General features: G+C 37.1%; 1 protein-coding gene and 1 long non-coding RNA gene across 3 annotated transcripts; both read left to right on the plus strand.

Moving 5' to 3' along the window:
• Window positions 1-5,000: 5,000 nt before the first annotated feature.
• Window positions 5,001-8,434, plus strand: LOC127494742 (uncharacterized). The gene is made up of 2 exons (XR_007924964.1): window positions 5,001-6,315; window positions 7,692-8,434. It is a non-coding gene; the product is annotated as an uncharacterized LOC127494742 (long non-coding RNA).
• A 557-nt stretch (window positions 8,435-8,991) lies between these two features.
• fgf24 (fibroblast growth factor 24) lies at window positions 8,992-26,284 on the plus strand. 2 transcript variants are annotated; one of them, XM_051860878.1, is made up of 5 exons: window positions 8,992-9,877; window positions 10,074-10,110; window positions 15,289-15,451; window positions 22,824-22,930; window positions 24,730-26,284. In XM_051860878.1, the coding sequence occupies exons 1-5, from the start codon at window positions 9,846-9,848 to the stop codon at window positions 25,006-25,008; spliced, it is 618 nt and encodes a 205-aa protein (XP_051716838.1). In that variant the 5' UTR covers window positions 8,992-9,845; the 3' UTR covers window positions 25,009-26,284. The 2 variants fall into 2 exon arrangements, with proteins under 2 accessions (XP_051716838.1, XP_051716837.1); XM_051860877.1 differs by having other exon boundaries at window positions 8,999-9,877; window positions 15,289-15,460.
• The last annotated feature ends 45,805 nt before the right edge of the window (window positions 26,285-72,089 follow it).

Consider the following 72,089-nt stretch of genomic DNA (forward strand, 5'->3'; position numbering starts at 1 on the left):
GTAATTACAGCAATCAAATCGCTTTCGGTGTCCAATTTAGAACATTTCGCATTTAACTCACCTTTCCCTGTGTCTTTAAATCGCAGGGTCCTCTGCAACCCGAGATGCGATTATCCACCGCCGTCCTGCATCCGCAGCGTCGTCCGTCACGCCGGTAGGATGTGCCAAAGAAACCTGCTGTTCCCAAACCAATTACTCTCTTCGGTTTGAAACATCTACTCTATTGTGACAAGCTCTGACAGCTCGGCTCTTTAAAATCTATTAAACTCCACAGCAAACACTCCGCAAAAACGACTGTGGAATAATTAAGGAGCGCCGAGTTCACCGAGCCATGGAAATTGATGCAGTCATGAAAATAAAAACATATGTTAGCAGCTAGTGGCAAGGGAGCTGTACCGAGTGTTTATGACGTTGGACAGGGAACGTAGAGCAAGAAGGGAAATATCATCATTAGCGCCACGCTGCGCAGCCTGGTCGCAGGCCGCGCTAATGTGTTCTATGTGCGGGCCAGGATTTGCACCGCACTGACAGAGCAATTATCTAATTCAGTTGCCAAGGTGGCGTCACCTTCTCAGACCCACCGACCACGACGTCCACCACCCTCGGCTCGACCTTCAAACGCTCCTCACCCCCCACACACACTCCTGTTCCCACCCACACACCTATCCAACATCACACACACCGCGTCCTGCACTTCACTGGGCTTCTAAACGGTTCCATGCAGTCGACGTGTGATGGGGGACAAATTAGGAATGCATGCACACCCTCAAAGCAACATCAAGGCTTTGATTCCCCCACACACCCTTTCTGTCACCTTCAGAGTCCGACACAACATGACCCTACAGCGACCTGTCAGAGGTTTTACAAGTGGAATTGACCATTGCTGTGGTTATAGATAGATAGACAGATCCGAATCTTAACCCATACCTCATGTGCAAAAGCTTCCAGATCACAGGAAATCTTTGGTTTCCATTTTGCCACTGCTCTCTTCAAATACCACCAAAGATTTTCAATGAGATTTAAATCTGTAGACAGAGCAGGCTGCTTAAAGACCCCCTATGGTGAAAATCAAGTTTTTGATGTTGTTAAAGGGTTAGTTCACCCAAAAATGAAATTTTCTGTCATTAATTACTCACCCTCGTGTCATTTCACCAAAAAGGTAGTAAAGACATCATTAAAGTACTCCATGTGACTCCAGTGGTTTAACCCCATTTTTATGAAGCGACGCAAGTGCTTTGTTTGCAAAAAAAAAAAACAACAACATAATTTACCACTTTATTTGTGAAAATATTGACCTGCAATCCAGTAGGGGGAGCACCACGATGCATGAGTGTTGTGTTGACTCATAAACCGGAAGTTGTTCCATGAACGCGCTTTGGATAATATTATTTGTAAATATAGAGGTAAATTATGTTTTTTTTTTTTTTGTGCAAATAACGCACTTGCGTCGTTTCATAAAATTGAGGTTAAACCACTGGAGTCACATGGATTACTTTACTGATGTCTTTACTACCTTGAATGTGTAAACTGCGTTGCTCTCAGTGGATGGACTGAAAGCTCCCGGATTTCATCAAAAATCTTCATTTGTGTTCTGAAGATGAATGAAGGTCTTACGGGTGTGGAACGACAGGAGGGTGAGTAGTGACAGAATTTTCATTTTTGTGTGTACTAACCCTTTAAAGGAACACTCCACTTTTTTTTGAAAATAGGCTTATTTTCCAACTCCCCTAGAGTTAAACAGTTGAGTTTTACCGTTTTCGATTCCATTCAGCCGATCTCCGGGTCTGGCTGTACCACATTTAGCATAGCTTAACATAGTTCATTGAATCTGATTAGACCGTTAGCATCAATGACCAAAGAGTTTTGATAATTTTCCTATTTAAAACTTGACTCTTCTGTAGTTACATTGTATACTAAGACCGACGGAAAATGAAAAGTTGTGATTTTCCAGGACGATATGGCTAGGAACTATACTCTCATTCTGGCGTAATACCGTGGGTGCAGCAGGCGCAATGATATTATGCAGCGCCTGTGACCCCCTGCTTGCACAGGGACGTCTTGCAACCATGGAGACATTTGTGAGAGACGCTGCGTAATATCATTGCGCCTGCTGCACCCACGGTACGGTAGCAAAGTTCCTTGATTATTATGCCGGAATGAGAGTATAGTTCCTAGCTATATCGGCCTAGAAAATCGCAACTTTTCATTTTCCGTCGGTCTTAGTACACAATGTAACTACAGAAGAGTCAAGTTTTAAATAGGAAAAATATCGAAACTCTTTGGTCATTTTTGAGCGAGATGCTAACGGTCTAATCAGATTCAATGAACTATGCTAAGCTATGCTAAAAGTGGTACCGCCAGACCCGGAGATCGGCTGAATGGATTCAAAAACGGTAAAACTCAACTGTTTAACTCTAGGACCATGAACACATTTGTGAGAGACGCTGCGTAATATCATTGCGCCTGCTGCACCCATGGTACGGCAGCAAAGTTCCTTGATTATTACGCCGGAATGAGAGTATAGTTCCTAGCCATATCGGCCTAGAAAATCGCAACTTTTCATCTTCCGTGATCCCAGACCCGGAGATCGGCTGAATGGATTCAAAAACGGTAAAACTCAACTGTTTAACTCTAGGGGAGTTGGAAAATGAGCCTATTTTCAAAAAAAGTGGAGTGTTCCTTTATTATGTTTATTTGGTGTTTTTAAATATGCTTTAAGACAAACCATGTGCAAATTCATAAGTCAACACTATTTTCTCCTTAAAACTGCAGTTAACCAAAGACAGTCTCAAAAAACACAGTTTGAAATCGCCCCTTATTCTCTACACCACAAATATTATGTAACCAATCCCGTGAATGTGTGGGCGGGGCTTTAGCATATCATTAATAATGTTGCAAAGCAGTGGGATCTCAAGATGAGCCAGGTTATCCCGGTATATTTTTCTGCTGATATGAAAAATCCGGTACACTTAGCAATATAGCGGGTGAATTATATATAGGATGTATATAACAATGTAATGATGAACTATATGCCTTTCTCCACTGATGTTCTGAGTTGTTAAAAGTGTTTCTAAGGATACTGATATTTAGAAGGCAGACTGAGATGGCGAACAGGAACATGGTTTATATAACATTAGCAACACATTATTAGCTGTTTGATAACGTAGTCAAACAAAAGGCTAATCATATTAATTACCGTTATGTGTCCGACGTTGTAGAGAGTGATACATAAAACGCATTATCATTCTAAAATATCGACTTGTTGACGACCCTGTATAATTCACTGGTTCAAATATATATGGCTGAATTAAACCAGTATTTCCACTTGCCATTGTTCAGCGTTTACTACAGTAAAGTTGACCAAATGGATCAGGTAGTCCGAGCTCATGTGATTGAGTGGAGGAGGGGCTAATTTGCATATTCATGGTTCTGCGTATACTAAATGAGGCAAGGGTTGCATTCAAGCTATTTTAAGGCATGACTTTTTTTCTTTTCACAGGAAAAATGTTTAAATATGTCATTTTGGTGATCACAGATGAGTTTTAAGGGATAAAATTATTGACTACAGGAGGACTGAACATTCAAGGACCGATTGCTAAACTTGTTAAAAGTGCTTGAGATCATTGTCTTATTGCAAAAGTACAATGATCATCACCCATCAAACTGTACACAGAAGGGATCACATTCTCTGCCAAAATGGCCTGATACTTCAAAGAATGCATGATGTCCTTCATACAGTCGAGGTTTACACTTCCCGCAGCAGCAAAGCATCCTTGTAACAAGACTTGTCCACCTCCATATTTTTTTTTTTTTTTTAAATATGGTGTTCTTCTGCTCATAAGCCATACTTTTTTGCACCAGATATACTGCTGATCCATGGATCTAAAAAGTTCCATTTGTGTCTCATCACTCATTAAAACATTCTCCAGAACTCCACAGGCCTATCCAAATACCTTCTAGTATATTCAAGTTGGCCTTTTATGTTCTTCTAGGTCAAGAGTGTTGTTTGTTGAGGTGTCCGGGCATGAAGTCAATGCTTGTTTAGTGTTCTTCTTATAGTCTGCATTCTTTCATCAAATTGTCTTGCATTCTTTGGCAGTTAATGGAGGGTTTTTCTCAGCTGCTCAGATCAAACATCTCTATAGCTTTTGTGAGCTCTTTTGTCTTGGCCATATTAACTATATTACATGCATGGGCTCAAGCTAATTAAGTGCTTTTATAGTTTTTCAAATGCTTAATTGTTTTAACACGATTTTGTACCCTACCATAGTGATTTAACCCTCTGGTGTTGTTCGGTCATTTTAGACTGAATTTTTTTTTTTTTTTAAATCGCTACCTAATCGGAACACACACACACAGCACACTATCATACACACACAAATGAACTTGTGTGGCTGTAACAATATGGCAAAATTGAGCCAGAAGACTCAAATAAGAAGTTGAAATCAGGTTGATATAGCTCTGGTAAAGCATTCCTGTTCATTTTTGTTGAATTTTTGTTGAATTTTGATGTTATGTGTAACAAAATGTCTTTCTCTGTGTTCAAGTTTGACTAGTAAAATTAATGCAAAAACTGACACTTCAAATCAAATCATTCAAAAAAAAAAAAAAAAATCTAAACCTTGACAAAAAGTAATCTTTGAGCCTGTCTAAATATATATCCAAATCCACAACTTAATAAAAATAAGTATTTATGTCTAAAAACAACTATATATATTTTTATATATAGGAATCTAGTGGTTAAACCATGGCATTACAGATGTTTTTCTTTTTTTACTCCCACCAGGTGGCACTAATCTGCCTTCAAAAATTGGATTTTAAAGGGATTGTCTCTATTTTAACATGAAATACAGCTTTAATGTAAAAAATGTATTATTTTAAATGGGAAAAATATATCATAATTATTGAATAAATATTAATTAGTAGCATGAAATTCTCTCAAAATACAAAATAAAAAAGAACATATTATTGAACAAAAATATATTACATTGATTTTACTGAAAATAAAAAAAAGTTACATTTCAGGTGTTCTGTCACTTTTGACCACAAACAACACATGTGTGACCCTCAAATGAACAAAAAAAAGCAATGTTGAATATGTATTGACAATATCAGTGTGATCTAAACTATTTTTTGCTTTACATTGTTTACAGATAAACCTTTAATCCATTGAGAGAGACACTGATGGAGTTCTTTCTTTTCACACACTGGACCCAAAAAACCCATCAGATATCAATCAGCCAATTAGGTCTCTCCGTCACCTTCAGATTCAATAGGACACAGATGCTGTGACTCCCTCCATCTATATGTTTGTGTCAGAGATGAAAGCGGAAGCAGGGAGGAAGCTGGGTGTGTCGGAGGTGTTCTGACACTAATGTGGTACACTGGGCTTTACTTCCAGAACTGTGAAGTTACTCTGTCAAGCTTTAAAAGGTCCTCTAAAGCCTTTGAACAACTGTGCGTGACCTTTTTTTGCCTGCTTTATTAAGCTTCAGGGGACGCAGAAGTTGCACAGTGTTGCTAACTTTCATTGCACCGATGCACTGAGGACACACTGTTTTTATTATTTTTTTAGGCTTCGGTTTTTGTTCAGAATGCCTTGATCTGACATATTTATCTTTTTTTAATGCATTCTATCCTGTCATTAAGCCGCTTTGACTAATGATCCTTTGTTGTTTAGTTAAATCACTCCTCAGTCCACTTAACCACTGCACATACAAAGTGTGACCCACTTTAATGTTTTAGCAGTTTTTCACAAGTTAAATGTGTGGTGTAGACCTCTCCAGCTCTCCCAGGAATAACTGTTGGAATCGATCGCTCATTCGTTTTGTCTTTATTCTTCCAAGTAGTGCAATTCTAATAAATAACACAGACAATTTAAACACAACTAAGTCTATGCTTCATACTAGATAAATGAATTTGGACCTCACTGCTAGTATAAGTTGCACTTGGAATCTGCCACGTGAATAATGAATACCCTGTAAAACAGATGCGGTATCCAAAGCTTTGAATATTCAGAAAGATCCAGCCACTTCCGAATTCAAGAGAACGCCAGAGTGTAACTTCCTCTTCGTTAGAACTGTGCGTCCCAATCTCGGCCTTGTTGCAGGAAATGTTCTGTAGGTTGTCATATTGCCAAAGCCTCCCTTGATCTTTTTTGGATGATGACGGACTAATCTTTGTGTTCGTTTCTTCATTGAAACCGCTTTTGTTTTGGTTGTTCCCAAATGGATAATTGTGAGCTTACCGCATGGTCCAGGTGATTCACTTCAAAGGAAATTCACTTCACTCGACATCAACCTGCCTGATTTATAGGTTAGAATTTTTTATTATTATTATCTTTATATATTATTTTATTATTTTTTATTATATAGAAGAAGCACGCATGCAAACAATAAAAAAAAGAAGGCATGCAAAAAAAAAAAAAGAAAGAAAGAGCACATGCTAAAAGGACAGTAGTGTCAGTAGGATTTAAAGAGATAGTTCACCCAAAAATTAAAATTATCCCATGATTTACTCACCCTCAAGCCATCCTAGGTGTATATGACTATCTTCTTTCAGACAAAGACAATCAGAGATATATTTAAAAATATCTTGACTCTTCTAAGCTTTATAATGGTAGTGAATGGGGGGCGAGATTTTAAAGCCAAAAAAAATGCATCCATCCATTCATCATAAAAATAATCCATACATCCAGGGAGATAATAAAGGCCTTCTGAAGCGATTGGTTTTTGTAAGAAAAATATCAATATTTAAAACTAAAATAACTAGCTTCCGGCAGACAACCGTGCGCATACTGCACAAGTCAACTTGCGCCGCAAGAGTAACCCCTGATGCGACGTGTGATGTAGGAGTAGCGTAAGCTTAGACGTCTCTCGTGGTTCAAACAAATAGGGCTGTGCAACAAACTCAAGCTCCTCTTCTCTTATATCGAAATTCCCTGACGTTTCTCTTTAAAATTTCTCATTTTAGACTTCTAATTCGTGACCAGTGTTTTGTTTTGCTCTATCCTCTGCGCTTCCGTGTTCGTCATTACGTCACACGTCGGGTCAGAGGTCACTCTTCCGCCGCAAACCGATGCGTACGGTCGTCTGCCGGAAGCTAGTTATTATAGTTAATAAAGTTTTAAATACAGATATTTTTCTTACAACAACCCATCGCTTCACTTCAGAAGGCCTTTATTATCCCCCTGGAGCCGTATGGATTATTTTTATGATGGATGGATGCGCTTTTTGGGGGGGCTTCAAAATCTCTCCCCCCTCTTCACTACCATTATAAAGCTCGGAAGAGTGAGGATAGTTTTAAATATATATTCGATTGTGTTCGTCTGAAAGAAAATAGTCATAAACACCTAGGATGGCTTGAAGGTGAGTTAAATCATGGAATCATTTTAATTTTTGGGTGAACTATCCCTTTAATTTGGTGTTAATGAATTTTTCGACTACCTTCTCTTGGCATGTGCTGTTCTATAGGCCAGACTTTAAAATGAATTCATCAGATTCATAATAGATAACTAATCTGAACAAAAATGTCAACTAGGACCACATGCTTTGTTAGTTTTTAACCTTTTAATTTAAATTTAAGCTGTGCTTTGTAAGTTAATTCTGTGCAAATAATAGACTACACTACTGGTAAAACATGTAAGAGCAGTAATGTAAATGAGTAAATGTTTCTTTTTTCTCTGTTCACAGTTGAGAAAAGGGCTGTTGAGGGAATAAACCTGCAGCTGGCAGGGGGCATGTTCAGAAGACCTTGTAAACACATTCACACCTCTGGTGCATTTCAATGCCGGATGACTTATAGCACAATATTGAAAATTCGAGTTCGACAAGCACTTGCATTTCAATACTGTCTGAGAGGAATCAACAAACTCCACCAATAAAACCACCATCAGCTTTGGGAAGTTAACAAACGAGCTGAAATGAGGGTAATCAGTGGATGGATGTTCAAAGCACACTTTGGAAAGTTTTTTCTTGTTTTTTAAATAGTTAAATTTGATGTAAAAGTGCCATTAACTAGTACATCTTAGGGATTCAATTTACACCTCCACCTCAAACAAATAAATACATATTTATGTGTATCAATGTTTTTTTTTTTTTTTTTTTTTCTTTTTAAATGAGCAAGCTATTTTGTTGTCATGTGATATGAAAATCATTAAATAAAGAGACAGTGTGTCAAGGTGATTAAGCTATTAAAGATACCACACATTTTGTCATATTTCACATGATTTATTTAGGTCAAATGGAGTAACCCTAAGAAAACCTATTGATATTCATGAATATTCATTATAATAAAAAAAGAGTTTACCTTTAAGACATATTAGACTGGTTGATGTACAGGTACTCAAAGTGCAAGCAAAGTATTTTAGTACTTTTATTTGATGTTTGCACAACTTTTAGTCACTAAATCTTTTTTTTTTTTTTTTTTTTTTTTTTTTTACAAAAATGTATGAAACCATCATGGACACAAATATTACATTTCTAAGAACATGGCACATGTGTTTAATACTTGATTATTTAACATTTCTCCAACAACTTTCTCTTTGATCTAAGTATTAATTTAGGTCCCACTTTATATTAAATGTCTTTAACTTCTAGGTACTAACATTTAAATGAATCATTTGATACAATGCACTTATTATGTACATACATGTTTTTACATTGTACTTATAGTATTATAATTACTTGCATGTAATTACATCTGTAATTAATTTATGTAATAATAGCTATAATTACACTGTTGACCCTTCTATTCCCTTTTAACCCATCCTTAAACCTTAAACCTACCCATACCACCAAGCCAAAACTGATGAATATTTGATGTAAGTACATAGTAGTTAAAGACATCAAATATTAAGTGTTACTTTAATATGTTATCATCATTATTATGCATTTTAGTTTTGAAAAAGTGAATATAACGCCTCTTTCTCTTTCTACTACCCCATCAGATGAGAATTTGGTTATCTCGACACCGAGTGTCTGGTTTTGCTCAAATGAAATGCACCTGTTTACGAGTTCATATGTGAAATTCGCAAGGAATTCTCACAGACTGACCGTGAAACGACGAAAGAGCTCAAGGAACTACGAGAAGAGCAAAGGAAACTGCTCAGACAGAGGAAAAGCGCATTCCGCGCACCGATGGACTCTCTTAGATCACCCTATCAGGTGCAAAACTACTGACAGGTTTCCACCCACCACCAACCCAAAACCCCTCAGTGCGCTCCAGCCCTCTTCGGCACACAGACAGACAGTCCCGTACCATCACCCAGCGCTCTTCAGGATTTCCACGGGTCTGCGCGCCTTTTATGTACAAACTACTTGAATAACAGTGAGGCAACAACTAAAGAAGATACTTATAACCCTAACTCATCTATCCTGACAGCTTGGACTTTTTGGGAAAGTTTTCCCTCTGCAAACAATGAACACGGGAAGCTTGGAATGATCCACGTAAGGTGTGCACTTTCCGGTGTCCTCGGCAGGTACGAACGGAATTTATCTTTTTATATCGCATACTGGATCAAGAATAAGCACTAAAGGTCGCGGATTGTTCACCGAGGAGGAGACACCCCGCTACAGTCTTTTCCAATTCAATCTTTGCGCGCTTTGGCGAGAGAGCGCATCGCGCGCGGACCGCGGAGCAACGGAGGCACCACAGGGAAGACATTGATTTGCGTTTATTCAGATCTTTTTCAGACAAGAAACAGCCTCATGCTGCTTCCAGCGGCACATTTACACTTCCTTCATCTCTCTTTTCTCTGGGATTGCACCTCTCCTCCGGGATTTTGTGTGTGAGACACTGGCGGGGCTCCGCGCGGCAAACGCTGGAAACAGGTGTATTTGACCAAGATGTCTGTCCTGCCGTCAAGGTTCATCTACGTGTAAGGAATATTCTTAATAATCTCTTTGATTCACTTTGAGTTCGTGCATTCTTGCCAATAGAAGTCGCTCAAAGCCAGGTTTAAGATGTACGGCTACATTTTTTTATCTGGTGTAATTGCTTGTGATTCACCCCTCCTTACTTCCCTTCTGTCTCTCTCTCTCACTCACTCTCATTCTCTCTCTTTCTCTTTCCAGGTGTTTACATTTTCTGGTCCTCTACTTCCAGTTGCAGGTAAGTCTGGCTGTTTCACTGTCATCAGAAATCTGGATTAAGGCAGGGATTATGAGGATGTGCCGCCGGTGCGCAAACACAAAGATTGTTTAATTTGTTGTCTTAAGGTTTTTGAAAACAGAGGCATGGGAAATCTACACCCCAGAGGCTGTAAAATAAAAAAAAAAGTGCCTCTGGATTTCTTGGTGGTCTTGTCAGAGGCATTGAATTTCTCTTTCTCTTAAAAAATGGGGGGTTTTCCTTTTGTGCTTCTTTGTGTTTTATATAGACCTGGGAGGTCATGAATCCAGTAATTCATTTTTTTAACGAGTCTTGTACTAAAGCATAATTATTTCCCTCAGAATAGCTATAAACTCATGTTTTGATTGATTGAAATAAGCTATTTATTCATTTATTTATAAACTCAGTGACCTTCTAGAGAAGAGAAATACATGTTTAAGTGTCTGGAATGTTTATTTCCAAATGTATGAACGTTTTGGACTGTCCATCAAAATTAAAATGACATTTATTACATATGAAATGAAAATATAAGATTAGATAACTAAATTTCTCACAAATATAGATAAAATAGATTAACATACACATGCTACAGCAGTAGAAATGTACACTATATATGTGTATGTATGTGTGTGTATATATATATATATATGTATGTATGTATATGTATGTATATATGTATGTATGTATGCATATATATATATATATATATATATATATGTGTGTGTGTATATATGTGTGTGTATATATGTGTGTGTATGTGTGTGTGTGTATATATATAGCTTTTAAAAGGAAATATTTTGTTTGGTCACTTAGTTGTATGTATGTATGTGTATACACACACACACACTGTAAAAAAAATAGTTGGTTTAACTTCAAAGTTAAATGGTTGCCTTAAAATTTTGAGTTCATTGAAATTAAAAATTTGAGTTAATACAATGAAGGCGATTGGTTTAATCAACAGAAATGCAAAATATTATGTTATCTGAACCACATTAATGTTCTAAGTTGATTTGACAAAAGAAAAAAAATTTGTGATAAATCATGAAAATAATTTTTTAAAGCGCAGCTAAGAGACCAAACAAACTGTATTTCCTTTATATGTGTGTGTGTATGTGTATATATATATATATATATATATATATATATATATATATATATATATATATATACATCTTTAAAATATATACTGTACATTTCTATCAATAGCTATTAAGGTAAGACTAGCTGCAATCTCAGGCTCTTTTTCAGGAAGATGACTAATGCACCCAACAAATAAGTAATTAGATATGTGCAGTTCCTCAAATCCGTCTTTACTGACAGATGTACATTCCTCAGAAGGCGGGAACAGCTTAATAAAGGCTTTTTTTTTTTCTCCTGGCAAATGGGTCAAGGCATTGTGATTATAAAACTTGCATTAGAATGTCGTAATAAAAGGGGGAGATCACCCCTCCAACCAGGAACAAAAGCCACTGGTTTGAAGAAAAAGAGACCCATGTTGGTTACATAATTCCGTGCGTTGCGTTTTGTTCTGAAGCAGTTGGCACAAACAAGGCTTTAGTGTGGCACAGCCTGCTTTCAGAGTCAGTGATGACAGTAGTATGATAGACAGGGTATCACCTGCTCCTACTGCTAACCTTCACTGTTGTTAAAGGTTCTCCCTGAGAAAACAAACAAAGTTGTTATTAAGGAGATGCAGTGAAAGACGGCGCGATAAGCACAGTTTAAGTGGCGGTGCGCTGAAGCGTTGTTTCCTGAGATGCATCCTGCGCAGAGAGTGGTGTCTGCAGATAGGGCCTATCTGACATGCAAGAGTGGCTCGGCTTCTTAGTAGGGACGGGGCCAGGCTTTTGAAGTCTCAGTGAGATCAGTTTGCCTTGGTTTTCTTTGAAGGGAATCGGGCGGCATGATAAAAATATTTGGCCGTGGCTGGCTCTCTGCATAGGCATGCCCTCTGCCTTCCCGCTCCCGTACATACGCAACTGTCTACAAAACACATCTCTGTGTTTGACTAGATGGCCAGATTTCAGAGTAAATCCTTCCGAGGAGAGTCTGTGTGTGCGTATGAGTTACGTATGTATGTGTTATTGTAAGCAAAAAATAACCTTGATTCTGTATGTATTTGAGTAGGTTTTTGTTGCGAAGCCATAGAAGAACCATTTTGGGTTCCCCAAAGAACCTTTCAGTGAAAAGTTCTTAAAAGAACCAGTTTTTCTTAGTGTGAAGAATCTAAAAAACCTTTTCCACTATAAAGAAGCTTTTGTGGAATGGAAAGGTTGTGTTGATGTTCTTAATGGAACCATCGATTTAAATAAAGGACTTTTATGTTTTAAAAGTGTAGATACAATGTGCTTCTGTTTGAATGCGATTCATGGATTCATCTTGGAAAATAACGTAACAATGACTAAAATTAATTCACTTTATTTATTTTTTTAGAAAGATTTAGGATGACTTTAGGATGACCAACTTGAACTAATACGTGATTATTATTTTTTTAAAGCCATAATAACACTTAACTACATAGTGCAACAACGCCTTTGGGTTTGTTTAACATGTGTCCACTGCAGCGGTCAGATCTTTAAAAGTTATTTTTAACCATTCATGATGTGATTTTACATCCAAACCACCATGAATGATCACCTTTGACCTTTTCACATAATACTATATGGCTGTCATCTTTATATGTCATTGTGTTTTTACTTATTGTAGCATGTATTAATAAATATACGCTGCCATTCAAAAGTTTGGGGTCAGAAAAGATTTTTTTAAAGAATCAAATACTATTATTCAACAAAGATGCTTTACATTGATCAAAAGTGACAGTAATGTTACAAAACAAGATTTCTATTTCATATAAATCCTTTGAACTTTTTATTCATCAGACATTCCTGAAAAAATATGAATTGTTTTCAACATTGATAATAAGAAATGTTTCTTGAGCAGCAAATCAACATATTAGAATGATTTCTGAAGGATCATGTGACACTGAAGACTGAAGTAATGATAATAATGATTTAAATTATAATAATATTTCACAATATTACTGTTTTTACTGTATTTTTGATCAAATAAATGCAGCCTCAGTGAGCATTAATTCATGCATTAATGGGTTCATTTTGGCGGTTGTGTCGTGTTGACGTGTTTCTTAGCAGTCCTGCATTCAGCGTGAATCTCTATGGAAGTTTCTTTCTCAACTCTGTTGAAAAGATCCCTTTTTTGTACCGTGAGCTGCGAGTTTCCCCTTGTGCTCTCTAAATGTCATTAATTAGCTGAGGTTAAAATAACATGGAGTGGAAGCATGTAATGTGAGTGTAATTAACCACCTGAGAGAAGCCACATAAAAGCTCATTACAGGATAATTACCCCTCGTTTCAGCCCGAGAGAGCAGTCTTGGCTGGGATGGAGATTCCAGGGTTTTTAGAGATATATGCTTTCCTCACATATGGAAGAATAACAGAGGAGGAGGAGGAGGAGGAAAGATAGAGGCTTTTGGATGAGAAGTGGATTTGTGATTTTTGTATAAAGCCTCGGGTGAGTGTGAATGTGAGCGACAGGAGAGGCCAGCTGCATTGTATTTTGTTATGTTAGTGCTTTAGTGTATGTGTGTACCAGTGCAACAGTTGTGTACATGTACTTCCCATACTTACAGGTGTGTATGTGTGATTTATGAGTGTGATTCTTACCTTAGGCAGATATTTGTTTGATGACAGAGTTAGATCTTTCAGGTGGATAATTGCTGGAGACTTGCTAGTGGAAATTGAAAACTTCACTTCTCGTTGTAGCTCCAGGCTCAGAGTATTCAGATGTTTTATTTAGAGAGAGAGAGAGAGAGAGAGAGAGAGAGAAAGAGAGACGGGCACCAAAACAAGAAGCACTGTGACCTGAACTTTTGTTAAATGTGTTTACCTAAGTCAACACGATATCAAAATTTGGCCATATTTACTTTCTTAATACACATTTCTGGTCTTATTGTGAGTGATATTATTTGTCGGGCCATCAAAAAGACGAGTGATTGTGCCCCCCTTCCCCCTGAACGCAAGCGAATTCGAAAGTGAAAAGTGAGTGCGCATTCAAAAGCAATTACAAATACAGCACATTAGGCACCCCCCTCACCGCTAAACCCCCCTCCCCCCAGAAATATAACTGCCAATTTATAAATGCTAGAGCTAAGGAGGGGGCACAATAACACGTTTGGGGGGCGAATGACCCCCCCCCCCCCCCCCCCCCCAAACGGGTTATTGTGCCCCCTTTCACCCTGAACGCGAGCAAAGTGAAAGTTCGAAAGTGAAAAGCAAGTGCACATTCAAAAACGATTACAAATATAAATGCCCCCCCCCCCCCCCCCCCCCACCCCACCCCACCCCACCCAGATTTATCTGCCATGGCACCGGCTCTGTCATAATCTTTCATCAAAATGTAATAAATTGCTTTTCCTCTGAAACGACTACCGTCATTCTGGCATGTAAAGGCCACTTTTCAATCAATTCCTAATTTATGAGACCTCTATTGTTTCACATGATAAAAATAAAATCCTAATAACATTTATATTGTAATTTTGATTAAAAAAAGGATGCAGCTTTGGTTGAGCGTAAGAGACTTCTTTCAAAAATGTTAAAAAATCTTACCAACCCCAAACTTTTGAACAGTAGCGTGTCTATCAAGATATTCAACATTATATTTAACTTTTTTCCTTTGTGATTGAATTACTCATGCTTTAATGGGTTAATTTTGGCAGTTGTGTCATGTTGACTTCATCGCATGATGGAAGTAAAATTGTTTGTTAAATGCGGTTTAATGTTGACTTTAAAATCCAAGCAATTGTACACAGTATTGGGGGTAATAACGCATTACAAGTAATGCAAGTTACATAATCAGATTACTTTTTTTCAAGTAACTAGTAAAGTAACGCATTACTTTTAAATTTACAACAGAATATCTAAGTTACTTTTTCAAATAAGTAACGCAAGTTACTTTGTTGTCCCATTTATTGACTGACAGCTCTCCTGTCCCCAAGTTAAGAGAAATCAGGAGTAAGTACAGAGGCGTTGTGTGCGCTGTGTGAACGTGATGGTTATTCTAGACTAGTTCTAGACTTAATGTGAGCATACATTTACTCATTTACTTCTTTTCCTGTGTACTATTCTTCTGTAGATCAACAGTTTTTGTTGTTGCTGATTCTAGGAATGTCACCAGAGTTCCGCCGACTTCAAGATCTACATCGAGAACCACACCCGAGACGACGTGAGTCGGAAGCAGGTACGGATATATCAGCTCTACAGCCGAACCACTGGGAAACACGTGCAGATCCTGGGCAAGAAGATCAACGCCAATGGAGACGATGGGGGCAAGTACGGTACGGGAGTGTTCCTGTGCTCTCAGATGAATAAACCATTCAAAAGAATCGTTATCATTTGACTCAGTTTCTATTAGGCAGAATGATTAAAAGGGACAGTTCAGCCAAAAATGAAAATTATGTCATCTTTTATTCAGCCTCATTTCCTTCCAAACTGGTTTGACTTTCTTAGCTAACACGGAACGTTCTCAAAACTTTAGCTAACATTATGATAAGGTTCTCTTGAAGTTATGAGCAAACGTTCTTTCAGTAACAATAATAGAACGTTTGTTCAGAGTTATCTGGTCTTTGATAATGTTCTCAAAATGTTAGCACAAAAACATTAGGCTATACATCTTTCATGGAAGGTTTTATTCTGAAACGTTTTAGTTGGACACTCATGTAATGTTCATCTAATGTTCATCTAATGTTCATCTAATGTTTTAGAACGTTCAAAGAACATTAGTAACGTTCCCATAATGGTAGCAAAATTATGAAATTGAATTTTCCCTTAATGTTTGCAAAACCAAAAACAGTTTTTAAAAAGTTAAAAAAAAAAAAAAAAAAAAAAAAAAACTGTACATTTTTATTTTTGTTTATTTTGTTAATTTGACTGCATGTGTTTATTTTTTCCATGAATGAGGAACTTAAAGATGCAGAAATTTAATAAAAGTAGTATCATAATAATAGTTCGTACAGCATATGCACAGGATATTGAATTATTGAATATATTATTGATATATTGAATATATTATTGATATATTGATATTATTGAATCACGACTCAATACTAATCGAAATATTGCCAATTGATTTGAACTCGAGAACCGAATCAGTCTGAATCATGAACGAATCATTCAGAGATCATGCAAGGATCTAACTTTAAGATAATGTTAGATTTCATTCACTTTCTAAGATACTAAAAAGAGTAGCAGGATATTCATCAGAAATTCAACATGATAAAATAAAGTCATACAGGTTTGGAATGACATGTGGGTGAGTAAATGATGAAAGAATTAATATTCTTATATTGAATCATATATGAATTTGAGTCTTCCTATAAATGTCTTTATTTGTTGCGATCTCTGGCTGTGAGCGTGCTTGAGTCCGTTTTCTGAAAATCATACATCGCTTCAGAATCATTACATCTGCCTATTGCTTTTTAATTTAAAAATGTAATATTTTAGCTAATTTTTATAATGCTTTCATTTCATTTTTTTAGTACTCTCAGCTCTATTTAACAAATTGTACCATGTTTAAATACTTAATATAAATACATTCCCCATGCAGATCAGCAGAGAATTCCTTCTGCTAATATCATATCTAAGATGAACTTCTTCTCTTTAACATCCAACCTGAACTGTTATTAATCAAAATGTATCAAAGTATAAACAAAACAAAAACCACAGAACTGATGGGCAGCGTGCCCCAGCGGTACGAGTGTGAGAACAGAAACTCTGTGTGAAGATAAACACACTGAATGCTGCACTTAACTTTGCCGACTGATACAAGCATGTTTATATTCCAGTCTTGTGCTCGTTTGTGTCAGTCAGCATAAAGATTCCACAACAGACACGACTCCATAAACCTTTAGTCCTGGATTCCTGTACCTGCATAATACTGTTTCTCATGTAGTCGATTTCTAGTACCCCATTTCTGTTTGTTTCTTCTTGAAAGGAAGTTTTATTCTTATATCTGTTCTAAACCGAGTGAGGATAAATGGTTTAATGGGACCTGAAGTTTTATTTGTGCATGCTTGTAGCATTTTGTGTCACATTAAATGAACACCTGGAAGCACCCCTGCTGGGGGGAAAAACTAAACAGCTAAAACCAGCCTATGCTGGTTGGCTGGTCTTAGCTTGTCTTCCAGCCTGGTCACAGCTGGCTTAAAAGGCTGGTTTTAGAAGGGTTTTGGCAATTTCTTTGAAACCAACCAGCTTAAACCAGCTTGGCCAGGATGGGAGACCAGCTTAAACCAGCTAAGACCACCTTAATCTGGTTTTAGCTGTTTTTGTTTTTTAAATTTATTATTGTTTTTTTAGAAGGGAGGATCAAGAATATTACATTTTGATGGCATAGTTCACCTAAAAAATGAAAATTCTGTCATCATTTACTCACCTACAAGTTGGTTGAAACGTGTATTTATGAAATTTAAAGGGGACCTATTTTGCTCCTTTTCATAAAATGTGATATCAGTCTCTGGTGTCCCCAGAAAGTGTCTAAAGTTTCAACTCAAAATACCCCACAGATCATTTATTATAGCTTGTCAAATTTGCCCCTACTTGGGTGTGAGCAAAAACATGCTGTGTGTCCCTTTAAATGCAAATGAGCTGATGCTCCCGTACGCTTTCCAGAAGAGGGCGGAGCTTTAACAGCTTGTGCTTCGGTTGCTCAACAACAACAAAGCTGGAGAATCTCACGCAGCCAAAATGACGATTGTCAGTAACGGTGTTCAGACTTACATTGTTCAAACCAGAGTCGGACACTGATGGAGAGACTCAGGAAGAAGTTACAACTTTTAGATTGCATCTGGACATTTCTGAATGGTTAGTGGATAAATTTATGTAGCTGCTGTGGAGTTGATTCAACTCATCGACTAGCATGTGCCGTCATGTTAATCTTTTGTGCAAATCCAGCATTGAATTGACCCTCGTTTGTGAAGCAGTCCGGTGTAAAGTGACGGCATGACAACAACACTCTACTACAACAACTCTTCCTCTTCTCCCCCTTTGTTGCGTGTGCCCAGGGGCGGGGTTTATGTACATTTTGGGGTTTGTGATGTCACCAACCCGGGAAGAAGTTTGTTGAAGTCCCTAGCAGCTGTTTGTTGTAGTCCTTAAAAAGCGATTTCTGTTAAAGAAAATATCTCCCTTTACATTGAACTTTGAGCGTCGTAACTTTGCAGATGTTGTTTATGCTCAAACAGCAACATTACACACTAACTAAAGTTAAAAAAGTGAAATCATAATCAAGGACCCCTTTAATGTTATTATTTACTTAAAATCTTGATATCAACCTTAATTCCCCTTTGCACATAAATGAGATAAATAATGATGCCTGATTCATAAATAAATTTTTTTGAACAACATGAGTAAATGGTGAGTAAATGATCACAGGCTTCCTATTTTCATTCATTTAGAATTTGATTGATAGTTAATCACTGGTTTGTGTTCATATTTGTGTTTTGATGGTTAGGGTTATGTTCTGATTGCAGTAGGTCTTACAACAACTCACAAGAGTTCAGTGTGTCAGCTGTTATCTTCAAATGTCTGTGCCGTTTAACTGGATGTGTTATTATTCAGGCATTTTTCTTCAAACTGGCCATGACAGAAGTTAACCTAAATGAAAAGAGGTACCATAGAAGCAGACATTTTATAGTGTGCCTGTTATAGTGCCCCTGGTGGCAATGTTGAGAATGCAGCATGTAGTTGCATCATACCAGGGATTTCCAAACTGGGTTTTGTGAGTTAACTAAAAGATAATAATTAATTAAATCATAAAAATGTAAAATTAAAATAAATACATAATGTAAAAATCAAAACAATCAACATAAAACACCTTTATGGTCATGTGACCATCACCCAACATCAAAGAATGTGCATAAGTTGTTAAATTAATGAGATATTAGCTTAAAATCTCATTCAAGTAAATATTTTAAGTCATAGGGGTTTGGCTGAAAGATAAGTTTGGGTATCTGTTGAGCATTTGAACAACGGCAACAATGGCTTGTGAAATTGTATAGCTTGTATAGCTAGTTGTGTTTTCAGCCTATAATGTTCAGCATTGAGTATTTATTTATTGAAAAGTTGGTAATGTTCACTTTATTTATTCATAGCTGATTTAGTTAAAGGTGGTGCGTGTTTTGTTCTGATGTTAAAATAGGGTCTAGTAAGTATGGTAGTGCTCTTTATTCAGGAAGTATTTATAGCAGTGTTAGTTATTGTTCACCATGTTTTGAACTGGTCCTAACAGCTCTAAGTGTTTACAGCAGTTCTAGCTGTTGTTTACTGCTTAAATGTGTTAGTGTGTGGTTAAGCAGTGCAGCGCTGGCTCCTCTGTACCTGTGTTAGCATGAGAGGAGGCAGAGCTAGGTAAACCCCCACACCTGTGAACTCCATGACACTCACACGCGCGCACGCACACACACACACATTGGGTTTTCGTTTTTTATGGGGACTTTCCATAGACATAATGATATTTATACGGTACTTTGTACTAAACCCATCCATCACAGAAAACATTTTCAAAAAACATCACTTAGTATGATATATAAGCTGTCTTCCTCATGGCGACCAAAAAATGTCCCCACAATGACAAGGATTGTCATTATAACGTAAGGATTACCAGAACACATACACGTGCGCGCACACTTGCACTGTGCTTCCTTTTCAGCTTTGCCTTTGTGTTTCTGCTGTCCTGTCAAAGTTATTATGCAAAGTTAACATTCAAAAACTAAAGGAGAGCAGAACATGTTTAATTCTGAGCTGCTATTTAAGAGTCAAAGTGAGTTAAGATTTTCAGATTTATGTGAATTTATGCACACTTATAAAACGGTTAGTTCCTGTCCTTGATTCTGGTTGGTCAATAGCTGTGTTTTATTCACGATAAAACACGGCTATGACCGCTACACCCAACGGTTCTATGTATCACTGCACAACACCCTTAGCAACCATTCTTAGCAATGTAAACTGTATGTTCTCAATTGATATTGTTCATTGAAGCTTACTGTATTATGTAGAAGAGTATCGTGAGAAAGAGGTTGAGGGAGCGAGTTTATTACCTGCCTTCAGATTTAGCATTTTCCTTCAGGTCAGTCCTATGTTCATAATAAAAAAATGTTTAAATGTCCGCTGCAATATCTTGTCCTTTTAACAGTTAAGGGGTTTTCCCGTGACTGACATCGCTAGTCAAAGCATTTGTCAGTTGCGTCTTGTTCCTTGTTCACAACAATTCAGTCTTTTCAATGTAAAAGTCTTCGCTACTGACTGACACACTAATAAAGACAGTCTTTGCTGCCATCTAATGGCGTAATAATGTAACTTCTGTTGCTGTTCACAGTCAGGGACTATTTTTTCCGGCGGAAGGAAGGCTTTAGTGAAAGTTTACTTCATGAAAGTTGCATTGATACATATTTTTGGCTTTAATATTTGTATTGTGTGGTAACCGTTTTATAAAAGCAATAAGTTACTCAAAGCTAGTGCTCCGTTTCACGTCGTGCCTAACAACGCCCTTCAGCCGTGACTTATTCGCGATACAGCACAGCCTCTCGTACCTTATTGCTTACTTACATTATCATTCAAAAGTTTGGTATCAGTAAAATTTTTGTAAAAAGAAATTAATACTGCTTTTCAGCAAGGACGCATTAATTTGATTAAAAAAAAAGTGACAGTCAAGGTGTTTATAATGTTACAATTAAATTCAATTTCAATTCAAATACAATTAAAAGCTTTTGAACGGATGTGTATGTTTAAGTCAAAATGTTTAAAGTCAACATAAATTGCTGTTTGCAACCTATTTGTGAAGAGTGATATTCAGTGAGATAAAAATGCAGAATAGAATTGATTACCCATCCCCACTCAATATTCACAAGTGTTTCACATTGACTTTAACAACCAGTTTCCTGGAAAATGAAAACATATTTGAACATTGAGGCACACAGTGCTGGATCAGATCGTACACTCGTATGGCTCATTTATCAGCAAACACTCGCCTTCCCAGAAACATCTCAAAAATGTCTTCGGTTTCACCCCTGTTTGACTTTCACATTAGTGAAGGTCATTGTGTCCTGTTGACATCTGTGCTTTAATATTAATAAGCTACAGCAGTAAGAAATCAGCTGGTGTGAGAGATGCACAGATGGAGGACTGACTGCTTTAAACATTACATTTTTAGATACAGTGCTCATTTAAATACAGGAATAATTGCACTGTTTTTCAGGCATATCTTTTAAAACGTCATGTTCTTGTGAAGGGCTCTGCGCTGAGGAGAGGGATCTTTCCCACCCTCATTTGATCTCAAGTGCCCTGCCTGGATTAGTCGTTCCTCTCATGTTGCCCCGGGCTGTTTTGGAAGGGGACAGTTTTGGTGTTGCTCTCTAAGCCTCTGTGCTTTGAGCACCTTTGAATAGCCCAGTGTGTTAAACAAATGGATCATCCTAACTTTTTGATTGAGTGAGCACGAACTAAAGGCAAGTGGAAACCCAATCCCTGGGGATCTGAACTGCTCCAAGGAGTTTGGCAGATTGCTTCCCCCCGAGAGAGGGGACCCTTAACAAAGGTGCTTACAGAGAAAGGGAGAAAGAGAGAGAGGAGAGAGAGAGAGAGAGAGAGAGAGAGAGAGAGAGAGAGAGAAAGAGAAAGAGAGAGAGAGAGAGTTTGGTGTTTGTTAGGGAGCTGTAGTCTATGATGAAATATAACGTTTTTCTCACAGCTTTGTTTTTTTTTTAATAGTTCACATCCCAAATGTACTTTTGTATAAACAGTATAAGTACTACTTAAAAATGCACTGAATGTCTATATATAGTATACTGTATATCCTATGTGATATAAGTGAATAATGGTTTTTAAGGTACTGTTTCAGTTGTACATAAAATAAAATAAAATAAAATAAAATAAATTAAAATAAAATAAAATAAAATAGCTATCCTACTGATGGGTGAATCTTGTAAAGAAAACAGGAAAAAATTCCCAGGTCATATTTCACTGCAGATTTAAAAGAAAGAAACAAAGAAATTATATTTTGTATATATAACTATTGTCTATTATGGCTGTTTGCAATATTTTCATTGCAAATATAGAAAATAAATAAATAAACAAAAATTAATTTGAACAAAAATGACTTTTAATCAGTTATACATTCATTTTTTCAAGACAACAATGTTTAAATACTTTAAATAATATTTAAATAAGATAAATACATTTAAAAATATGTTTTGGCATTATGATCAAGAGAATTTTTGGGAAATGTGCTTAAATGTCATGACAATAATGTCTTGAAAACATAAAAAAAAATATTTTATTATATTCTACTTTATTTGTTTGTATGCTTTTTAATTTAATTTAATTTAATTTAATATTGGGTGAAAATGTGTGATCTTACAGTATATCTCTGTATTATATATATATATATATATATATTCTATATATTTTTCTTCAGAAATATGCTTCAAGATCACACCTGGGTCACATTTTCACCCAAAATTAAATTAAATTAAAAACTAATAAATAAATAAATGAAATAAAATAGACTAAAAAATAGATACAAATAATAATAATAATAAAAAATTATATATTTTAACATACATATATATTTAATTGTTATTTAACTGTGCTCATCACATTGTCTTCATGAACTTTGAGTAAACTGTGCTTTATTTTTACCTGCAGCTCTACTCGTTGTGGAAACAGAGACATTCGGGAGTCACATTCGAATAAAAGGGAAAGAGAGTGGATACTACATCTGCATGAACAAGAATGGCAAAATTATTGGAAAGGTATGTTTACTGGACTGGTTTACTCAGGTTATAATCAGATTCAGTGTGATTTGCTGTTCAGAAAAAAATCAGATTTGGGTCACATTAACTGTGCTGTGAATGTAAACAGAAAGTGTTTTCAGTTTCTGAGTGTATGCATATGATTTACGCATGAGCTGATGTATTATTGCATGAATATAATTACTCGTGTTTTGCACGTTTAGCATGTTAACTTGATGTATGAGCTTGTAGCTGGGACCAATTTTTGATATATACGTTTTCAAAAGCACTGCTACTGTCTGCAACCAACTCTTGGAGCCAGTCAACACAAATTTTCATAACATCTATTTAAACAAAAATGAAATATTGAGGCTGGCTGTTTGAACTTAAAATTGTTCCTTTTTTCCAAGTTCTTGTAACTGCCATACCACAAACAAATCTAAGTGGAAAGACCAACACCCCCTACATTTGCCATGAATAGGACATTACGTGCTTCACTGGCTTGTTTTGAACTGGTCCTAAGTTGAAGGGCACAATTATTGTGTCTTGTTTGGGAAAGAGGCTGGTCATTCTTTAAAAAACATGCTTTGTAAGACGAGTATGTGTCCTGTCATACAACAGTTTTGTAGTGGATGTGTAAACTGCAGATCAGTTTTTAATCAAACTTTGAAATCAGTTCTCATCAGTTAGCTTCCCTTGTTCTTCACACCACGTTTGGGATATTTAATGTAAAATCACTACTGATAATGTCATTTGGTGTGATTAGTTTCTAGGCTTTTGCTGAATTTGAGACGCATATATTGTGAAATCATCATAAAAAAGAGGATGTTTTCTACATTTTCTTCACTCGGTGGATTATTGAGACAGATATTTATGGTTATTAATCACTCTCTAGAATAATGTCAATTATGACATTTTGCAGTCAAATTTTCTCTTGCTTCAGGTTCTTTTGCTACTGTGTCTTGAATCAAATTACACTCTTTTTCTTTTTACATAATATATTTGAAGTTAAATCAATATTTTATATTCATTGTTTAATTATTTGGTAAGTAGCTGGCTAATAAATGGGATAAAGGGAGCTCATCATTATTGATTGCTGTTGGGGTTTATTTTATTTTATTTTATTTTATTTTATTTTATTTTATTTTATTTTATTTTATTTTTATGTTATATTTTATTTTATTTTATGCTATTTTATGTTGTTATTTTATGTTATGTTATGTTATTTTGTGTTATTTTATTTTATATTATTTTACTATTTTATTTTGTTGTTATTTTTTATTTTGTTATGTTATTTTATGTTATGTTTTTCGTTATTTTATGTTATGTTATGTTATTTTATGTTGTTATTTTATGTTATGTTCTTTTATATTATTTTTCTATTTTATTTTGTTATGTTGTTTTTATTTTATTTTATTTTATTTTATTTTATTTTATTTTATTTTATTTTATTTTATTTTATTTTATTTTATTTTATTTTATTTTATTTATTTATTTATTTTTTTTTTTTATTTTTTTAGGGGGAAATATGACCTGGGTCTGTTGTTGGCAGATTCACCAATATGTAGAATTTTAATATATAGTATATTTCCAATATACAGTATATTTCTTTCTTTCTTTCTTTTTCTTTTTCTTTTTCTTTTTCTTTTTCTTTCTTTCTTTTGTTTTGTTTTGTTTTTGTTTTTTTGTTGCAATAATGACCGGCATGCTGCACATAAAGCTTTGCAGTTTAATGTATAATAACCAGTCAGACCATCAGTTGAGAGGTCATTTTAACAAGTGGGACATATTTTGACATTTGTCTTGTCCTCTCTCCTCAGCCCAGTGGGATTAACCAGGAGTGCGTCTTTGTGGAGGAATATTTGGAGAACAACTACACAGCGCTTGTGTCGGCCAAGTACAAAGGCTGGTATTTGGGTTTCAATCGAAAGGGTCGACCCAAAAAAGGCTCCAAGACCACGCAGACGCAGCAGGAAGTGCATTTCATGAAGCGCCACCCCAAAGGAAAAGTGGACCCTCTGGAGGAGTTCCGTTTCACGACGGTAACGAAACGGACACGAAGGGCGCGGCGTTTAAAACCCAACCCTAAAACGAACTGAGTTGGTGAGGACGAGTATGCACCGCTCCCCGAGGACACTACGTGCTTCTTGCCTTACAAACACCTTAATCTTATCCGAAACAGGAGAAGGAAGAGGACACAAATAAACAATGGCTACGGAAAAAAGACAAGAAGCTTAAAAAAAAAGTTCAAAGATGTTTTATTTTTATATTTCAGAAGCGTTGAGTTTCTCCCAGCAGTTGAATGTGGGTCTTTTTTAAATGTAACATTGGTGTCTGTTATTTTATTTATACTGGATTAACTAAGGATGACCTATAAGGAACTAGTGTCTCCTGCTTTGACACGTTTCCTGTTAAAACTCTGGAATAGCGACGAGAGCAAACCGCACCGCCTGGGAAACCTTTTTATTTTCATTTGTGTTGCCCCCGAGAACAAGGATCCAATATTTTCCACTGGAATGGGCTGTCATGGAGACGCAAAGAGAGCGATAACAAGGTCATGTGACCTTTGCAGGCCTCCATAGGTAAACGTGAAGCTTTGAGTGCAATATTTTGAAGAGCCGTGTCGTTCCTCTCTGTGGGATGCTGTTCTCGTCTGAGCGGACACCAGGCCTTCTCGTAGGCCGAACGCTTTGATATTTTTTGTGTATTCTGTGATTCAGCTTAGATCGAGATGCTTTGACTAGCTAGATATCAGCCTTAGCTGTGGTAATAGTGTGTGTGAGAACCAACAGACGGAAGCCGGAATACTTTTTCGGGAATTGCTGTAATGCTCTAAGCCTACAGCTGGATCCTGCATATGTGCTGAGGATGTCCTTTCTAAAATTTAGCTACCAAAACATGCATAAAATCGGTTATGCAAAAACCAGGTATGATGGATTGCTCTTAATGTCCCTGACGCTCCTTTAAGTGTCGGATTTTGACTACTTCCAGGTCATTAAGCCAATGAAATCGGTCCGCCTGACAATCAGTCATGTTCTTTGTGTTCTAGAACACTTGCTCTCAGTTCTAGAACGTTGGAGACGCAGGTGAACAGAGGAAATCCCTTCTGCAGACGCTGGACTCTGGCCACTGTTGGTGAGGTCGACTCTCCATATGGGTATAGCTGTAGTATTCACACGTCTATATACTCATCGTCTGTCAGACGTTACTAACAATCATGACACACGTACGATTAAAAAAATGTATGCAAAAAATAATAATTTTATTACTATTATAAAATATTTATTGCCTTTCTCTGTAAATATGACTTGATGAATTTATTTGACCTCTGTTAATAATAATAAAAAAGAGGACTATATATGGAAAATGAACAAATGTTATCAGCCTGTTTTGTGGCATTGGATATGTGGATGTATGATGACAAATGCTACTGTGCTAGAGACGTGACTTAAGGCCCTGATATACTCACAGCGACAATCTTTTTCGGCTTCGCTTAGGGGTAAAACGAAGTTTGAAATACTTGACCAGCGATATACTGTTAGCGAGCATTCCGACGGAGCGGCATTTAGATGAATATGTAAATATGCGCGCTTTCCTCTCAATAACAAAATAAACAACAAAAATGAGAAAACAGCAAGCATTGAAAAAAAAAAAAAAAAAAAAAAAAGAAACCATAAGAAAAGCATCAGATCATAGTAATGTGGGTATGTTTGCATGAGCTCTGTAATTCGGTACTCCAGTAAAATCACGTCACGTTTATTTATATATAGCACTTTATACAACAGATTGCTTAAAATCAAGCAGATTTATATGGAAGCTTGTTTCCGCCACTAAATAAAAAAAAAATCTCACAATTCTGACTTTTTTTCTCAGAATTGCAAGATTTAAACTCGCAATTGCGAGTTATAAAGTCAGAATTACGTTGTAAAGTCAGAATTGCGTTATAAAGTCAAAATTGTGCTATAAAATCAGAATTGCGTTATAAAGACAGAATTGCATAATATATAGTCAGAATTGCGAGATTTAAAGTCAGAATTGCGCTATAAAATCAGAATGGCGTTATAAACTCAAAATTGCGAGTTATAAAGTCAGAATTACGTTATAAAGTCAGAATTGTGTGATATAAAGTCAGAATTGCAAGATATAAACTCACAATTACGAGTTATAGTCAGAATTGTGAGATATAAAGTCAGAATTGCGTTATAAAGTCAGAATTATATTTTTTTCAGAATTGTTAATTTATATCTTGCAATTCTGACTTTATAACATGCAATTGTGAGTTATAAAGTCAGAATTGTGAGAAATTCTGAGAAAAAATGTCACTTTTTCCCCTCACAATTGGACATAAAAAAAAGTCAGAATTGTGAGTTTATATCAAACAATTCTGACTTTATAACTCACAATTGTGAGTTTATACCTCTCAATTCTGAGGAAAAAGAAGTCAGAATTGTGAGATATAAACTCGCAATGACCTTTTTTTATTTTTTATTTCATGGCGGAAAAAACAAGCTTCCATAGCTTTACAGTATTAATCATGAAAAACAGTGTCAGTGTCTCGTTTCATCAGAAGTGCACCTTCATTTTCTACCATAAAGCGGCTCTCCAGTGTGTTCATGTTTTCACTCACGGATGTCTGACTTCGACGGATTTAACAGAAGAAATGAACCAGAGGAGATTTCCTCGTGAAAGAAGGCGGAGCCTCAGCATACACCTACTTATTACATAATTACCACGGACCAATGGTAGTATGAAGGTGTTTACCAGCCGGAGCGAACTTTTCTGGAAAGTTCGTTTTGGCAAACTGTTTCGAACTTGCAAAATGAACTCCAAACGAACTTTGTTTTGGCCTGATTTTGTTCAAAATGACATAACATCAGTTCGTTCTTCGATTTTGCTTTAAGTATATCGGGGCTTTTAGACTTCATCTCTGTTATTTGACTTCTTTGCACTACTCACAAACTACCTGCTCCTTTAAACCGATGCAGTATGATTTCATAATCAAATGTGTGGGTCAAATTTACTCCTTTCAGTCTAATGGGTTATTGAAAACAACTAATTCACTTTCTGAGATGTGCATAGTTTAGAAACAACTGTCAAGCTGTCATTAGCTTTTAATATCACAGATGCATCAAAAGCAACATTGACATTTATATAGTCAACATTTTGATTCAAATTCAAAATTGGATCTGATAAATCTGTAGATATTTAACACTAATAATAATAATAATACATGAAGTCTGGAATTTTGTTTGACTGTTGCAATACTTGTTCCTGTGTAATAACATATCCTTCATCTTCACAAGCACAAATTCTTTAGCATAATCTCCAGATACATAACACTGAAATCTATAGACATTAAGTCAGCAACTCGGATGCTAAACATTCACATTCAGTGCCATGATAAATATTGTTCGCAGCCGTGATTTACTGGTGTGAGGGCAGGACAACCTGTCACTCACATGAGATCGACCAATAGCAAATCACAACCATTCCAATCAATTCCCCATGAACAAAATCAAGTCCCACCCTAAATTCATTCTTGTTCAAGAAGCTGTTTCACAATAGGAAAGAAAAGACTATCAAACCTTCAATTTCATGCTGACTTTAGGGTGAAACTCAAGGCCCAAGACTTAACCAAGACTGACATTTTAAAGGGGACCTATTATGCCCCTTTTCAAGATGTAATAGAAGTCTCTGGTGTCCCCAGATTGTGTCTGTGAAGTTTCAGATCAAAATACCCCACAGATCATTTATTTTAGTTTGTCAAATTTGCCCCTATTTGGGTGTGAGCAAAAACACATTTTTGTGTTTCTTTAAATGTAAATGAGCTGCTGCTCCTGGTCCACTTTCCAAAAGAGGGCAGAGCTTTAACAGCTTGTGCTTTGGTTGCTCAACAACAAAGCTGGAGTATCTCACGCAGCCAAAATGAGGATTGTCAGTAACTGTGTTCAGCCTTACATTGTTCAAACCGGACACTGATGGAGAGACTCAGGAAGAAGTTACAACTTTTAGAATGCATCTGGACGTTTCTAAATGGTTAGTGGATACATTTCTGTAGTTGCTGTGGAGTTGATTCAACTCATCGACTAGCATGTGCCGTCATGTTAATCTTTTTGTGCAAATCCAGTATTGAATTGACCCTCGTTTGTGAAGCAGTCCGACGTAAAATGACAGCATGGTAACAACACTCTACTACAACAACTCTTCCTCTTCTCTAAACCAGCCCAACGTGTGCTCATCCCCTTTGTTGCGTGTTCCCGGGGGCAGGGTTTATGTACATTTTGGGTTTGTGATGTCACCAACCTGGGAAGAAGCTTAGTTGTAGTCCCTACCAGCCGTTTGTTGTAGTCCTTAAAAAGCGATTTCTGTAAAAGAAAATATCTCCCTTTGCATTGAACTTTGAGTGTTGTAACTTTGCAGATGTTGTTTATGCTCAAACAGCAACATTACACACTAACTAAAGTAAAAAAAAAATGAAATAATAATCAAGTACCCCTTTAAGAAAGAGAAAAGCTTTTAGAGAAGATGAGTTTTGAAATATGTTAAACAGGCTTACACGCTTGTATCTGACGTGTACATTCCTTTCATGACATACTATGCCTTTCCTACACAAAGCGTGTGAATATGTTCTTAGACGGCCGTAACTAGCAGGCATCCTGAGCGTGCTAAACGTAGCGCGAGGGAGTTGGCTTTTGACGCAGAGGTTACCGTAGACAATTTACCATAGGACACGAGACGAAGAGGCGAATTGTACTCTGCAAGTTAAAGATACGGTCCAGAAAATGTGTCATGGGGAAGTTATGAGGCGTTTAAAGACAGTGAAGAGTTTCTCAGACAACATGGGGATTCAAGGATCATTTAGATTCAAGGTTATATCAACAGAGCCCCTCCTCGCCTTTACATATTACCGCTTTTATGAAATCAATTAGAACCGAAGGGAGTGAAGGAATGCTCAAAGAGAATGTTCGGAAAGGTATTAAGGTCAATGGAACTATTCCTTTTCCAAATGGATTTCCAAAACTTCTGGTATGAAACCTTGTTCTGGGAGAAATTACTTCTGTGGATGACAGCAAGCTCATTAGACAGTCTGCATGAGCCACTAGAGAGAATTTATTCTAATTCTCGATGTGTCAATAACAGACTCGAAGGTGAAACTGAGAGCTCTCAAGCAAAAACCGCTGTCAGAATGGTGGTACATTTTTTAAGCGCTGTAACTCTCCCCCTCCGTGTGTCTTGAAGCTCTTAGGAGTCTTCTTTTGGCAAAGCTCTGAGACTTCGCTCTCCCTTTAAAAAGGAGGATCAGGAATGTAGGGTAAGATGTCTCATAATGTTGTGTTCTGGAATGATGTTTACAGCAGTAGTCAAGCTGAAAGATGGCCGTTTTGAGGGAAAATGCCTTTTGTTTAACTTCTCACTGATGTTATCAGACGCCGCGCTGCAGCGCAGCCACCTACAGCGCGGGGAGACCTGGGGATGTCAGCTGATTTAGATGTCTGACGGATTGTCTTTCTTTTCCCCTTTTTATTATTCCTTCCTTTAGGCTGAATAATAGCAGGCCGTATTTTTTTTAGATGGGTGTCCCCTCCAAGCTTGAATTACTCGGGCCAGACTGATCTCAGAAGCTCCTCAAGCTCGCGCACACAGGAGTCTGTTCGAGTCTGATGATGTTAAATGCAGCGCTGCTGTTTTGGGTTTGCTTTGACTCAAACCCCATTTTTTTCTACACACATTTTTGGTGATGGGGTGAGTAGGAGGGCTGATGCAAGAGGTGATAAGACTTAAAAATGTTTTAAAGTTGCTGAAAAATATGTTCACATTAAAACAACCTCGCGGCACCACACGTTCTAGATGTCCACAAATAAATCTCTGTGTTTTTCTCTCTCATTCTCTGAATGAATGACAAAGAGCTCTAGACATTACTTAGTTCTTATTTTTGTGACCATTTCAAAAACATGTGACAAATGATTTTTTTTTTTTAAATACAAATATTCCATGTAGTATTTCAATTAATATGAGGTCATTAAATTATTAATTCATTAAAAATTATATACACTCACCATATAAACACCCACTTGCTAGTACCAGTTTGGACCCCCTTTTGCCTTCAGAACTGCCTTAATTCTTCATGGTAGATTCAACAAGGTGCTGGAAACATTCCTCAGTTGCTGCAGATTTCTCAGCTCAACATCCATGATGCAAATCTCCCGTTCCACCACATGCCAAAGTTGCTCTATTGAGATCTGGAGACTGTGGAGGCAATTTGAGCATAGTGAACTCATTGTCATGTTCAAGAAACCAGTTTGAGATGATTTGAGCTTTGTGACATGTTATCCTGCTGGAAAAAGCCATCATAAGATGGGCACACTTTGGTCATAAAGGGATGGACAATGTCAGCAACAATACTCAGGTAGACTGTGGGGCTCAAAATTTCCGAAGAAAATATCCCCCGCATTAGCATTGTAGTCAAGATCACCTAAACCAAGACCAAGACCAGCACTCCTCAAATTCATTTAAAAGATTCATATCTACTGACTGAGAAATGTCTTATATTTAATCAATTAATACAATTAGAATAATAAGACACTATATAGAGCTGTTACCAATCAAATCACTAATAAAATCCATCTTTGTGTTGAAGAGGTGGCACAGAATTTGCATCTGAATTGGTACAATTACACCTGCAGAAATAATGTTGAGATTAATGTTTTAAAAATAACATTTTGAATATAGAAATATGATGGAAAAATAAAATGATAGGCCTTCTTTTAAATATGAAACGGAAACCGCCAGTAGGTGGCAACAAAAACCAAACACCGCAGCGTGTTGCTCGGAAATGCAGAAAATCAATATCACGTTTGCAATCGTGCTTATATTTGTGAAAACTGCTCTCTTGCTCTTGTGATATTGCTTAATTGGCCTATATCCTACGGAATATAAAAGATAAGATCTCATACAAGTACATTTTTGCAATCATATCTTGAATTTGTGGGCATTTGTATTCAGTTTGTGCATTTGACTTTTTTGAGACAATCCTGCATTCAGTTTGAACACAGCACAACAGTAACAAAACAAATCACATTAGAAATAAGTTATTAATTGCATTTTAAGCAGTAAGTTTTACATCAAATCACATGATGTTAACATATAAATCAGACAATGCACCAGCAATTTAGTGATATCCTCGCAGTTGTGTTCTTGACTGGTCTTGAGATAAAATCCCAAGTCCTCTTAGTCTGAGACCAAGATAAGACTGAGTACAAATTCGGTCGAGACCGAAACAAGACCAAGACTTTCTAAAAATGGTCTTAAGACCGGTCTTGAGTACTACAACACTACCCCACACACAGGCAGGATGGATCCATGCTTTCATGTTGTTTATGCCAAATTCTGACCCTTCCATCTGAATGTCGCAGAAGAAATCGAGACTCATTAGACCAGGCAATGTTTTTTCCAATCTTCTGTTGTCCAATTTTGGTGAGCCCATGTGAATTGTAGCCTCAGTTTCCTGTTCTCAGCTGACAATAGCAGCACCGGTGTGTCTTCTGCTGCTGTATATCATCTGCTTCAAGGTTTGATGTGTTGTTCCTTCAGAGATGCTCTTCTGCAGATCTCGGTTATAACAAGTGCTTATTTGAGTTACTGTGGCCTTTCTATCTCGAACCAGTCAGACTATTGATTGCACATAATGCAAGTTTTGCATTAACTTCTAAATCTAATAATTAAATAATTTTTCAATTATTTTTCTACTCCAATTAATTTGTGGAATATAATAATTTACACAGTTACTGTCATAACTTGTTTTCATGACAAATTTATTTAAACACATATTAAATAATTAAGACATTACTAACAAGTAAAGTAAATATCATGAATATATAAGCTAATATAGTGCATATGTTTAAAGAAATGCTCCCCTCTAGAGTTCATTTCTCTATAGTGAACTAACATGCTGTGGACACTAAATGACTTACCTGAGGTAAATGTAATGCTACATGAGATATTATTCTCAAGCTTTTTTATTGATGTCTTTCAGCAGTTGAAACACCATTAGAGAGATTACACGAAAACATATCTATGCATACATCGTTTGTTCTTCTTCTCCTGTGCTTTTTCCTGATGTAGCAGTTAGCAAAGAGAGTTGCATTACCGTACGCCCCATTCTGGATTGTAATGTGTATCGCCTGTGACCTAATGTATTAGTTGTGTAACTGTATGTACCAAACCGTGACAGTTCGGGATGAATACATGTACCGTTACACCCCTTATATATATATAGATCGTGATAGAAATGATAGTGCAAAAATTCATGAAAGACAACACCAGTAGCTTGGTCATATACAAAAAACAGGATTGCCGACATTGCATTGCAAGGAAGAGTAGAAGGTACCACAAAAAGAGGCCGTCCAAGAACAATGTAGATGTCATCAGTGCTGGCGAGATACGACGTTGGACCAAAAGTTCTAATGAGAATTGACAGAATAGAGACAGATGGTGTTTTGCATCGACTCATGTGAGAGGCCATGTTGAAGTTCAATAAACTGCATGGAGATATGATGAAGAAAGAATATATACCTAGACTACTGTTCAAAATTTTGGGTAATATTGGGTTTATAATGTTACAAAATTATTGGGTTTACAAATGTTTTCTATTCCAATTAAATGCTGTTCTTTTTTCATCAAAGAATAATGGTTTCCACCAAAATATTAAGCAACAAAATTGTTTTTAACATTGATAATAATAAGAATGTTTTCTTGTGCGCCAAATCAGCATATTTTCATGAAAAAAAATCTAACCGACCCTAAACTTTTGAACATTTCAATTTGACATTTTAAACAAGTTCGACAAGGGTTTAACTCCAGACTCTTGCATGCTTCCCTCCTTTGCCTTAACCTTTGATCAGTGTAGGATGACCCTGGAATTGACCCATCGTGTTGAAATGAATCATACAATCTCTCTGTAGCCACTCCTTTCGGGCTCTGTGAACTCACCGCAGCGGCCGACAGCTATTCTTAGGCAAAAGAAGCGCTGACTCCATCATGGAAGACTCCAGCAGTGCATGACTGTCTAGAACGCCACTTTTGCTCTCTTTTAGTTGACCAATCTTTTGCCTTTTAAAAATATCGCACTCTTGGGTCAGCTTTCGGTAAGGGTCATGTTTTCCACGCATGGTGAGTGCCAGTCAGCACTTGTTTTCTTTCACGAGTGACAAGCAGAAAATAAGGTGTGTGCCGCAGCACGGCGGTCACTGTTGCGCAGAACGTTTCTCAACGGTCGGGTAAGACTTTGCGAGAGAAACAAGGGGCCAAGTGCTCCTCGGATTGCTCTCCTCAGCAACCACACACTTAATAAAGGGCCATGTCAACAGAAATTTGGTGGCACTCTATTCTCGACACAGAACAACCTTTGTCTCCTTAAATATTATTTAACTTTGCCTCAGGGTTTTGAGGGGGAACAAACATGCGAAACCAAAATAAAGGTTGACCTCTAATATAATCTTAACTGTCACAGCTCTTTGAGTGTCATTTTCATTTTTTTTTCACAAAACCACACAGACGCCGCAAGCTTTCGTCTCTCTTCTCAGTGAATCTGACCACAATTGGCCTCCCTGCTCAAACCGTGAAACACACAGAGAGCGTTTTGTGATTCTTTCGCTGTCTTTATGACCGTTCGCATATGTGTAGCGGAGAACTGTTTTTATAGGATTACATATGTGTGCCTGTAGACAACTATTCTGAGAAACATCTGAGATGTGCTTTATGAAAGTGAAGTATTCAAGATCTGTGGAGAACCAATAATGGAAAAAGAAACAACTAAAGATGACCAGAATTCTATATATAAAGTTTTTGGGGTCTGTAAGACTTTAATGTTTTTGAAAGAAGTCTCTTTTGCTCGCCAAGGCTGCATTTATTTGGACAAAAAATACAGTAAAAACATTAATATTTGTACAATTGAATTATAATTTAAAATAACTGTTTTCTATGTGAATATATGTTAAAATGTAATTTGTTCCTGTGATCAAAGCTGAATTTTCAGCATCAATACTCCAGTCTTCAGTGTCATATGATCCTTCAGAAATCATTCTAATGCTGCTCAAGAAACATTTATTATTATCAATGTTGAAACAGTTGAAACAGCTCAATATTTTTGTGGAAACCATTATACATTTTTTTTCAGGAATCTCTGATGTATAGTTCAAAAGAACAGCATTTATTTAAAATTTGAAGTCTTCTGTAACATTATAAATTTCTTTACTGTCACTTCTGGTCAATTTAATGCATTTTTTTTTTTTTTTTTTGCTGAAAAGTAAAAAAAAAAAACTTTTGGAGGGTAGTTTATATCCTTTTTGGTAGCACTTTATAATAACTGCACACTATGAATCATTAGTTATGCATTAGTAAATAGTCAATTCATCATTTATAAAGCATTAATAGACATTAGTAAGCAGTTTATAAATACAGCTATAAATGCTTATTATATTATTTTCCTTCACTCGTCATGTTCAAGCAAGTTTAAAGTCAAATGAATTTGATTTTGCATTCGCAACCCATTACAGTTTGTAATGTGTGTGAAATATTTCAGAGTTTATCCATCAGCAATCAATTGGATGAAGAAAAAATGAGCATTTCATATCAGCAAGTAGTCAGAAGTGAATGTGAATTGATCTGGACATAGAGGATGAAGGTCAAGTTGCCCTCCAGAGCATCTCCAAGTATCACAATGGTAACTCTTCTTTTTCAAATATATCATTATTGCTGTGACCATTATTACATTAATTAGCATTTTGGATATTGGTTTGCATTATTTTTCCCACTAGCAAATATAGGTCAAATATAACTACAGGCCAGTGGCAAGACTACATCTGACTCACTCAGATTGATGGCTGGTCTACCCAGTTAATTCAGACACAAAATTATTTTATTTGTATTTTTTTAATTAATTGATTTATTTTTTGTGAGAAGTCATGGCCTAATGGTTAGAGAGTCACACTGGTAACCCGAAGGTTGTGGGTTCGATTCTCAAATGACTGAGACGCCCTTGAGCAAGGCACCGAACCCCCAATCACTCCCCAGGAACCTCAATGGCTGCACTGGGTGTGTGTCCATGGTTTGCAGTGTGTGTGTGTATGTTCACTATTACTCACTACTCCTAATGTGTGTGCACTAACTTGGATGGGTTAAATGCAGAGGACAAATTCCGAGTATGGGTTACCATACTTGCCCTTCACGTCATGTCATTTGGCATCTTCCAGTCATGCGCTTCTATTCTATGGCAAATGGTAAATGCAAGAGCTGTCAATAGCTGCGTCCCAATAGGCTTTATGTCAAACGTCACATGAACAAACAGGAAAACTGGTCAGAGAAAATGTTAACGGCGGCTAGTTCTTTTAAGTGTTACAGGTTTATTTGATTTAATTATCTAAATGTTAGTAAGAAGAAAAATAAAAGACTTTTAGATATAAATCTGCAAATTTGATGGACATCGGTTGTGCTCATCTTTGCTCTCTCCTTTGAAGGTATCTTGAGTCTCTATATTTAACGAAGCACATGCAAAAGACCTGAACCGGAAGTGATGCAACCTGCTTTACAGAATACGGAACTTTGTTTGAAGGATGCAGCCTCTGAATTGGGACAGTAAGCGATCAGTCCAATCCAAGCACGCTCCCACTAAAACAGTCCCCGACTGGTCTTTACTTATTTGTACTCAACTATCTGTACTTTACTTTACTGTACTCAGAGCCATTTGAAGGCAAGCCTGTAACCTTAATAGAAAAAAAGCGTAACACCTTCTAATGCTGTGGTACGTAAGGAAGGAGACAAGACGTTTTTTATTAAATGGATGTCAATGGAGGAGAGGCTTCACTATGCTGAATAAACCACTTTTGTGAGGAAATAGCTTATCATTTAATGAATCGACAGCCCAACGGCTAATCTTCAACATATTTGCTCCTAAACATTCGGTTTTGGATTGATCAATTTTTAGAGTTTACTCCAAAAAAAAAAAAAAAATGCTGTTTTATAAGAGAAGTCACGGACAATTGCACAACAGGCATGATTCAGTTTATGGCACTTCTCATTCATTTCTATGATCTCCGCAAACAGTGACTGACTGTCGCACAACTCTGAACAACATTTAATGATGTCAACACTGTAATGCGATTGATTATCAAGGCACATGTGATTTCAAATCAGCAACAAAATCTGACATGAACTATCCCATAAATGTTGTTTCTTATGCTCAAATAGCATTAAAAAGCTTGTTTGTCTGGCTAGACCAGCCAATGCGCTTGCCTCTTTTATTTAGTAGGCGGGACTTATTCTGCTATGTTGCGCGTTGCACTTTCTCCTAATTATAAGTAATATGAGTGCACAATCTTTCTATATGGTGACGACATCTGTAAAAATTATGCATAATTTATAGTTATTACTACAATAACTACATGTAACGTGTAATAAGGACACTGTAAAATAAAGTGTTACCAAATACTTTAATTCTTTGAAATAATGTGCACTAACATATACACAATAAGACCAGGTACATTTAATAAGAAAGTGGCCATGATGTCCTGCTGAATTTTACCTTTTGTCTGAAATATTCACACAGTTTGTTTCTCTCTACTGACAGGTTAAACTACTCTCTGACCCCGTGTATTCAACGAGCACATGAAATAAATCCCACTGAGGTTGTTGTCAGCAGTGCATCTTTAGAGCACCGCATGACAGACGTATTTCTGTCTGTCATGAGAGGGGGAGGGAGAACGTCTGGTGAGGAGCAGTTTTTGGGCCCTCATGCATGTCCTTCCTCCCGGGGGCCACCAGGGGCCCAAATCCTCTTCTACTGACAGGTGATTCATCTCATTAGTTTCTCTCTTTCTCACTCTATCTGGCTCTCCCTCGCTCTCTCGGGGCTCCTCATTGTCTTGCGATATGAGATGGCTCTTTGTTGTACGTTGTGCAGGGCTGTAATTAGTGAACTGTGCGCAGGGCGTTTTTTCTCACAGAAATTCTTCAAAATTAATCAGTGCTTTCCCATTGATGGCAAAAGCCTCTTGACCCCCCTCCACCCCACCCGCCCCTCCAAACAGCCCCTCTCTTCAGCGCAGAGATGCTTTGGGGGAGAATTCCTTTGTTTGTTTTGTCAAAAACATACTCAGGTCATCGTAGAACTTAGGTCTAGACCCTGCAGCTGATAGTGGAGGACAAAGGTATATGATATCACATTTCTACACATTATTTCTATATCTATGATATCTATATACATATCTGTATCTATATATACATGTGGATTTAGACCTTCAGCAGTTGCTTGGATGGAAAGTTTAGTAAACAGATCACAGAGAGTATTTTTTAATGGAAGCTATTCAGATAGAATATCAGTGGAATGTGAAGTTCCTCAAGGGAGCTGTTTAGGACCACTCATGTATTCCATTTATACAAACGATTTACCTCTCGTTCTAAAAAGTGCTAAATTAACAATGTATGGAGATATCACAGTATACCAACATCTGCTAAATGGATTTTAGAAAACAAACTGATACTTAATGCATCTAAAACAAAGAGTATAGTATTTGGTTCAAATCATTCTTTAAGGTCTGAACCAGAGCTTAGACTATACATAAATAAAACACTTATTCAGCAAGTAAAGGAAAGTTATTGGGTATTAACCTCGATAATAAATTGTCTTGATCAAAACACATTGACAATGCGGTTAATAAAATGGGTAAGGTGTTAGCTGTATTAAGGCAATGCAGAAAATACTTTACATCTGATATAATGAAAATAGTTTTAGGTACACTTTTCTTTTCACAGCTAGACTATTGCCAGATAATTTGGGCTAATGCCACTAAAAAAGATTTAAGTAAACTCCAGCTATACAGAACAAGGCGGCACGACTTGCTGTTCAGTGTCCATATCGCACAAATATTAAACGGGTCATATAATGCCACTTTTACAAGATGTAAAATAAGTCTCTGATGTCCCCAGAGTGTGTATGTGAAGTTTTAGCTCAAAATACCCCCACAGATAATTTTTTATAGCATGTTAAATTTGTCACAAAAACGCTCCGTTTATGTGTGTGTCCCTTTAAATGCAAATGAGCTGCTGCTCCCAAGAAGAGGGCGGAGTTTCAAGAGCTTGTGTTAGCAGCTCCGATTACCTCAAACAGACTCACTTAAATGTCAGAAACTGTTCAGCCTTTTATATTCATACCAGAGTCAGACAATGATGGAGAGACTCAAGAAGAAGTGACAACATGTAGAATGCAACAGGATGTTTTTTGAATGGTTAGTTGATTAATTTATGTAGCTGATGTGGAGTTAAAGTCATTGATAAGCATATTCTGTCATGATAATCTATAAATCGCTCTTGTGGGAACTGTTGTAAGATCCTACAGAGCCAGAGAATATATGCTGCATGAAGATAAAACACCCATTTGTTGCATGTTCTCGGGGGCAGGGTTTATGTAAATTTTGGGGTTAGTGATGTCACAAAACCGGGAAGAAGCTCGTAGTAGTCCCTACCAGCCATTTGTTGTAGTCCTTAAAAAGCGATTTCTGTAAAAGAAAATATCTCCCTTTGCATTGAACTTTGAGCATCGTAATTTTGCAGATTTTGTTTATGCTCAAACAGCAACATTACACACTAACTAAAGTTAAAAAAGTGAAATCATAATTAACCACCCCTTTAACAGTATGCATCTCCATCTTTATTGGCTGAGACTGGAAGATCGGATGTCTGAGGCAATTTTATTAGCCACATTGAAGGTTTTACAACTCCAGTCAATCGCTACAATCAATTAAAATGCAATTTAGAGTCATATACATACGCCACTAGACAGGCAAGAGAAGGCAGATTTTCACTCCCCAAAGCAAAAACTATTTCCTTAAACGTACAGTAGTGTATTGGGCAATGAAAACATGTAATTCTCTACCATTGTCATTCATTAAAATAACACAGGAATTACATTTTAAAAGGCTGGTAAAGGCACTCTTTTTTCCCTATTTCTCTCTCTCTTTCTCTTTCTCTCTAAGACTTAATTACCATTGAGTGTGTTCGTCTGTAATCAATGACCTGAAAAAGACAGAGCAAAATGAAGGTCATTAATTTGCAGATATTTACACATTTGCAGCCAGTGTTATTTCCGCTTCAGTTCTGCGGGTGGCCGGCCCCACATTATTTTCTTTACCCCACTGAGAATTATTGACGTCACCTCCCACCTAACATGTAATTAATCAGAAAAACGAGCTGCTCATATCAGGTAGCAATATCATCTTGAATGACAAAACCACCTCAACATGAGGTTTTTTGCTTTTCACAATGAGCTTTTATTACAGGGTTCCCAATCACTGCACTCTTTCTTCATTCATCATCCTAATCCCACTGTTTAAATGCACTCACAATGTGTTGTTTGTTTTATTAAATGACTAAAGTGCCCTTTTGTTGAAGTCAAACCACTGTGCCTGGCCTGATTTTGTGGTCATTTTTGTACAGCACGTACAAGTGTTGCCAGCACCTTACTGCCCATTTGTCAAAACTAAAGATACTAAAGATAAAGAAAAAGAAAGATACACAAAGATTTGTTATTAATTGAAGGAAGCAGAGAGATACAGTATGAAGCAAGAGACAGTCACAGTACCACAGTAGAGTAATGATAAGGATAGTTTTTGATGATTGGATGCTAAAGTAGAGAGACCGAAGCAGGGAAAAAGAAGTTAAACTAAACTAAAATAAAGATAAACTAGCACAAAACCAGCCGGACCTTTCACCTGAGAGCTGATCCAACATATGTTTTCATAAGCCAAGACAAGCAATCAGCCATTGTGGCCCTTCTCCAGAGCTAATGATGTCAAGTGAATCCCTCACAAAATCCTCTTTTTAACATGCGGAATGAAAGACCCCCCGAAAGCAGAGGATAGAAGTGCATACAGGCTGAGAAAAAAGGCGGATGAACCAGGAGACAATAGAGAAGCAAATCGAATGTGCCCCAAAAGACCCCTACCAGCTCTCTGTACATATCATATCACTTCACAGGGAGAAAAGGGCTCACTTCTTATTTACGTTGCCGCTTATTGCTAGAATATTGATTTTAATTGCTGCCCTGGATTTCCCGAGCTCGCAAGGACAAGTCAGAGGTCATAGACGATTAATCAACGGAACGGAACATAATGGAACGGCCCCGAACTGCAGGTCAGGGGTTGGACAATGTGAACGTTCAGCTACTTAGCTTCCTTTGCAACTTTGTGACAAAATCTGTTTGCCCAACACCAATTAGGCTGGCTTTCCATGCACTCCGCTGAATGGGTTTGACAGAGAGGGTCATCCTGCGACGTGACAGCTGGCCTGAGCAGGAACAGGCGGGCCTGTGTCCTCCGCCGCATAATTGGTGTCCCTTGCAACGTGCCGCTTCCCAGAGGCTCGGCTCCCTGTTCTTGTGGAAGCCCTAAATGAGTGGAATCAGGGCTTAATGGGGCTCCAGTGAGTTTTAAACAAACACAGCACAGCCCCCCACTGTTCTACATGCTGCACCCAACAGCAGGGAGTCCCTCCGCGGCCCACACCGAAACGTCCCTCGTCACATCGGACGCTCAAGTCAAGTCACTTTTATTTCTGTAGCGCTTTATACATTACAGATTCTTTCAAAGAAGCTTTACAGTGATAACAGGAAAATTATTCAATGAAGCAAACAGAGTTCAATTCTGCTGTACAGCAGCTCTAAAAAGACAGTGCAGTCAAGTCAATAATATTGCTGAATATTAACTCCTGGTTTCACAGACAGGGTTTAAGCCTAGTCCCAGACTAAAATGCATGTTTGAGCTGTTTTAACTGAGAGCAACTTGCACTGACATACAGTATCTCAAAATATGTCAGTGCCATTGTTTTGTCTCAAGATGCACACCAGTAATGTTTTTTCTTTTTAAGGCACGTTTATAAAAAAAACACTTCCCTCACTCCCTTTGCCTCAAGACTTGCACTAGCGACTGGTGTTAGAGGCTGCAGTCTTTAGCCTCCTTGTTAGCACGCCCGCCTCCCACGCCGGAGACCTGGGTTCGAGGCCCGCACAAAGCAGGGCAAGTAGGATCTGAGGGGTTACATTGGTGCCATGACCCGGATGGGAGTGAGGTTTACAGGGAGGGTGAGTTGTAACGGAGGCCAGCTAGTAAGATAAACCTCACTCTCCTTGCCTCAAGACACACACTAGTGACTGTTGTTAGAGGCTGCAGTCTTTAGCCTCCTTGTTAGCGCACCCGCCTCCCACGCCGGAGACCCGGGTTCGAGGCCCGGCACAAAGCAGGGCAAGTAGGATCTGAGGGGTTACATTGGTGCTATGACCCGGATGGGAGTGAGGTTTACGGGGGTGAGTTGTAACGGAGGCCAGCTAGTAAGAGCTGTGCAGATAAACCTCAATCCCCTTGCCTCAAGACACGCACTAGCGACTGGCGTTAGAGGCTGCAGTCTTTAGCCTTCTTTGTTCTGCGCCCCCCCTCCCATACCGGAGACCTGGGACACTGTGATCATAAAGGGATGGACATGGTCAGCGACAATACTCAGGTAGGCTGTGTCGTTTAAACGGTGCTCAGTTGGTAAGAAGGGGCTCAAAGTGAAAAGAACATATCCTCCACACTGTTATACCACCAGCTGCCTGAACTGCTGATACAAGGCAGAATCCATGCTTTCATGTTCTTCATGCCAAATTCTGACCCTTCCATCTGAATGTCGCAGCAGAAATCGAGACTCATCAAACCAGGAAACATTTTTTCCAATCAACTTATATTGCTGATCATTGTATTATTTTATCTGCATTACAAATAAACAACTACATTGTTACACTGAAACAATTGCATTATTCTACTAATATTAATATAACTAATATACTAATATAATTACTAATATTCTAGTACATCCATACCAAACTCCAAAAGTTGTTTCAACTAAAACAGTAAAAATGTTCTCAATTTGCCGTAATGTCTTGATTGTGCTTTTTTTTTTCATAGGACTGCTTTGACAACAGAGACTCATCACAAAGCTTGCGTTAGCGTGTGCATTATTAATGTGTTTACACAGTCAAGCATGCTGGGAAGCCTTGGGCTAGTCATGGACAGCAGACTACTGGACTTTGAGAGCGTACTTTGATTGCCTACTTGCTTGCACACCTTTCTTTCAACACTTGACGGCTTGGATGGTGTTGTGTCGAGAGTGTTTGAACAGGGTGAAGAGGTCAAGGTGAGAAAAAGCCCAAGCCAAATAAAACCCCCTCAGAAGTTCAAACCAACCGGTGACCCTAAACAGCTCTACCTCAAAGAAAGAAACAGAAAGATGTATAAAAATGGATTGTAGTGCAGGTTCATACCGAATAACACACACACAGTGACCCCTGCAACACTCCTTCCTGTGTTTGGTAATGCTAAATGGTACCAGGAACTCTCCCGTCTTCACAGGCTTGCTTTAGGGAATCCATCACCGTAAGAACGAGTGCACAGGTTAGGTTTCCTTTTAATGAAACTGATGAACAACTAATCAAAACTCAACAGTGGAGGAACCAGGGCAGGCGGGAGCCAGCGGAATCAAGGGGACCAAAGGGATCGGAGAAACACAGCATGAGACTAGTGATTTTGCAGCTGCCTTCTATCTCCAAACCCAGGGGCCCATTACTAGATGGGTCCAAATCAAGGACAGTTAGATGCATTATATTGACAAAAGGGTCAAAGTGTTCAATGACTATATTTAACCCTGTAAAGCCTGACATATAATAAAAATAGTCAGAAAAATGTATTTAAAAAAAAAGAAAAAAGGAACTGTTTACTGAACCTTCAGACAAAGAAGTTTGCACATATGTTGAGTATCATATACATCAGGCATTTATGGCTCATATAGTGTGATATAGTGAGAATATACAGCTCAAACTCGAGGACCTCCTTTTTTTTTTTTCGAGGCTGAAACTGCATGAGCAAAATTATGCAATTTGTTTTTATAGTTTGTAATGTAATGTGAAATGCATATTAATATGAGTTGTCACTCTATATCTCCCAATAATATGTCTTAGTAAGATGATATTTAAATGCTAAGTTTTATGATCAAATTTCTGTAGTTTTTATTGGGAAACACACTGCCCAGCCAAAAAAAAAAAAAAGTCACTGTTTGGATTTAAATAGGCAAATGCTTAAGATTGGATCATTATTGCAGTGATTATTATGTTTCTAGCATGTTATATGTTTGGCAACAGTTCTTCTAACCCTAATTGATGGAGTGTGTAACTTTTAATTTCTTAAACAACCATGTCAGAAGACACATCATGGCCATATTCATCAGGGTTAAAATTGTGAAAGAATGGCTGGGAGGGAGCATGAAGAATCATTTTCACACATGGATTGGCACCTCTGAGTCCAGACCTTAAATTCATTGAAAGTCCTTGGGATGTGCTGGAGTAGACTTTACAGAGTGCTCACCTCTTGCATTGTCAATACAAGATCTTGACCAAAAATTGATGCACCTCTTGATGGAAATAACATCACAACATTTATTTCCATCAAGAGGTCCATCATTTTTTGGTCAAGATCCCAAATGTTCTTTCACAATTTGAGCCTGATGAATTCTTACATTTACTTTATAAACATCAGTAAAGATTCCACAGCAAAAAACTTTTCCTGGTCAGATTACTGCAGGTTTTTGGAAATCTAAGCTATTCTTGCAGCTTGCCATTCTAAATTAAAGGTTTGGACGATGACTGGTGATCTGTTATATGTAAATGACACTAATTAGGTGTCGTTTACAACGCGGAGAACTGAAACCATTCAGCTGCGTGCAAGTTCAAGATCATTTGCGATTTATAGATTTCACATCTGAAAGAGAGGCGTACGCTTGTTTTCTGAGCGTATGTTCATTCTATGAATCACATGTACACACATCTGAGAAATGATCATAAGATCAAATTTAGGACGGTTTCTGCGCAACATTTTATAAATGAGGCCCCTTAAGTGACCTAAAGCTCCCACATTTTTAGAATTATAATAAAAAGGCCTTTTAATTGCTTAAAAATATAAGCTATAAATCAGATGACATAAGGCATGTATTTGTGTACAACAGGTTTCTCAGCAAAGTTTTGATCATGTTGATTTAGAGGCCTTAGAAATTTGCATATCATATATGATACATTAGGCTTAGGTTAAAAAACAATGTTCAGCTCGCAAAAAACGTTGGTTTGTTGCTCATAAAGGCATTGTATTGGTAGTTTTAAAGATTTGCAGGTGCATGCATGATGATTTTGGTGCTTTTGTCATGTGAAAACGCTTTCCCACATTCTGCTAGATTCTGCATGAGTCTGTAAGCCAGGGCTGGCCCTCGTCTCTCCTCTGCGTCTGTGAGAGTTTGGAGTCTGCAAATGATTGGGGCCGGATTAATCATTGGCCTGCTGTGGACCCCACCGCTGACTGACTCCTTGTCTTCTACTGCCCTGTGTCTTATCAAAGCTGAGCCTGGAATGTGCCGTCTGCAATGAAAGCGGGGGCTCGACATCCCCACCCCTCACTCGCGGCTAACTCAACACACAAACCAGCACCAGTCACTAGAGCAGGGCAGAAGCTCACCTGAGTGAACCCATTTTAATGCACTGATTTCGTCAGTCCTAATCAATCCAATCCGATTTCAGATTCTGAAAGTTCTATTATTATATGAACCCTAAACTTTTCAATTCGGTTCATATTTCCATTACAATTGCATTATTAATTTGGCTTGATGGTTCAGTCGACTCCATTGAGGTGTTTACATGAAGTGAGACATTTTGAAATGTCATGCCAAATATTGGCTCATTTTGGATTTCATGAGAGCTACACATTCCAAAAAAGTTGGGACAGGTAGCAATAAGAGGCCGGAAAAGTTTGCAACCAATTTGCAACTTATTAGGTCAATTGGCAACATGATTGGGTATAAAAAGAGCCTCTCAGAGTGGCAGTGTCTCTCAGAAGTCAAGATGGGCAGAGGATCACCAATTCCCCCAATGCTGCGGCGAAAAGTAGTGGAGCAATATCAGAAAGGAGTTTCTCAGAGAAAAATTGCAAAGAGTTTGAAGTTATCATCATCTACAGTGTATAATATCATCCAAAGATTCAGAGAATCTGGAACAATCTCTGTGCGTAAGGGTCAAGGCCGGAAAACCATACTGGATTCCTGTATGTGACGGCACTGCATCACATACAGGAATGCTACTGTAATGGAAATTACAACATGGGCTCAGGAATACTTCCAGAAAACATTGTAGGTGAACACAATCCACTGTGCCATTCGCCGTTGCCAGCTAAAACTCTATAGGTCAAAAAAGAAGCCATATCTAAACATGATCCAGAAGCGCAGGTGTTTTCTCTGGGCCAAGGCTCATTTAAAATGGACTGTGGCAAAGTGGAAAACTGTTCTGTGGTCAGACGAATCAAAATTTGAAGTTCTTTTTGGAAAACTGGGACGCCATGTCATTCGGACTAAAGAGGACAAGGACAACCCAAGTTGTTATCAGCGCTCAGTTCAGAAACCTGCATCTCTGATGGTATGGGGTTGCATGAGTGCGTGTGGCATGGGCAGCTTACACATCTGGAAAGGCACCATCAATGCTGAAAGGTATATATAAGTTCTAGAACACCATATGCTCCCATCCAGACGTTGTCTCTTTCAGGGAAGACCTTGCATTTTCCAACATGACAATGCCAGACCACATACTGCATCAATTACAACATCATGGCTGCGTAGAAGAAGGATCCGGGTACTAAATTTGGCCAGCCTGCAGTCCAGATCTTTCACCCATAGAAAACATTTGGCGCATCATAAAGAGGAAGATGCGACAAAGAAGACCTAAGACAGTTGAGCAACTAGAAGCCTGTATTAGACAAGAATGGGACAACATTCCTATTCCTAAACTTGAGCAACTTGTCTCTTCAGTCCCCAGACATTTGCAGACTGTTATAAAAAGAAGAGGGGATGCCACACAGTGGTAAACATGGCCTTGTCCCAACTTTTTTGAGATATGTTGATGCCATGAAATTTAAAATCAACTTATTTTTCCCTTAAAATTATACATTTTCTCAGTTTAAACATTTGATATGTCACCTATGTTGTATTCTGAATAAAATATTGAAATTTGAAACTTCCACACCATTGCATTCCTTTTTTATTCACAATTTGTACAGTGTCCCAACTTTTTTGGAATCGGGTTTGTAATTCGGATTGATGGTTCAGTCGACTCCACTGAGGTGTTTACATGAAGGCTTTTCTTCTCTTCTCCTCTTCTCTTCTCTTCTCTTCTCTTCTCTTCTCTTCTCTTCTCTTCTCTTCTCCTCTTCTCTTCTCTTCTCTTCTCTTCTCTTCTCTTCTGATGATGCGTTTACTGGCGCGAGGGCGGGGCAACCTGTCACTCACATGAGATCCACCAATAGCAAACCACAATCATCCAATCAATTCGCCATGGACAAAATCAAGTTCCGCCCTGCATTTTTTCTTGTCTGAGAAGCCGTTTCTCTTTGATATTTGTAATAGGGAAGAAAAGACTTTCGCAACTTCTGTTTTGTGCTGACTTAAAAGGAAAGTATAATGAACTTTTGCTTGTACTTTTCCTCATTTCTAATTTGTATTGGATGTGTCTGAGGGTTTTGTTCCATCAGATGTGACTTGCTGGTTCTGCTTGTTTTTAAGACAAGGATCTTTCAAACATTAAAGGAAAATATGATAACCATGACACTACAGAAACTTCTTGACATTCATTTTGTATGTTTCCACTGACGAAAAGGTGGTTTTGGATTGGAAAAATTGCCTTTGCCTCTTAAATCTGCTGCTCTTGAACCAGGAACTGTTTATGATGTTGTAATGTGATTTTTTTGTCTCTATGCAGCCATTTCCTCTGTGTCCATCTGTAATTAAATTATTTTATTTACAAATCTTGTGGGAATTGATAGCTCTGTTTCTTATTGGCAGTGTTGGGGAAAGTTACTTTTAAAAGTAATGCATTACAGTATTGCGTTACTAACTAAACAAGTAACTAATTGCATTACTTTTCTCACCTGGGCTGGGCTTGCTACTTTGATTTTAAGAACAACAAAAAAAGTTCTATTTTTGGCAAATGTAAAGGCCCTTTCACACTAAAAGTGACATGAATAAGCCTCAGACTGAAGGAAATGCATATTTACACCTGTACAGTATACTACACACTCATAAAAATGATTTTTTTGACGCTGTTCACTTTATTTAAACAACTTATTTTGATTCAACACCATTGTATTAGGTTTCTGATTCAGATTTAATTGCTGCATGTTAAATTGACTTGAAATGATTACTTTTTGACTTAACGATGTTTTCATATTAAAATAACATGTTTCAATCAAGTACACTCAACCAGGACTCAATCAAACAGGACTTTCACTTCCCATCATGCTTTGCAAAGGGGCTGATCTGGGAGCGTAAATGTTGAAATAAAGTGTTATTCTAAGCAGTTTTTAGCAAGATGAGAAAATGACTTTTTAATGTTTACTTTCTATTATGTTGGTATTTAAAAGTTCCTGTTATGTTAATAGTTTTGGGGTTACCATTGTGGTGAAGTGTTGAGCTTGTGCTTGGGTTGAGGACCTGCTAACAAAAAAATCAAACTACTTTAATAACGAAGTATTCACTATGGTAGTGCTTTGGGCTGCATTTCCCAAAAGCATCATAAGTCTAAATTGATTGTAGCTCCATTAGTAGCAATGGAGCTATGATGCTTTTGGGAAATGCTGCTCTGAATAAAACCAGTATCACTTCTAGACTGTGTCAACACAGAACATCACAAAAGTTATGTAAATCACAAGACTAAACAAAAAGCATTAACTGTAAAATTATTTGTATAATTCAATTAATATGAAAACTACAACCATTCATTCAAGTTAAATGAACACAATTGATTCTAGTTTGTTTAACATGGTTGATTCTATTGGGTTTTACTTTTTTCAATCATGTGGAACCACTGTCCATGATTGAATTGAGTTGGCTGGACATAACTATTTTACATAGATTCTTCCTTAGTCAGTTGTATTGTCACAACACAAGGATATTGCATAGATTAAAAATAAACCTTTAATGTTGATAAAAACTAAGTTGGTTGTGTGGAACCACTGTCCATAATTGACTTGAGTTAGCTAAAAGTATTGTTTTTTTGAGTGCAGAGGGCGCAGCTCAAACAAACCTTTCAGCTGTGCTGCCATTCTGGATTAAAGAAGAATAGGATACAGGAGAAGGAAGTTCAACACTCTTATTTATAAATCTAATCTAAAGTATTTGTTGCTTAGTATGGCTGAATTAGATCATTGAAGGTCAGCAGCAAAGACATCGGTTAATAAAGTGAGATTAAATAAATAAAGTATAGTTGTGTAATTTATTATAATTATTACAGGTTTGCATAAAATTCTGAGATTGCGTTTCACTGTTTTTAATCATTTTGAGGAATTCTGAATGTTTTTGTGCAAGTGAGATGAGTAAATGCATGTTCACTTTAGGCTAGAACTACAATAACCATCATGTTCACAGCGCACACAACACCTCTGACCTTTATTTCTCTCAACATGGGGACAGGAGAGCTGTCAGTCAATAAATGTGAAAAAGTAACTTGCGTTACTTATTTGAAAAAGTAACTTAGATATTTTGTTGTAATTTGAAAAAGTATTGCGTTACTTTACTATTTACTTGAAAAAGTAATCTGATTACGTAACTCAAGTTACTTGTAATGCGTTACCCCAACACTGCTTATTCGTTATAGTCTATATTAATATCTAATTTGAGAACAAAAAGTATGTGATTATCCTTTTAGCTAGTTGGTCAAACTAGTTCCTGACACACATTACATACAGTAATGGCTGTGTTCATGCATCAGGCCCTTGATTGATGTTGTTGTGTCACAAAATCACACTACAAGTATACAAAAAGCAATCATTGTACATGAAAATGATGTACCATCAAACATGATTGCAAGCTGGCACTATACTTTTTGGACTATAAAGCTCAACAATGATGACATTTAAAACTACAATCACCCTCCTAAACTTGATTCACACACTTTCACAGTCCTAGCACGTGATCTTATTTGACCTCAGCTACAAAAGCATGCTGGGTAACAAGCAGTGCCATAAAATGAACAGTTGTATACTTCTCTTCTTTCAACAGTTTTTCTTCCACCACTCCAAGTTTTTGGAAGAACTCAGATCTTGAGTCTCAGGATTGACTTCTTTGCAGACTGCACCCAATCCTGTCTACCCTCATCCTTTAGATTATATGAACATCTAAACTTGTGAACTCTTGTTTGTCTTCGCCCTGGAGGCCTAAAATCTCTCATCCGTCTCCCCAGCAGCCTGCTTTACCTTTAACCAACATCACACAGCAACCTGGGAGGGAAAGAAGCAGGATTAGCCATGAATGATCACTAACACAACAACCAACATCAGGAGGCTGACAGAGGGACTGCATGGAGAGAAAACATACACAAGTAAAGTCACACAGAAGTGCACATGCACACAAATGCACACTCTGACTGACAGATCACTACAGGAGGGAAATTCCCACACCCTGTGCAATTTGTAGAAGGGCCAGCATGAGCGTGTGCTCACACACACACATGAATGCATTAAAACATTCAGACTACACACACTGAGGGGAATTCACTAAGAATGAATTGTGCCTGTTGATAGTGTTTATTTGCATACACAATCTGCATTATTTTAGTATAGGAATTATGCAAATGAGGCAATGACGCAAACTTAATATGGATGGCACAATCCCTGTGCATCTATGAGTAATGATAAAAGTTCAGCCGTACTGATAATCTGTTAAATGATGGTAGTGTATACCGGTCAAAGGTTTTGCATAAATATGTTTTTTTTTTTGTTTGTTTGTTTTTATGTTTTTAGGCTCATTTATTTGATCAAAATTCAGTAAAAAAAAAAAAAAAAAAAAAAAAAAAAAAACAGTAATATTGTGAAATATAATTGAAATTTATTAGAATGATTTCTGAAGGATCATGTGACACTGAAGACTAGAGTAATGATGCTGAAAATTCAGCTTTGCATCATAGGAATAAATTACATTTTAAAATATATAACAATAGAAAACACTTATTTTAAATTGTAATAATATTTCACAATATTACTTACAATATTTCTTTCAAAAACATTAAATTGTCATAATTATTCCAAACTTTTGACCGGTAGTGTATGTCGTTTTTAAATATATATATAATTTAAATTTAAAAATCATATTTGACAGCGATAAAAGTTTGGCTAGAACTTATTTTACATAGTCATCATGTAATGAATTAAATAATTTTTTTTTAACCATCTACATACTTTATCGCATGAGGCAATAAATGTTGACTTTTGAGAATAAACTGAAATTATATAGTAAGGTAGTGTGTTTGTGCTAAAATAAATAATGATTTTTAATTTCAATGAAGAATTTACATTTAAATGTACATATTGCAGCACTATACCCGCACATTTAGGACCTACTGCTGGACAAAGTGGTTAGTACCTATTTAGTGAATGCGCTCCCCCATAAATCATCATATAGAAAGTTGCTATCTTTCTTTCTTTGTGTCTGTAGGAAACCGAGCTTGACTTCACCTTCAAGTCTTGATTTGAATGGCATCCTATGAGGTAAACCAATTCACTTGCATTACAGTGAATCTCTTTTGGGTCTCCATTTGTCTTTCTATCCCCCCTCGTCTTTTTACTTTTTCTCTCATCCGTCACTACGGATGGACAGCTTGCTAATGAAGGAAGCTGAATGGAGTGCGGAGGCATTATCCTGAACTTCTCATCCATTCAGAACGGCTTCTAGTTTAATGGCTTAGGCCACACAATGGCAGATGTAAATAAAGATCAAATGAAAGAGGCCATGACACACTCGAATAGCCATGGAGAGATGCTATCTCCACAGGCTGATATTCAAAACCTCTCGGGAAGGCGATAAAGGACCTTTCCTTGTTGAAGAGTGTCTACCTTTTTGTTTTAAATGCTGGATTGGGTTACAGAGAAGACTGAACAGGTTATAGAGTTGGCTAAGTGTGTGAGTGAAGAGGTTGAGATAGAGAGAGAGAGAGACAGTCTAAGAGTGAAAACAGACTCTATAGTGTAGGACAAACTCAAGCAGACAGACAGAAACATGGCAGACCACCCTTACACTGGTTGCGGTTCATTCTCTTGAAGTGCAGAAAATGCTTCCAAAGTCATGCAAAGAATTCAGAGTTAATGTAATTTACTCAAAAATTATTTAATTAAAAATAACTCAATGAAATTGGGGAAAACTTCTCCATACAATTATTTTAGGTTCATACAAGAAGACTAGAACAAGTCTACTGAAAGAAGTAATTTTGTTGAACAACAAATTGTTATCTTGTATCCAATGACTGTTTGCTAGCAATAGTGAGAGTTAGCATGCTAAATAAAACCTAACTTATTCGCTGAGTCCGAAATCATGTACTGTCTGAGTATAGGTACTACATTTGAATTTGAATTTACTTTGCGAACGTAATGCTCTATATAGTATGAACAGGGCCTAAAACTTACTTTTTGCCGCACCTGCCAATGGCCGGTGACTTAAAGGGATAGTTCACCCAAAAATGAAAATTACCCCATGATTTACTCACCCTCAAGCCATCTAAGGTGTGTATGACTTTTTTCTTTCAGATGAATACAATTGGAGATATATTTAAAAAATATCCTGGCTCTTCCCAGCTATATATTGGCAGTGAATGGGGGTCCCGATTTTGAAGCCAAAAAAAGCGCATCCATCAATTGTAAAAGTACTCCACACGGCTCTGGGGGGTTAATAAAGGCCTTCTGAAGTGAAGCGATGGGTTTTTGTAAGAAAAATATCCATATTTAAAACTTTATAACCTAAAAAAAACTAGCCGTGTGGGGTACTTTTACGATGGATGGTTAAAAATCGGGCCCCCCATTTACATAATTTTTTTTTTACCAACCATGAAACATAGATTAATCCTTATTAAAGTTACAAAAGTTATTCAGTGTAGAGCAGTGAGTGATTGTTCTTTGTCTTTTGTTGTTAGATTAACATTAAAAACACAGACAACAGCAGGATTATTAGGCTGCTGTCACTTTAAGACTAATGCACTGATCCAATATACTGATACACATACATTTTCTGTTTACATTCACTTAAGACATAACTGACTATGTTTACGAGGACACTTGCCAGGCAGACAGGCATTTTGACATAATTTTGTTTGAATATGTCTCTTCAAGCATAAGAAGACATGAAAGAGAGCTCAATTCGCATGCTGTCTGAGACGTAGATTTCTGGGCATGCACTTCGGTAACGAGTAACGAATTGAGCTCCCTTTTGCGTTGTCTTGCACTTGAATATTTCAATTGGCAAGACTTAAACTTTTGTGACGACGCAGCACTGGCCCATCAACTGTCCCGAGAGTCATTCACATTTGTTCACATTCATGTTCTCACAATATTGCGTTGCTAGAATTTATAAAAATATTACCACCCAACTGGCACTTGACACCATTTACTCATATACTCTCCAACACTGATTTTTACTCGCATTTTACTCGAGTGTTAATTTTAGGACCTGTGTATGAACATGGTTGGTATGAATGAAATTCGGACATATTACATCCGCCATGTTGTTACTGTCATGTGAACTACCAGCGTCAGTTGTGTCGCTTCACTTCCATTCATAAATCCTCTCATCATGGGATAGTAAAATGTCCATCAAATGTGCATTTCAGAATCTCGGCGGAAGTAGCAGGTCAGACTGTCCGCCTACTGTTTTTTGAATACTATGTATTCAGACATACAGTACTACTCTTTTGGCGTACTGTTTTTCGCATACTATATAGTAGGCAAGTATTCGATTTCGGACAGTGATTGTTGTATGCAATATATGACATGAGCAAGAAGAAAAACTGGTTACACACTATTTTGTTAATCCACTTTACACATTCTATTTACATTAAGTAACTTTAAAGAAGACTAAACAGGTTCGATATGGTTCGATATAGAACCCTAGGGTTCTTGACTCAATTTTAAAGAACCCTTTATTCCAAAAAGTTTCTTTCATGTTTAATGTGTTCATTTAATTTTTTTCTAGTGATAAAGTATGTTTACAAGCTGCTTAAAGGAAAAATTAATTAATTAAAACTAAATCAATAAAAAATGATCCCATTATGTGAACCCCTAAAAGATATGGCCCCTTTTATACCCTGTATTAAGATGCGTTTTAGTTGATCGGATCACAAGTAGACGAGGCAGACACATTCTCATTTACACCTGGTGTTTTAATCAGTCTCTTTTGTCCACCTTCAACCACTTCTGATTTCTTCTAGGGGAGGGTCTATGGGTGGGTAGATGTATGGGCTTTTTCAGATCTTTCGATCTAATGGACAAAATAAGCTCAATTTACATAAGAATGTGAATGGAAACAGTGGAAACACCATTCCTGCTTGAAATCAGGAATGGTGAGAGAACATTGTGCTTGGTACATTTTCGTCTTCAAACCAAACTTGGATATCCAGCCAACAAAGTTTAAATCCTGTCTGGCTAGCGCACTTCCCATAATGTTTACGCATTAGGTCAGTAGGTGGAAAGTAGTTCTTTTGTGGCTGTTCGAACACATTCGACCACATGAGCATCTACACCATGAAAGCGATCCGGTTGAAATGCATTTTCGACTACCTCTGGAAGTGGTCAAAAGTGGACAAGCTCAAAACATTTTAGCCCCCGATTACACCTGTATTTAGTGTCGTCCACTTGTGATCCGATCGACCAAAACACATCTTAATACCAGGTGTAAACAGGGCCAAAGAAGAACTCTTTAAGGTTTGATAAGAGTGAACAATTAACACTAACAAGTTTTCCCCTTTAATCAAAACACACAAAAAACACTTCATTTAACACTTACTCTCTTAATGCAGTCCCATACGAAGCATGCTGGGAACTAGAAATCTACTGTACAGTGTCATTTGACAACAAAAATTATTCATGCACAAAAGGATTAAGTTACCATCCCTTTTACAACTTGAAGTGGATTGGATGTAAATTGCTGGGTTTTGTACAAACCCAATTTTGGTTTCTGACTTCGAACATGAAGCTCAGATTGAGCTGGACTTCAGCAGGTCCTGTGGAGACAGATAGTATTCAGGCACTTTGTGCTGCTGAGGGTTTTATCTGTCCATCAGGGAATCACAAGGAAGCTTCACTTGAGCGCAGATAAAGCTGCCTTAAGCAGATATACACTAATCTCTGTCCTGTAAAAAACTCACATCGTGTGCCATCACTCAAATGCTAGACGTGAAGGTAGAGTAGCATTCTTGTGTTTTATAGTCTGGGGAAGTACCTACAGGTGTTGCTGTGCAAATATCATCCTACCACATGTTCTGAAATTATTAGAGCAGAGGTTTGCATGACAGCGCTTGGCTCTGGAACGGGAACAGTCAATTTCAGGATGAATCAGCTAAAACAATAACAAACAATGAAATTCCGATCTTTATCATCCATACTGCAGCGTTTCACAATGCCTGTCAGGATGCGTCTTAGTCGTGAAGCGAAATCTGTGATGGTATTTACAAATAAAGTCCCGCATCAGGAGGTCGTACAATCGTACAGTCTATTAAAACAAATGTCTTTTCTTCCAAAAAAAAAATAAAAAAAAAAAATATATATATATATAAATATAAAAACAAAAATAATAATGAATTACATGAATTACATAATACATAAATATAACAAATATAAATATAATATAAATTAGATAGATAAATATGATATATGGCTGTTCTATTTGGTTTGCATAGAACAAAAATAATTGTTTATCATTATAATTAGCATTATATGTATATATATATATATATATATATATATATATATATATATATATATATACACTTCTTAAAATAATTGTTATGTATTTTTATTAGTTCCTACATGGAATATTTGTACTTTAAAAATTCATTGCACAGAACTTTAAAAAGTTTTTTAAAAAAATGTTTATGAAATATTGACTTGTTGTGAGATTTACACTGTCCCTGCACATACATATTATTGTTGATTATTTTTTAAAATTCATAGACAAACTTCCTAAATGTGACATTGTGTTAGTTAGGAATGAGAATAAGCTTTTGTGGGGCATGCTGACAACTTCTGCATGACAAGAAAAAAATAAATCATGTAGGCTGTTTTCAGAAAGACTTCTGATTTCTGATGAGCGCTGCGTTCTAAACGTCTGCCTACTTCCCCATGCTTGATAGGGACTTTCCACTCTCAGACACTCATTAATCAAAGCAAAACTCATCAAAAAGATGAATGTCACATTTTAGTGATTCATTCCTGGTGGAAAAAAAATGACGCCCTGCCCCGAAACACTGATTTCACTATTTAGCAATTCAAAGCCAATTTGTAGGTGTTGCTTTGTCGTGTAGCCGCGCTGCAAATCACTGCCAATGATTGATGACAAACCTGTGTTTTCTTTAGTCTATTAAAGGCTGCAGGTTTTCCTGCTCATAAGTTAAACAATAGCAAAGATGTTCAGGACAGGAGTGGTAGAACTGACAAGAAAAACATCTGGGAATATATTTAATTTCAATGGGAGATCAGAGGTATAACAGAATTATTAATGGGTTGAATAACAATAGAAGCAGAAGGAGTTGTCTGTGTTTGATGGCTCTTTTCTTGGCACGGATAAAGACGTTAAATTGCAACAGCGAACTCGGGATATTGATGAGTTTTCATTATGATGCACATTCCAAAGCGTTCACGCGCACACCGCTCGTTGCAGACTCACTGAAGCTCGGAGCGTGACTCAGGAATGAAATCTGCTGGATAAAGCTGGAAAAGTTGTAGGGTGGAAATTAATTTTTTTTCTGCCATTCTTTGGCTAGGGGTGTCAGTCTAACCATAACAATATAAAAGAGTATCACTCCACAGTGTCAGAGAAGTGTTGCAGATATGTCCTTCCTTCACTTAAGGAGTCTGTGGTTTGGGGCCAGATTCAATTTATGCCTTTGTCTCCTATGCCGGGTTAAGCTGTGTCATTTGTAACCAAGACATAACATGAAACTTGAGGCCTTTTGTTCCAAAGTGCTATTCGGTCCTCTCTCCTTCCCACTGAGTTCACAATTTAATAAAGTCTGGAATATATTCGTGCGCACTCCATAAACAAAAACGCGCCATTTCTCAGCTGCAAGTCTGAGAGTCGTATCACTCTGAACAATCTGTCTCTCTGTCTTGGCCTTACTCTCGCCTTTTGTGAAAAAAGACACTTTCATCCGCTTTTATTGTGAAGGAGACAAAATAAGTTCAATTCTGATGGGTTCGGATATCCTAGAGAGTCAAAATAAGGAAATGTTACGTGACAAAGAAACAGAGAGTGAATCACCTTTCTGTGAGCTGCAAACGGATTTGTTTTGACCCAGTTGCTGTGCGGTTTGAGTTAAAAAGTAGGAATTAACAAGTGAGAGGCAATTAAATGTACAGTAGCATTTCAATAATCAAGGAATTTAAAAAACGCTGTTGAAGCCTTGATATTGTTTGCCAAACATTGGCTACTTAAACTGGGAAAACAAGAAGCAGGTAAAATGAGAAAAAAATAAATAAATTTGAGAAAATAAATAAATAAAAAGTACAATTATTTTCATTAATGAAATCAGTCTAATACTAATATACAATATTAGCAGCATTACAATAGAAATAGTGGTGATTGCATGTGCATATGTCACTGCTATGATGCTCAGGGAGTTGTTAATGCTAAGGTGTTTTGAGTGATTTTTAGCTATTATGTGTTTTTTAGGGTGCAAGTCAAAGGAGCCCACCTTCTCGCCTCTGATATGCTGGTTCCTCCTTCAAATGTAGGTCTTTGAAATTGCCTATAAAAAAAGAAAGAAAATCCAAATGCTTATAAAAATATATTTGCCAAAATAATGGAGTAGGACGAGTTATATGCAAAATGTAATACTTATGGATACTTATTGTATAAACCCTTAACCCTAAAATTGGCTTTTCACACTACGCTTAACCCCAGGTTATCATTGTTCTAAACCCCGCTTTTAACTCTGGAAAAAGGAACAGTTCACACTTGTAATTTAGGGGCTGTTTACACAACACTGTTTTAAACTAAAATCAGAAAACTTTTTATGTTTTGGCCATTTATTTACATGACAGTGGCATTTTGGGGGCCTGAAAATGCAAACTTTTGAAAACTGGATTCAAAGGGCAAGTTTTTTAAATGATACTGTTATCATCTCCATGTAAACTACAAAAACAAAAATTTGTGAAAAAGGTGACATCATGCGCATGCGTACGTATTACGTGTTCAGTCTATATTCATATAGTGTTTTTTTCGAAGAGACGTCGGCAACTACTGGCCTGGCATGATAATACAGCGTTTTTAATCATTTTTGCGGATCCATGTGAACGGGGATCTTTTTGACAATGTTGTCGCTGTATGCGAAAAACAAAAACAAAGGAAAAACTTTTCCATTTTTAGTAAATCGCTGTCGTGTAAACGTACCCTCAGAAGTTGAGTTATCGTAGTTTTTTTACCCTGCCTAATGAAACCCTGTTCCAGAGCGCATTGCCGTGCCAAACATGTGCAGTGTGAAATGATGCATGTTAGAATGTTACGGCTAGATGCTTAGCAACAGACAGCCAATCGCGTGCCTCATATTCACGTGCTTTGGACAGTCACTGAAACACGCATCTTGGATAAACAGTTGTTTCAGTTTTTGAGGAGAAAAATGTCAAATGGCAATGGAAAACCAGTCAATTGGAGTGAAGAAGAGACCATTTAATTCCTACCTTTATAGTCTGAAAAGTCAGAAAAACATAATAGTACAGTCGGCAAGGTGCATTCGCACCGCCAGTAGGAACTCTGAAGTGACGTAAGCCGGCCGACAGCGACGTCATTTAAGCGTGGCAAACGTCAACAACTGGAGAATGGAGGACGCCGTGATCTGAGCTGTTCTTTTTTGTTGTTGTTGTTGTGTGCCGTGGGATTTGTCATAATGGAGATGGAATGTAGATGTATAAGTAATGCGATGGAAAGAGTAAAAAGGAGGGCTAAGAGACAAAATCTCCTGCGACAACTTGCGGTGCTACGTATCATCGAGGCTGAAAAAAGAACACAATGCCGCAGACAAAGGTGACAGGTAAGTGCCGTTAACATTAACTTTCTGTATGTTTATGTCTTATAACACTTTAAAATACACGGCTTTTTTAAAAAAAAAAATGGCAGGTGCTGTTTCGTATAGCATACGTTCGACCAATCAGCGTACACTTACATCACTGGTAGTTCCTATTGTGCTGGGTTAGACCCTGCTCTGAAGTAGGAGCTAATTTAGTTCCCCCAAAAGGTGTTCCTAGAACTAAATTTGTTCCCAGTTCCTGCGGTGTGCACACACCAAAAAGTGGGTACTTCCGCCAATAGTTCTAAGAACTGAAAAGGTGTGAAAGCCCCTAATGACACCACAAATATGCAAATTAGAACGTTAACCCAGGGTTTAGGAATGTACAGTGTGAATGTCATTTTAAGAATACCCAGGATTGATTGTTAACCCAGGGTAAATTATGCGCAGTGTGAAATGTGAAACAAGATAACCCAGGATTCAGTTTAGCCAGGGTTTACAGTGACCCAGGGTTAACTATTTCAAGTGTGAAAAGCCCTATTATGAGCAATAGTAATAGTGATGCTTGTCTAAGCAATCCTTTCCCTGAGATTACAATTAATCTAAATGATGTTTATTTAGTAGGGGTGTAACGGTACATGTATTCGTCCCGAATGGTCATAGTACGCACGTCACGGTTCAGTGCATACAGTCAGACGATGATCCACACTCCAGAAGTTGGTGCACGTGGTAATGCAACGCTATTTGCTAACTGCCACAACAGGAAAAAGAGCAAAAGAAGAAGAGACGATCTATGCACCAACCTAAAACAAGAGATCAGATGGCACACAAGAGCTTGCTAGTAGCCTATTTACACTTAGTTTCGATTAATTTTTGTGACGCGCTTCACTAATTTCAGTAAATCAGTTTTGTAGCTAATTGTGACCAAATACCTTTTGTTTATCAGCCCTACAAAAAATATGAACTATGCATTCTGTTTACTGCTTAGTGCTTAATACACTAAAGGAGGCTGTACTGCACCAACTACCTCAGGGGGACTAAATGCCGCTAGGTGGAGCAAACTGTAATTTACAACTGTCTGTTCAAAATAAATAAAAAGAAACCTAGCATTGGGGTTTTGTTGCTTTTTCCTGTTGACCCGAACTCGTATCGAAACCGTGACCCCAAAACCGAGGTACGTACCGAACCGTGACTTCTGTGTACCGTTACACCCCTAATATCTAGTGTTTGTTGTTTGTGGTGGGACATGGACACCGAGGTATTAAAACCACTTCCCTTTTTCTCAAGCACACAAGAGCTAATGAAATGTGGACCACTGCCAGCCCCAACTTATAGAAGCAGTGATGTAATGTTTATACAATATAGGGCTATTTCACTTTGCTGTCATGCTGCAACCTCACCTGTGATTATTCCATCTCTGAGGAATCTTCGCAGGTTGAGTAGAAGGGCAGACAGTGACGGCTCTGTGACAGAAGAAGCTTTGCTCAGTATACGGCCCAAACAAACAGGTTCGCACAAAGCTAAACTATGGCTGCTCTGGCTTCCTTTCAAGAACTGGGAAATTTCAGAGCACGGATGGGTGGTGGGACGAAAGCATTTGGTTTATGCTAGATGTGTGGTCATCTTAAATGCCGCAGAGGTGTTTCCTCAGGAGAGAGACCCTGTGAGAAAATCGCTTTCCTTTAAGAGAGACCAGCTGCTCAAACATCCCAGATACATGTGCAGACCTACAGAACCTGTGTAGAGTGAATGTTTTATACAATTAAACACAAGGAAGCATATATCACCAAATTAGTTTCTGTTCATTCTTCTCATGAATTTTACACTTTGGTCAGTGGCATATGAAAACATGAAAGTAGAACTAAATGAAATGGTATGGTAATGTTTTACTGTAATATACTGCATGTCAGAGTAAAATAGGATAATAAAAGAGAAACAATATATGTCACATTATCTGAAAAAGAAAAACATTCAAATGCAAAACAAATAATTCAAATTTGAAGGAAGATTAAAGTCGAACATTTTGGAATAAAATGCACAGATATGCATAAAACATGTTTAAATTAAGTAATGTAATTTTAACTGAAAAACAAAACTGAATAAAATAAAATATCATGCATGATAAAGGACAATTCATTTACCAGGACAATGTATGTAACTTTTTTTTTTTGAACAACAAAAATTATTGCGATATCATTTACAGTAACATTCTATATAGTGGTTATTATTGTATTTTAAAGGGTTAGTTCACCCAAAAAGGAAAATTAGCCCATGATTTACTCACACTCAAGCCATCCTAGGTGTATATGACTTTATAATGGCAGTAAATGGGGGGCGAGATTTTGAAGCCAAAAAAAGTGCATCCATCCATAGTAAAAGTACTCCACACGGCTCTGGGAGGTTAATAAAGGCCTTCTGAAGCGAAGAGATGGGTTTTTGTAAAAAAAAAGATTTAAAACGTTATTAACTATAATAACTAGCTTCCGGCAGACGGCCATACACATTGATTTGCGGCGGAAGAGTGACCTCTGACCCGACATGACGTAATGATGAACGTGAAAGAACAGAACACCAGTTCTGTCTAAAACCAGTCACAAGTCTAAAATGAGAAATGTCAGAGGATTTCAATATAAGAGAAGAGGAGCTCAAGGTTGTTGCACAGCCCTATTTGTTTAAACCGCAAAAGGTGTTCTACATTGTATGTCATACATTGCTTCAGGGGTTACTCTTGTGGCGGAAGTCGGCTTGTGTTTTAAATATGTATATTTTTCTTACAAAAACCCATCACTTCGCTTCAGAAGGCCTTTATTAACCCCCTGGAGCCGTGTGGAGTATCCATTTAAAGATGGATGGATGCTGCACTTTTTTTGGCTTCAAAATCTCACCCCCCATTCACTGCCATTATAAAGCTTGGAAGAGCCAGGATATTTTAAAATATATATCCGATTATATTCGTCTGATAGAAGCAAGTCATATACACCTTGGATGGCTTGAGGGTGAGTAAATCATGGGGTAATTTTCATTTTTGGGTGAACTATCCCTTTAAGGCACACAGCAGATTTTATTTCTTCAAGAAGGTTTGTTTATTAACAATTATATCAGAAAATAAAAAAAAATATTCTGTCATGAACTGTAAAATAATACAGGCACCAAAATGTCATCATGTAACACCATAATAGTTAATTTAGTTGCACACTGACTTCAAATTAAAATAAATCCTGCAATAGATATGGCGCTCAGACCGAATTACTAATAATAGCAATGGTGACGGCAACACTGTAGTTATTTGTTTACATATCTGTGGCATGCTGATGCGTATATGAGAGAGACAGGGAGGGAAAGAGGCAGACAGATAGACAGGTCAGAGGTTAAACATTGCTCAGTCATGTTTCCTCCCAGCCCATTTTGGCTTCGCTACACCAAGTCAAAGGCTCATCCTTTCAGTAATATCACGGTTCAAGGTGGAGTTCAGCCCGGCTCGACTCACTCAAATACACCTTTGTTTAAAGCACGCAGCCCTTTAATCTGTGATGGGGAGAATATTTCAGGCAGCGATTTCAGATGGAATCATTTGCCGTCAGGTAAACTCCAAAATATCCAAATGTTTTGACAGATTCCAAGGTAACTGAAGTATTTTGATGGAAGCTGGAACAAAATATTTTGATAAGGAGGCCTGAAAGATGAAATTAATGGCACATTGTAGAGGACCCGTCTTGATCTCAGGCATTATGTGAGCATGTGTAAAAAGATAAGGCTTAGAGCTGGTAATGTACCGCTAGCTTTTAACAGCCCAACAAGCGGTTTTGGCCAAGGCATGTTGAGAGCAGCCGAAAACGAAGAGCCTTAATTCAAAAATTTAGGAACGAGAGTGTCCATAAATGTCTCGGGGAGCAGTAAACAAAGCCACGCATTCAACAAGACTAATCTCCTCCTATACAACACAAGCTTACATGTGATCTCTTTCTGGCACTGCAAACTTACTCATCTAGGTGAGATTGAAAGGATTTCATTGAACATCTCAGCATCATTCAGTATGTTTACATACATGTTTATAAGACAAAGCTATTCCGATGAAAGGCTGCTGAAAGTTTGGGTGTTCACAAATTCCACACTATCTTCCTATAATTATATTCAAACCCAAGTATATCGCAGAAACATCAGATAGTTGCTCCAGACTTAGGTGCATTATTTATAGGATGTTTATGTACGTACGCAGCTTGTATTGCTCTGTATTTGAGCCATGCCTGTCAGGCCCATTTCGGTTGCTTCACTGTAGATTCTTCCTCTTTGCTCATCGTTCTTACACAAGCTGAAAAATATGAGTTGTTGAGTCAGAAAGCCAGTGATTACATGCTTACTGTGGAGTAAGATATCAGCAATCCTTTAATTTTATTAATGCTGATAATTATTTGTAAACTATTCCAGATTAGTTTCAATTTGACAAATACAGAATTTGATGTTTATTGTGCAAGTGAAACAAATAAAAGCACAGTTGCATAAATTTAGGATGAGATTAAAGGTGCAGTAAGCGATTTCTGTTTGAAAGTTGTCCACTGTTGAAAGTGGATTGGACCGAGCAGCACAACACACCTGCAGCCAATCAGCAGTAGGGGGCGTGTCCACTCATGATGGGGGAAGAGAGAGAGTGAGCCAATCAGCAGTAGGGGGCGTGTCCACTCATGACTGGGGAAGAGAGAGAGTGAGCCAATCAGCAGTAGGGGGCATGTCCACTCATGATTGGGGAAGAGAGAGAGTGAGCCAATCAGCAGTAGGGGGCGTGTCCACTCATGATTGGGGAAGAGAGAGAGCAAGAGGGAGATTTGAAGAAAGACTGTAGAAAGAGAGATGGCTGAGAGACATTACAAAAGAGAAAAGGTCAGAGGAATATCACTGGGAAAAGAAGAGTTATGATCAGGCAAGAGCTTTAAGACCCACGTTAATATTAGAAACGCTTCTCAACATTAGAAGAGTTCATTTGCAAAAAGCAATAAACGGAACTTTAAAAAAATGAACTGACTACTGTGCGTTTTTCTCCACATATAGCACGTTCTTAACCCTAAATATGTTTTCTCAGAAAAGCTGGTATTGTCCACTGTCAAGTGTGTGCGCGCGCATGTGTTTGAGTGTGTTTTAAATGCAATTACAAAGCAATTACTTGGTTTTGTTTAAGGGGTTAGTTCACCCAAAAATGAAAATAATGTCATTTATTACTCACCCTCATATCGTTCTACACCCATAAGACCTTCGTTCATCTTCGGAACACAAATTAAGATATTTTTGTTGAAATCCGATGGCTCAGTGAGGCCTCCATAGCCAGCAATGACATTTCCTCTATCAAGATCCATTAATGTACTAAAAACATATTTAAATCAGTTCATGTGAGTACAGTGGTTCAATATTAATATTTTATTAATACGACGAGAATATTTTTGGTGCGCCAAAAAAAACAAAATAATGACTTATATTGTGATGGCTGATTTCAAAACACTGCGTCAGGAAGCTACGGAGCATAATGAATCATCGTTCTGAAAGTGATCCCAATGATATTGTTTCCCTATATTGTTATCGTTATTGCTGTGGTGTAACACTGCTATTCTTTTATATTTAGAATGATTTTTAGAACTATAGCTTTATCGTTATCTTTATCTTTATAGTTATAGTTCTTGGTGTGAACAGGCCTTTAATCTCACTTAAAAATGTCGATTGACATACCATGTTTCTTCTCAGGTTGTTGAGTTAAAAGTCTTGATTACATAACATGACGCTTCATACAGCAAAAGTGTTGGGTTACCAGGATATACAATATTCTTTCTTCAAATCTTAAATTTTCAATTAATCAAACAGTCCTCTGTTTACATGTACATGTAAGACATGTAAACATTTAAGTTGACTGTCAGGACAATAAATGACTTTATTTTAGAAATTTACAAAGAAATTTATTCCAGCAGTAGATTTTCTTCACATATAACTCCCTGCCTTACACCATCTCCCAAAACTGACCTTACGAAAGACTCGGGATCCAAACAGATCTCATTACTGTTGCATACATAACGTCTGCACATTGAAGAATTCAGTAAGCTGCTCACTTGAAGCCACTTCACTGTTTCTATAAGAGCTAATAATAAGTCATGATAAGAACAAAATAACGGAAAAAGACATGCTCTGTTCAAAAAATGCAGTGAGGCACTTACAGAAGCAGCATTTTAAGGCATCATTTATCGTTCCAAATCAACCACTTATGAGGTTCCTTAAAAGGCAGCTGCTGCTCACTAGGTTTTTGGAACAGAGCAACAGAGTCACAGAGTTCATCTAGAGGGTAAACAGGTTTTTGTTTAGTGATGTGCATAGGTTATACATTGAGCTTAGACGTTGGATACCCTCGTCCTCAGAACAAATCTCTTAAATGGCGAACCAGGGTATTTTGGAGAGCTTTACCTTCTGAGTGATGAGAAGATCTTCACCCTTCAAAGAGTGCAGCAAGTTTTGCGTGTCTAGTGTAAACACTGTCTGATTCTAATCTAAGATTACAAGAAAAATGGCTCTCTAAAAGCAACATAAAATCTCCAGTAAAAAAAAAAAAGTTTCCAGCCCATATCAAAGGCTCCCGAGATGTACAATTCATCCTTAATCTGCCATTCCAATGACTGTTTTGTTGGTCAGTAGTCATTTAATATTAGGGCTGTCAAATACATGTAAATATTAAACATTTATTATGCCTTTAATGTCCCTGTCAATTATTCCAGATTTGAAATGAGTTCCATTTTGAATTTGATGTTTATTGTGCAGTTGAAAGAAATAAAAAGCACTAAGATGTAATCGATTCCCACCCCTAATATTTAAGAATTTGAATTGCCTTTCTGACACCCCAAATAGCAAATAGCTTATATAACAGTAATCTGATGATGGCTGTTGTTTCATTCTTGAGATCACAAAGCAGCACAGGAGTTTAAAGAGGGAGAAAGAGCAAGAAAGAAAGATGTAGAGAGAATCCATTAGCATAAATTTGATTGTGTCCCTTTGATCTGCACTAAACACTCTTGCCTATAAAGGAGGAAAGGCATTTTTCATACTCTTTAGTGGTGACTAAGTAGTTACGCAGTTGCCCTCTGGAGCATACTGTACAACGGGATGAGCAATGCTCCGTGGCGGGGTTTAAGTGATCAGGTTTACATAACCATTCCTGGAGTGTCCCTCCAATACTAGGTGGATACTTGATCTAATTGGCAATGGATTAGTTGGCCATGTGCAGAGTTTGCTTTCAAGCTGTAGTGCATTTTAGAGAGCCATCTCTGCTGAAAAGACCAGCTTATAACAGCTTAAATTTCCAAACTGGTTTGATGCTATTAACTATACTCTTAAAAATAAAGCTTCCAAAAGGGGGATTTCAAAGATTTTCCACTATTAAGAACCTTTTGTGGAATGGAAAGGTTCTATTGCTGTTAAAGGTTCTTCATGGAACTATAGATGCTAATAAAGAAACCTTTATTTTTAAGAGTGAGCAGAACAGCTAGTAAAAAAGCAGAGTTTAAAGTAAAAGAAGTTAAAAAGTAATTCAGGGGATGTGTTACCACAACTTAAATAAATGCATGGTTTCAAGTTAAAATTCTAATTTATTGTTTAATGAAACCTTTTAAGTTGCAAACATTATTTTGTTGAGTTCTTTTGACATAATAATGTTGATCATTACATCAACTTAATATCTGTATTAATAATAATAATAATGTAATATGTCTGAAAAACTCAAATTTCTGCGTTAATTGGCTTTTAAAAATAAATAAAAATAAATAAGTTGTAACTTAATAAAATTGATAATTGATAATAAAACTTAAAATAACTTCAGAAATTAGGCAGTGGATTTCTAGTTCCTGGAGACTGGAGAAGGAGAATAATGTTGAAATTAAGTGTTAATTTATTTGTTTTTAGTGAAGGGAAAGACCTGTTAGTGTTTAATGCTGTAATATTTGAACGAGTTTTTGTAATGTTGTAGTTTTTGTGGTTAGCATTGTGCTGAAGAGTATGAAGGTATAAATACTACATTGACTCTATAAGCAATGACTGCGCTAATGCCAGTGACAAGTAATATCTTACTTGTTCATTAAATAAACATATTAAATAAGTTATGCTAGCATGTGCTATGATAGCTGTTGATTTGAACTGATATAGATAAGATTAATTGGTTCCAGGGCTACAACTCTGGTAGTTGGAGCGACTTAATTTTTTTGAGTAATCAACCTAACTTTGTGATTATGCTACAAATTATTAAGTTCCTCTAACTCCATGAAGCTTGTTGGTTGAATGTAATTTCACTCAAAGTTGTCATAACTCGATGCAAAATGTTGCATTATTATTATTATTATTATTATTTTAGAGCCAACACATTGTTTTTTAGAGTGTAGTAAAGCTAACAAGCCTGGTAAGGCAGCAGCTTTTTCATGGCATGAAAAGCTGTTATGTTTCAGTATCTCAGATTTTCCCTCAGAACAATGACTGATTTACAGTAAGTTCTGTGGAACAGATATACATGAGAAACACACCCTTTTGTTTTGCTCTACACCCTTTACACCACTTTGTGACTCCCTTTAGTACAATCTGTGTGTGTGTGTTGCATCAGTGAGTGTACAATGTCACTGTCAGTAGAAGAAGCCCTCTGAAACACCTCAAACCAAACGCTCCTGCAGTCTCAACGGTGGGAGTGCACCAGCTGATAGAATTATGATGTCACAATCAGATAATGCAGACATCATAGTACGATGATGTCATATCGCACACACAGATAGGAGTTAGGAGGGGTTCTTCATGACTAACTGAGTGTCCAGTGACGTGATCGTTCTGTCACTGCTCCAGGGATTTTTACACAGAAAACATATTCACAATATTTGCATGCTATTAATATACTCCTGGAGATTGTTACATAACAGAATATAAATCAGTCATTTTAAAACTTGCAAAAAATATCTCTTATCTTTGAAATATTCTGTTATGTACCAAGCTCCAAAAGTACATTTCTTCGGTAACACTTTCATTAGTTAACAACTTTCATTAGTTAACAATTCTACAGCATTTATTAATCTTAGTTCATGTTAATTTTAACTAATACATTATTAAAATCAAAAGTTGTATTTGTTACACATGTACATTAGTTAATGCACTGTGAACTAACACGAAGAACTGCATTTTTATGAACTAACAATAAAACGAAACAACTTTTTTCAGAATATGCAAGCACTTTTATTTTTTTAACAAACATAGAGAATCCATTTCAAGTTCCCAATAGTTAAAATCAAGTCTCAGGCCTATGTTTTTTTGTGTGTGTTGAAAAACCTGCTCTACTTAGAAACATCACATTACGGAAGTAAAATGTTTTGTGAATGATTCATTTCATTAAAATACAATGATTTTGAACAGATCTTACTGTGGGAGGGGCTTCACAGCATAACACAACAGAGATAAAAACCAAGAGATTCAGACCGATTAAATGACTAGTAAGGAAAGAAACCTGGTACCGTTTAATCAAAGTGCATTGTGAAAATTCATCTTATAACAATGCTCATGTCCTCACAGGATCCCATCCGTTTGGTTTGCTTACTGTGAAAATGTTACTCTCAGCAGTACAATCTCCAGCTCTCTAATCTTGACACTTCAGGGCTTTTCGATTGCTCAAGTTGAAAAGGCTAAGGAGTTGTCATACTGCTACCGCAGGCCTGGTGCTAATATCAGTAGCTATCTGTTGTCCGGCCCTCCCTGTCCACTGGTCCAGCCCTGTTCTCAGCTCATAACACTTCACTACAGGCTTCTGATTGATGGCTGGGAAATAGCTGTAATGTAGTGGGGCAGGAATGCCATTACTGCAAGATTCACACACCCCTACGAGATTCCTGTGCGCCGGTGAGATGGAGCGTCAGAGCTGGAGCGAGAAAACGCCTGGAATTTACATTAATTCATGTTTAAAAGCAGAGGGAGGAGAAGCAGATGCACTACCGACTGATGAGAGCCATCTTCACTCCTTCTAAACACCTTCACAAAATGAAAACTTGCTCTTTCTTCATCTTTTTATTCTGTGTCACTTTTCATTCTGTGTGAACTATGAAATCCAGTCACAGGATCCACTAGTCATGGATCCGGCAGGTTGGATAGTTGAAGGGACTATAATGGGATAGTTCACCCAAAAATAAAAAATGAAAATCATTTACTCACCCTCAAGTAGTTCCAAACCTGTATGAATTTCTTTTCAAATATCTTCCTTTGTGTTCTGCAGAACAAAGAAATTTGAAAGAACTACTTGAGGGTGAGTAAATGATGACAGAATTTTCATTTTTGGGTGAACTATCCCTTTAACATCCAAAGTATGATGCGACAAAACTACATCAGTCTCATTAAAAACAAAGAATCTGTCTATAATACTGCAAGCTTTTTTGAGTAGTGGAGGGGGGAGTGTACCAAAAGTTTGCATATGATCATTTTCAAAAAATTTCCATTTCAAAAATTCCTATAATATTAACTACACTAGTACCCATTCATTGTTGTGGAATTGTTGACCTGGGTTTGAGTTTGGGGATATTCTTCTCTGTCAATTACATTCTTAAGACCAACAATCAGCTTGTACACATGACATAACACTATTTAGCTACACATAATGTATGAAAAAAAAAAATGTTTTCTTATATATTTCTACGAGGATAGTGCAAAATATAGAATTAATAGAATTAACATCATTGCTTTTTTATTTACTATATATTAAAATATAAAAATACATTAAAAATAATAAATTAAAAAATCAATCTAACAGAATTTAATTGAACATACAGACACACAGGCATTGATAATTGATATCAATTATAATTAATTTAATTTCAATATATGCTTTGAAATTCAATTATTGCAGAATTTACAGATTTTTTTTTTTTTTTTTTTTGTCTTTGTTTTTTTTTTTATTATAATCACAGTAAATTAACAGTATTGGCAGCCCTATTGTTTTAATTATATTTTCAAACACATATACAAATGCACATATACCCTCTGGTGCCTGTTGGGTCATTTTTGACCACAAAAATTTACGGTTTTTTTTTTTTTTTTTTTTTAAGAATTTATATATGCATTACTTCACCGGAATGGTACGAATTTTATCTATTGGAAACAAATTCTTACTGAAAGCTCATTTTTTGAGATATCAACCTCAAATTTGAAACACGGCTTGTTTAGATTTATGGCTTTGATTTTCTCACAGTTTTAGAGTAAAATGTGTTTTGGAAAATATATATTACATATAAAAATTAAAAATGGCATTTTTGTGCATTTTTCATAACAATAAATGTAAACTTTTATAAGTTCACTTTTTAAGCTTTCTTCACTTCAGGAATAATCTGCCAAACATCTTCTTTAAAAAGAGACCAAACTTAAGTCTGTGCTCCAAAGCATTCAAGAAAATTTCTTTTTCAGGTGCTCAAAAAGTGAATAAATGGATTATAACTACTGCATAAATATAATTTAGTACCATAAAACATAAAAATGCAAAATATTAAATAAAAAACATTATCAAACTAAAATATAATACAACAATTTCATTGAAATAATACAATTAAAAAGAAAGAAAAAAAAAGTCATTGTTGACCGACTTGCGAACAGCACCAGAGGGTTAAAGGTGCAGGAGATTCACTAAAATTGGCCCTAAATTCAATTCCAGAGGTGTTGGGTCCTGCTTGTTCCTGCACAAATGAAGCACTGGCATAATTTCTTATTGCTCTCTGACTCATCTATCGATCTAACCCAGCTCACCTCCCTCTCTCCCTCGCTCTCCTGTTGCCCTCAGAGATCCATTTAGAAGAACAGGGTAAACACTCACTATTCATAAATAAGCTTTTAAGGCCTGTCCCTCTCATAAACTTGATGAAACTTTACGGGCCAATGGGCAACATTAGAGAAGGAAGGTTAAGTGTTGACCGCACTGTCATCACCTGTGGGGACGCATCAGAGCCTGGGACCATTATGGATGATGTATACTGTTTACTCAGCTACTAAATAAGCTCAGTTCCTTCATGTATTAACTGAAATGCAGTTGAATGCTATTTAAAGACAAAGAGAATCTCTTACAATAGAATTAAAAGCAATCGAATCTGAAGCTGTGAACTGGAAACCAATCACATTTTACTGTAGCCAAGCTTGTGTTGCTATCCCACAACAGGAATGGAATTTGGTTGTAACTGAGCTTTGTTTGTATGGACACCCATACGGTATCTTCAGTGTCTCTTAAAAGCCCCCATCAAACTTCCAGAACAGTGATTCATCAGCTAGAATCCAGTGATTCATTCTGCGGCTAACCTAAATCTCACATAGACCATTACTGTCAACGAGGTGAGATGTTTTGGCATTTGTTATTAGTTATGAGTGCTGAGTTTATTCCTAATGGCGAGTAACTGCGATGAATCAGTTTGAGAGCCGCTCCGTTGGGAGAAACTTTAACGATGACGATGAGTTTGGTGTTACTCGAGTGATCTTGACTGCTTCTGTGGTCAGTAGTTACAAAAGTGTTCCTTGTTCCTCTAAAACTATCAACTGATAATTCTCTATGGGGGAAATTCACTAAGAAACTAATTGCATGATGACTTCGTCAGTTTAACGCCTTTAAAATGCAGAAAATGTGTGTAATTACATAGAAAGGAGGTGTGTTTGTGCTTGATGTCAGTAACTTCAATTTAAAGCTCACGGTGCGGTGCTATTTAAATGGATTACGATTGGTTTGTGAATAAGACATTCTTATGCATTTAAATAGCAGACCTCTAGCATAAGTGTTGCAACTGGTAAACCCTAACTCTCAAAATAATTAATTGGTTTGAGTAGGACAAACTTAAACAAATTAGTTCAGTCAAATTAACTTTTATGAGTATTTAGCACTTTCTTTTTCTTTCAAGTTCACAGAACTGATATATTTTAAGTAAACTGAACTGTTTCATTGTTTTTAGTTTTATGAACTTATTTCTTTTAATTTAGATGAACTTAAGTTTAACTGAAACTGGGCTAGGATTTCTACTTCCCAGCATGCTTTGC

The sequence above is a fragment of the Ctenopharyngodon idella genome, chromosome 14 (genome assembly GCF_019924925.1).
Source record: "Ctenopharyngodon idella isolate HZGC_01 chromosome 14, HZGC01, whole genome shotgun sequence".
NCBI classification, from domain to species: domain Eukaryota; kingdom Metazoa; phylum Chordata; class Actinopteri; order Cypriniformes; family Xenocyprididae; genus Ctenopharyngodon; species Ctenopharyngodon idella.

Bases quoted from the DNA above. Each gene is read 5' to 3' on its own strand.
- fgf24 (XM_051860877.1), top strand. From the start codon at position 9,846: ATGTCTGTCCTGCCGTCAAGGTTCATCTACGT. The intron at 15,461-22,823 runs GTACGGGAGTGT...TTTTACCTGCAG, and splicing joins AGACGATGGGGGCAAGTACG to CTCTACTCGTTGTGGAAACA. The intron at 22,931-24,729 runs GTATGTTTACTG...CTCTCTCCTCAG, and splicing joins ATGGCAAAATTATTGGAAAG to CCCAGTGGGATTAACCAGGA.